The following is a 72,089-nucleotide window of genomic DNA, read 5'->3' as shown; positions in this document are numbered from 1 at the left end:
AATCTGCGTGCAGACGAAGCTCATTGTCTCAGGGCAGACTGCCAGACTCAGGCTCTCCTCTGCTCACCTCCGGGGCTCTGCTTCTCTCTTATAAGGGCCGCTAGACAAAATGCAAAGCATTCTCATGGTCCTGTGACCCTGTAGCTCACTGACTCTTTTTCCTCCCACTCTTCAATGAAATACCACCCTAAATTCTCACGTCAAGGCCTTTGAGAACAGCCTTTCAAAAGCTAATAGAAACAGGGACAGAAGGTAGTTCACACCCTAGTCATGTGATTTTCCCTAAGGACTATCAGGTTTCATTTATAATCATACGAAGATTGTCCTAATTCTCCCCATAAATTATTCTGTCTGTAGATGGAAGTTACTGGGGAAGAAAATTCTGCAAAGTTAGGGGCCTGACAAGGCATGGAAAGAGACTAGCTTAAGATTTGGAGAACGAAGGCAAAAGGGATTGGATATGGCAGCAGAATCAGACTGTGGAAAAGAGAAACTGGACAAAGTTTCAAGTTAAAAGGGAACAAATAGGACAAGAAGAACTGAATCTAAAAGATGGAGTTGTCCTCAAGGTGAGAGAGACAGAGAAACATGCTTGTATGCACTTGAGGAAAACACACCCCCAGTGACATATGGGAATCACAGGAGGAACATTTTGCAAATTGTATAGACCCTCCCCTTCCCAAGAACTTCATGTTACTTGAGGAACCCTGCCAGCTACTGGCAGCATTTAAAAATAGTTAGGAAGAAAATGAATTTAAAGAGACAATAAGGGAAACTAACAATTATTAATATATTAATCGTAATATAATTATGATATTCCAGTTACTAAGTATGTTTTTTTTAATAATTTCAATTGCTACATGAGATGTGGTTCTTATCCCTATTTTTTCACTGATGAGAAAATTATAGCTTATGGAGATTAAATAACTTGCCCATAGTCACAGAACTAGTAGGCCAGCACTGGGATTTAAAATCAAGCTGTGTAACAATTCTACTACTGAAGAAAATGAAAACACGAATTCAAAAAGATATATGCACTCCTATGTTCGTTGCAGCATTATTTTTAATAGTCAAGTTCTGGAAACAATGTAAGTGTCCATTAGTGGATGAATGGATAGAGAAGATTTATATATATATATATATATAAACCACAAATCGGTGGTTGCCAGAGGAGAAGGGAGAAGGGAGTTGGGTATATGTCAGGGGAAATAGGTGATGGGGATCAAGAATTACAAACTTTTAGTTATAAATAAGTCAGTCATGGGAGTATAATGTACAGCTGGGAAATAGTCAATAATACCAATAATTTTGTATGGTGACTGATGGCAACTAGACTTATTGTGGTGACCATTTCACAATGTATACAAATGTCAAATCATTATGTTGTACACCTGAAAATGATATAAAAATAAGATAAAGCTGCATGATTAAAAAGTCCTATGACAATTCATTCCTTTTTATGCAATAACTTCTCTCCCCATTGATATCCAAATACCTGATTCTCTAAATTCCTCTTCTTCAATATCATTTAACTCCACTCTCTTCTATCCAATCCTACTGCCCTCATCTTATGGCTTAACAAGTTTTCCCCAACTGATCTACCTTTCCTCCCTTCTTCCCTCCTTCCTTCCTTTTTCTTTCTTTCCTCCAACATAAATCTGAAAAACTCCAGCGTGCTTAAAAACCTTTAGTGACTTCCCAATGAGCTGAGATGAAGTGCTTGCCCCCAAATCTGGTACTGCTTACCCAATGACCTTCATTTTATACCCTCTCATCTTCGCTACGTTCCAGCAATACTGGACTTCTTAAATTTCCTCAAAACTATACGTAGTGTCCTAAATCAGGGCTTTCCATATGCTTTCATGTTTTTCTTCAACATGAAACACTCCGTCCTCCTCTCTACTTAGCTCGGCAATTCTCAAACTTTTTGGACTCAGGACTCCTCTACATTCTTAAAAGTTATTAAGGATTCCCAAGAGCTTTTTAAAAAAATGTGGAATCTATGTATGGATATTTACATGTTACAAATTAAAACCAGGAAACTTTTAACTATTGTATTCATCTAAAAATAACATAGTAAACTGATTATACTTTAACATAAATATTTTATGAAAAGTAACTTTATTTTCCCAAACCAAAAATATATTAGTGAAAAGAGTGGCATTGTTTCACATTTTTGCAAATCTCTTTAATGTCTGGTTTAATAGAATACAGATGGATTTGCATATCTACGTCTACATCTAATATGTTGCAGCATCATACATCATGTAGCCTCTGGAAAACTCCCCTGTACACTTGAAATAGAATGAGAATTAAAACAGCTAATTACTTCTTAGTATTATTATGAAAATAGATTTAATTCCTGAGCCCACTAAAAGTATCTTAGGGAGAGACCTCCAATGAACTTGTACTCATTCTTTTTCCCCCCAGCTTTATTGGGGTATAATTGACAAATAAATTATAATATATTTAATGTGTACAACATGATGATTTGGTATACATATACATTATGAAGGATTCCCATAATTAATTTAAACACACCTATCACCTCCCATATTTACCTTGTGTATGTGTTTGTGACAATATTTAAGTGCCACTTTCTTACCATATTTCAATTATACAATACAGTCTTATCAACTGTAGTCATCATGTTATACATTAGATCTTCAGACTTTATTCAACTTCTAACTGGAAGTTTGTATTCTTTTACCAGCCTCTCCCCATTTCTCCCAGTCTTGGCTTCTGGCAACCACCATTCTATTCTGGTTTCTGAGTTCAACTCTTTTTACATATTCCACAGGAATATAAGTGATATCATGAAGTATTCGTCTTTCTCTTTCTGGCTTATTCACTTAGCATAAAGCCTTCCAGATTCATCCATGTTGTTGTAAATGGCAGGATTTCCTTCTTTCTTAAGAGTGAATAGCATTCATATAAATATATACATGTATGTATATATATATATGTATATGTATACATACATGTACATATGTGTATACATAAATATATGTATCTCACATGTATATATCACATTTATCTATTCACCCATTAACAGACAATTAGACTGTTTCCAAAGCTAGGCTACTGTGAATAATGCTGCAATGAACATGAAAACACAGATGTCGCTTATAATGATTTTGTTCCCTTTGGATATATATCCAGAAGTGGGATTGCTGGATCATATGGCAGTTCTATTTCTAGTTTCTTGAGGAACCACCATACTATTTTCCACAGGGACTATGCCAGTTTACATCCCCACCAACAGGATACAAGGATTCTGTTTTTTTCACATCCTTGCCAGCATTACTTATGTCTTATCTTCAAGTTCAAATGTGCAAGGAGGTCTTCTGTGACCTCAAATAGGTTGGGTCCTCTTTTTGTATGTTCCTATAACACCCTCTACTTTTCTGTCAAAATATTAATCACATATATAATTTAACCAAGAAATTGCATGAGGACAGGGACCATGTTAGCTTTGTTCATAGTGAAACTCCAGTGCTCAGCCCACATAGCAGGGCCTCAGAGTGTCTTTGTGAGAGGGAGGATGAGATGGAAAGAGGGAGGGAACCAGACCCACGGAGACAACTTCCTGCTGACAACTGCTGCTTTCCCTCAGCAGGATGTATACATACAGAGATGAAACTTTGCCCAGCAGGCTGATGCAGCCTGGGTTCCACTTCCTCTGGAAAAGTGTGGGAGACACAGACAGGCAAAGGACTAGAGTGGAGAGACTGAGATAAGACAGTACCAAGTAATGGTTAGTAGCACACACGCGGGAATCTCTCATTAACACAATCATCTGACAATGTGCCTTGTGCATCTACAGTTTGCCTGGCACTCTTCTAGGCACTGGGGAATCCCTCATGAGCATAAAGAGAAAAAGTTCTGACCTCAAGGAGCTTCATTCAGAACTGAACTCAACTCCAGGTTCTAACACTTGATAAATGAGCTGCTGTAGACTAGCTACTTAATCTCTGGATGCTTCATTTTTCTCATCTGTAAAATGTGAACATGACCTAAGAGTTTCCTGGTGAGAAGTACATAAAAGAGTATCTGTAATGTCCCTCACCAAGAGTCTGGTACTTAATAGGTACTTGATAAATGAGTATCTTTTGGGTGGCAACTCATCTTCCAAAATTGATTTTTTCATATGTAGAAACTCTTCTACAATCTACCACCGTCTAATCACTTACAGGATATCACCTGGGTGGTAGGCTTAGGGACCTCAGAGGGCTCAGGAGGATTATAGTGTCACTCTTCCTATAAAGAAGTATACCTCTGGCTCCCTCTATACTTCAGAAGGCACCTGGATATTTTTATATCATTTTGTAATACTGGAGAATAAAACTATTAAATGAACTGTCATACTCTTAAGCAATGTGGTGCTTTGAGGCAGGCTTTCCTGGGGATTCACTCTTACAGTTATGCCAAGAGCATAAGACCATTTTGTTTTTAATTTTTTTAATGCTCATTTATTTTTGAGAGAGGAGAGAGACAGAATTCAAAGGAGGCTCCAGGCTCCTAGCTGTCAGCACAAAGCCCAATGTGGGGCTCGGACCCACAAACACTGAGATCATGACCTGAGCCACAGTTGGACGCTTAACTGACTAAGCCACCCAGGTGCCTGGAGCATAAGACCATTTTAAAGAAGATACTCAGGGGGTGCCTGGGTAGCTAAGTCGGTTGAGCGTCCAACTTCAGCTCAGGTCACGATCTCGCGGTCCGTGAGTTCGAGCCCCACGTCAGGCTCTGGGCTGATGGCTCGGAGCCTGGAGCCTGCTTCTGATTCTGTGTCTCCCTCTCTCTCTGACCCTCCCCCGTTCATGCTCTGTCTCTCTCTGTCTCAAAAATAAATAAACGTAAAGAAGATACTCAGTGCCCATGACTTTCAACTGGGCTATTTACATACGCTTATCACGTACCACAGTGCTACCAAGGTTTCCAACCCCACCTCTGACTGAGTTTGGCTTGACCTTTCTGAGAGTTAGTGGCTACCGTCAAAAAATAGGATTTCCAGGAGAGAGAGAAATGGGTTGGGACCTTTGACTTTGTTTTCTCTTGCCACCTCTTTTTGGTAACTTCTCTACACTTGGTATCACACTAGAGAAGTGAAAGAAAAAAAGAAAAGGATAAGTCATACCAAATGATTTTGCTATATGTTACCAGTCTGGAAAAAACATTTGAGGTTAAAGAGTATCCAAACACCGAATGAAATAAAGTTTGGTAATTACTTGTGTGGATGTCATTTCCTCAGGCTACTCCCATTGTTCCTTACCAGGAAATACTAATGAGTCAACTATTCAGAATCACAGTTCTTATACAAGAGATGTGGGTTTTAGAAGGAGGTCTGATGCCATGGCAAACCTCCCTGACTTACACAGACCGTTCTTCAAGTTGCAAAGCAGAATGATGTCTGAAGTGACTAAAGAAGTACATATGGCTTTAGAGTGTGTCCAGACCTGAAAGCTCCCACATGGACGTGAAATTCATTACTGGCAAGCATAGTGACAGCACACCCCAGAGGGCTGAGCTGCAAAGAATCTGCAAAGCCCTGTGGCTAACTCTGTGGCCTGGTTTGATCTTGAAGTCATTGTCTTGGATAATCATCTCAAATGTGTTCCTGCACTTAAGAGCCACTCAGCAAATGACTGAGACCCCCCACCCCCACCCCATCTTGGGTTATTTTACACTGACCTGTCAGAGTAGACTTTCAGCAAACATAGATATCACAAGAAATAATCCAACAGATGTCCCCCCTTTCAAATGATTTGGAGCAGAACCAACTACATGGAGAAGTCATAAACACGGAAACATGCAACCCAAGGATTTTCAATGGATTGGCATGGCTTCTTGTACAGAAAACTCAGTCTCTTGGGTAGAACATGAGTTATACACAAGTATATGAGCATCAGAAAATTGCCTCTCACGCCAGTCAAGGCCCACACTTCCTGACAGGAGACACAGGGGGACATTTTAGAATCTAAAATCTTCATCATCTCAGCAAAGTATTCTTCAATTTCATCGCTCCAAGAAGTAACAAACTTTAATAACTTGGATAAAAAGATTTAGGAGAGAGAAATCCAGCCTTCAGCCCCATTTATGTCAGGGAATCATTGCATTGGGAGGCAGTGGGCCAGAATTGTCTGATTTCTGTTTCTGATTTCCCTCTTCGTTGGCATCAGAGGATTTCACGTCAGGAAAACTAATGTCTGACTGGGCTCCAAGTGCTAAATACGAGTATTCCATGTTCATTCCAGGCCACCAAGAGGTTCAGGGTCACCAAATCACAGACTGTGAATTTGAGCATTTGATGGTTTTTGCAGATGACTGGGTGAACAAAGCAAAGCCCAGGAGATATATAAAGGTTGAAACTAGAAATTTCTCATTTGAATTATTTAACATGTCTCACTCTGGTTGTTCTGGATATCAAAGAACTGCAGACCCTTCCTTAGGGTGAAAGAAATGAAGTTACTGAGTTTAGTTTTTTGACCAACACTAGAATAGGAAACATGCTCATGAGTATTCACAAGGCACTTCAAAGACACCAATTTCTTCGCAGGATATTTTTGTTGTTGTTTTTATTGTCTATGTGTGTGGGCAATTAATCAATTAAATCAATTAAAATTTAATTTAATCAATTAAAAAATCAGATCATCAATTCAACACTGCCTACTCCTGATTTTTATTCTACTAACAGCCCAGAATTTATTAAAAATGTCCTCCTATATGCCAGAACATTGGGAATATAAAAAGCAATGAGGCACTTGGGTGATTCAGTTGGTTAAGTGTCCAGCTTTGGCTCAGGTCATGATCTCAGGGTTCTTAAGTTAGAGCCCCGCATCAGGCTCTGTGCGGACAGCTCAGAGTCTGGAGCCTGCTTTGAATTCTGTGTCTCCCTCTCTCTCTCTGCTTCTCCGCCACTTGCACTCGCTCTCTCTCTCAAAATTAAATAAACATTAAAAAAATTTAATAAGCTCTAAGGTACTGTGTCTTGCTTCAAGGGACCTTCAACATCATTGGACCAGTTTTGTTACTTTAGGTTGGAATTACTAGAGCACTCAGCTCAAACCAAGGGCTCATGTAAAACTCTGCAGAGGAGACCTGGGCTGAGCTCAACCTTAAAGGATGTGGGGATAAGTGTACACATTTTTTAATGACACAGAGTGTAGCATCCACTAAAATGCTTGAGACTGTTTTACAAGCATTGCTTCTCAGGACCCAAGTGCAGAACATGTGTCTACTGGATTCAGTCCACTGCTCAGCATCAACACAGTGCCATTTCTCTTAGCTGAATACCAAACACAGCAACTTATTTCTTGATCCAGGTCACTAATTGAAACACAGAACAGGACAACCTGAAGCCTGACCCTCAGGAAACTTCTAAGCAGGCTTCCATGAATCTGTTAAAGACTGCCTACTACTGCAAGCAAGGTTAATTCATTTATTGCTCAACTGTGACACTTAAACTTCACCTTCAGATCAAGGAGAATTTAAGGATTACTAAAGTTGGACTTCCCACTTTCTTATATTTGATGATATTGTTCATATGATGGCTCTGTATTTCTCAATTTCCTGGAACTGCAAATTGGAAATGAATCCACAAACTGGGATTCATAAGAAACTTAACTGTAGCTTAACTTGATAAAGGATATGAAAGGGAAGAAAGAGAAATATACGTAACATCTTACTATGTCCAAGTCCCTGTGCTAAGCATTTTTATTGAGTTGTTCAAACTCTAAAGATACATTAAGAAGTAGCTATCCCTATCTTGCCTCTTATAAATAATGCTGCAATAAACATGGGGGTGCATGTATCTTTTTGAAATTTCTTCAGATAAATACCCAGTGTTTTCATTTTCTTCAGATAAATGCCCAGCAGTAGAACTACTGGGTCATATAGTAGTTGTACTTTTAACTTTTTTAGGAACTCCACACATTTTCTTTATCTTTTGTTTTTAAGTTTTTATTTCCCCATATGTTTTCCATAGTGACTGCACCAGTTTACACTGCCACCAATAGTACACGAGAGTTCCCTTTCCTCCACATCCTTACCAACACTTAGTTCTAGTCTTTTTGATACTAGTCATTCCGACAAGTGTGAGATGATATCTTTGTGGTTTTCATTTGCATTTTCCTGATGATTTGTGATATTCAGCATCTTTTCATGCATCTGTTGGCCATCTATATGTCTTTTTAGTGTCCATCAGTGGATAAATGGACAAAGAAAATGTAGTGTGTTTACACACACACACACACACACACACACACACACACACACAAATGGAACGCTACTCAGTCATAAAAAAGAATGAAATCTTGCCACTTGTAACAACATGGATAGGCTCTGAAAGCATGCTAAGTGAAATAAGTCAAACAGAGAAAGACAAATACCATATGATTTCACTTATATGTGGAAATAAAATAAACAAAACTCAAGCTCACAGATACAGCAAACAAATCGTTGCTTGCCAGAGGGGAGGGGTTGTGGGTGGGCAAACTGAGTGAACAGGTCAAAGAGTACCAACTTCCAGTTATAAATAACTCAGGGGGATGCAATGGTGACTATAGTTAATACTACTATATTGTTTATTTGAAAGTTGCTAATAGGGTATATCTTAAACATTCTCATCATAAGAAATTTTTAACTATGAATGATGGATAGTAACTAGATTTATTGTAGTTATCATTTCACAGTGTCTACAAATATTGACTCATTTTAATTTGATACTTCCAATGTTATGTCAATACCTCAATAAAATTTATTTTTTTTTAATTTTTTTTAATGTTTATTTCTGAGACAGAGAGAGACAGAGCATGAGTGAGGGAGGGGCAGAGAGAGAGGGAGACACAGAATCAGAAGCAGGCTCCAGGCTCTGAGCTGTCAGCATGGAGCCCGACGCGGGGCTCGAACTCACAAACCGTGATCATGACCTGAGCCGAAGTCGGTCTCTCAACCAACTGAGCCACCCAGGCGCCCCCAAATTTTTTTTAATTAAAAAAAGAAAGTAGTCATCATTGTTTCCAACTTACTGATAAAACTTAGAGAGGTTAAATGATTTGCTTGAACTAAAAACTGAGGCAATATTTGAGCCAAATGTTGTGTGCTTCACCCTCTTCCCTGTTAAGAGAGTTTGTCTTCTCCCCTCTGATTCAACTCAAGCCCACATCACCTTTCACCAGTTTTTAAATCAAAGAAGAAGATAATTCCAGGAATGATGATACTTGACCTAGGACTTTTACTTAAGTAAAATGTGACTTGGACATGAAACTCCTAGGCAATTTTTTTTTCTTGAATAACAATTCACAATTGACCTTGTTGTCACAATTGACCTTGTTGTGACATAGCATCCTCACATATGGGTCCATGGATATGGATCCTCACATATCCATATGCTGTGGACTGAACTGTATCCTCCTCAACCCCCACCCACTGCCAAATTCCTATGTTACAGTCCCAATCCCCAATGTGACTATGTTTAAAGATAGGGCTTTTAAGAGACAATTGAGGTTAAAGATCAAAGGGTGTGGTCCAATTGGTGGCTTTATAAGAAGGGAAAAGAAAAAGATACCTGTCTCTACCATATGAGGACACAGCAAGAAGATGGCCATCTGCAAGCCAGGAAGAGAGCTCTCACCAGAAACTGACTAGGCCTGCATAGTGATCTCAGAGTTCCAGCCTCCAGGACTGTGGAAAAATAAATTTCTGTTGTTAAGCCACCCAATCCATGATTTTTTGTTAAGGCAGCCCAAGCAGACTAATAAAGTAATAAAGACCATTTTATAAAAACAGCATGAGATTCAAAAGGGTTAACAGAGGACACATGCTGAGTAAAAGAGATTACTCTAGATATTTACCTGCTAAATATATGTTTATAGTTTATAACTCCAACCACTGTAGCACATGGTATACTTTCCCACAGGTATGCCATAGCCTACTACTCCAACATGATCAGGGAATCAAGAGTGAGTGATTCAGGGGGTACAACAGTCTTATAGTGGACAAATGGGCATGAGCTCTGTGGTTATAGATGTAGAGCAACATCTGTCACTGACACATAGTGTTAGTCCTGCCTATTCTTTTCCTTGGAAATGGTCACAGATGTTTCCATAACAGGTGTATTTGCTCCCCATATGTGGTTTTCCCTGGCATGTCTACATGCCATTTTCTCACTGAGTCACCTTTACTACTTAGGCTTAAATAGCAGGGAAATGAGACAACTGCCCAGATAGTTTGATTAACTCAATAATTTGATATTAGTTGGTTGTCTCTGGGGTATTTGAATGTATGTTTGGGAAAGTATGAGGAATTACCAAATGCTTGAGGCTGCTTATTTTTCAAACCTTTTAGAACCGTTGAATTCTTACACTCTTTTTCATGTGGCTCTTAAGTAACAGAAACAGTACAGAATAATGTCCATTATATTCCCTGAACAAGAGATTCACAGGCTGAAGTTTGGAAGGTAAAGCAATATGGTAACAATGAACATACTGTTGGGGCTCAAACTGAACTACTGAATTCACAATGATTCGGATACCTTTGTCTTTTGATCCTTATATATTGGAATATAACCTTCTACAAACCCTGACATTAAAATGCTCACATATTTTATACTCCTTTTTAAAAATGAAGATGGACATTGAGGAGGCAACCTGTTGGGATGAGCACTGGGTGTTGTATGGTATGGAAACCGATTTGACAATAAATTTCATATTAAAAAAATAAATAAAAATGAAGATGTCTTCATGTTTATACACAGGTATGCATGTGTGTATGTTTGTGTGTGTACATATACACAATGAAATATTACACAACCATAAAAAAGGATGAGATCTTGTTATTTTTGATAACATAGACCTAAAGGGTATGATGCTCAGTGAAATAAGCGAGACGCAGAAAGACAAATTTAGGCATAATTTTACTCATATGTGGAATCTAAAGAATAAAACAAATGAATACACACATAAAGAGCAGAAGCAGATCTGTAAATAGAGAGAAAAAACTGATTATTCACAGAGAAAAGGGGGATAGGGGTGGGATAAATGGGTGCAGGGGAGCAGGAGATACAGGCTTCCAGTTATGGGATGAATAAGTCATGGGAATAAAAGGCATAGGATAAGGAATACAGTCAATAATATTGTACATAGTAACTGATGGCAATTACACTTGTGGTGAACAGGGCATAATATATAGAAAAGTTGAATAACTATGCTATACACCTGAAACTAATGTAACATTATCTGTCAACTACGCTCACATTTTTTTTAAAGAAAAGATTAAAATATATTGTGATAATATTTACTGGCATGGAACTGTATACTTAAAATGGTTAAAATGATCAAGTTTATGTCATGTATATTTTACCAAAATAAAACAAGTATAAAAAATAAAATAAAATCATCTTATTCATTTGCTTGTTCATATGTATATAGCCTGCATCTTCTATCACTAGACTATAAACAGCAAAGTAGGGACATACTCTGCCTTTTCATCCCTGTATTTATTATAGCTCCCAGAATAGTGCTTGGCAATAGGAAATATCTAAAAGTGTTTTAAATGATTGAGAAAATAAGTGAATGAATGTTTAAATGCCCCCTTCCCTTTTCATCCACATCAGCCTGTCTGGACAGGTGCTAATGGCCAACAAGTGACTAGAAAGTTATGGACTCAGATAGAAAACATGGGCGTTGGAGTAAATCATGAACTAGGATGACAGGAATGTATCTTGCAAGGAGAAGTGTTCTAAGGAAACAGATTATGTTCTTTAATATCTCCTGTCTATCAACTGTTTGAAATTAAGTAATTTCTTGATTTACAAAAGCAACTTTAGAGGCCACTCTGTGTACTCAAAATGGCTTATACTAAGCACACGTGTGCATGTGTGGTGTATCAAGATGTTGGAGACAGGCATTTAAAGAAATTCTTAGAAATCATTGTAGGTGCACCTGGGTGGCTCAGTCGGTTAAGTGTCCGACTTTGGCTCAGGTCATTATCACTCTGTGAATTTGAGCTCCACAGAGGTCTCTATGCTGATAGCTCAGAGCCTGGAGCCTGCTTCAAGTTCTGTGTCTCCCTCTCTCTGCCCCTCTCCTATTAACTCTCTCCTCCTCTCTCTCGCTCTCGCTCTCTCTCAAAAATAAACATTAAAAAATTTTTAAAATAGAAGTCATTATAATAAAGGGGTGTCTGGGTAGCTCAGTTGGTTGAATGTTTGACTCTTGATTTCAATCATGTCATGTTCCCAGGGTTGTGGGATTGAGCCCCACATTGGGCTCCACTGCTTAAGATTCTCTCCCCCCAACTGTCCCTCTCCTCCACTAATACTCTCTTAGAAAGAAAGAAAGAAAGAAAGAAAGAAAGAAAGAAAGAAAGAAAGAAAGAAAGAAATTATATATAATTATATATATATTTTTATAGTTATTTATAATTATTTATAATTATATAATACAAGAATGCCAGATAACTATAAAACTAAATTCTCCACCACAAATATAATTAGTTACAGTCAGTAAGAAATAAGTATCTATTGACTAGAAATTATATGCTAAATACTGCCTGTTAGATAATTTATAGTCTGCTGGGGCTGCTGTAACAAAATACTACAGACTGGGGGACTTAGTAGAAATTTAAGGCTCCCACAGTTCTGGATGCTAGAAGTCCAAGATCAAGGTGTCAAAAAACTGGAGGAGAAAGGCTTCTCCTCCAGGCTTGCAGGTGGCTGCCATCTATGGCATGTTCCCTATGTGGCGAGAAAGAGAGATTGAGATCTTGTGTCTCTTCCCCCTCTGAGAAGGACACCAGTCCTGACTAGAGATCCACTCTTAACACTTCACTTAAAGCTAATTGCCTCCTTAGAGGCCCTATCTAAAAATACAGTCACTTTGGGGTTTAGGCTTTCTATGTATTAATGTGGGACAGATGGACTCAATGCACAACAGGTAATAAATTAGAGAATATGGATCAGACACTGAGTTTCTCAAAAAGCATACAATCTACAAGTTGGTTGGGAGTGGAAATACAGACACACGCACTCATGTGTAACTGTTGCGCCTAACCTGATAAGAATTCCTAGAGAGCAGTAAAAAACAGTCGTCCTGAGACTGACAAAGGGAAAGTGAATGAATTTGCTCTGAAATGATCGTCAAAGGCTTCACTAAAGATACATTAGATAGTTCCACAAATACAAGTGTCCATAATAGTTTCCTTCCAAGGCAGATTTCAAAATCTAGCAATCTGAAAGGATCTAACCATAGGAGAAAGAAACAAAATCTCTGAAAGAAAACAAGATAAGATCTATGAAAAACAGAAGTTTGAAACAGCTGGAAAAAGTCCCTGTTGAGAGAACTGAGTAATTGGATATATGTAAAAGTGGCTGCATTTCTGCTTATTACAGAAGTCTGATGTACAGACCTCAGCATCAGGGTTTTGGACACAAAGAAATAAGTCTAAACTAAAATAAGCAAGAATATCTAAATATCTATACCTATATACAAGAATGTAACTATTTCCCCACACCCACATGTTTCAGAGGTCTTGATTCTAATTTACTAACCTGAACAAATGAACACATTTTTTAAGAGCTTCTATTGTTAAAAGCAAATTCACTATGGCTTAAAAAAAAAAAAAAAAAAAAGGCTTAATGTGAAGTAAAATTTTTTTAAATGTTTATTTATTTTTGAAATACAGCATGAGCAGGGGAGGGGCAGGGAAAGAGGGGGACAGAGGATCTGAAGCAGGCTCTATGCTGACAGCAGGGAGCCAGATAAAGGGCCTGAACTCGTGAAATTTGAGATTATGACCTGAGCCAAAGTCGGATGCTCAACTGACTGAACTGCCCAGGCGCCTCCTAAGTAAATTTTATAGAGAGAGAGAAGCTCTCTACAGCCAGTGTTGCTATAGAGAGGCTCCTTTCTAGGATTTCTAAGATGTGTGATTTCTCCAATAATGGGTGTTCCTATCTAGACTTAATGAGCTGAATTTAGGGTAAACAAATTGGAAATATTATGCTAACATACCTAATGGCAGTCCATGTGGCCACAAGTAATCTGCAGCTAAAAGGCAGAACTTCTGGACTTAATACTTCAACAAGAATAGACTGAATCTGACTCCAACTGGAAGTTTTTTAGTTTGCTTTGAAATCACTCTGACAGTACCCTTCATAGCCCATTTCATACCATATTGCCATTATCTGTCAACTTGTTATCTCCGTTGCTAGACTGTAAGCTAATGACAGACACAGCATTGTCCACTGCCATATCCCCAGCACCTCGCATAGACGTTATCTTGCTACACGTTTTGAACCTTGGCTCTGAGGGTTCCTGTTGCCACAGGTGTACATATTGTTTCCACAGTTGCACATACCTGTATTTGGAAAACTTTGTACCAATCTAGCATCTGGGCTAGAAATCTGCATGCAATGACTATGTGCTTGCTTAAAAATGTAAGTCAGTTATACAAGTTCACATTGGATAAATTTTTATAGGCCCTGAGTAGATCCTATCACTGAAGGAGGCAAATTACACTGTCTATGTGCTAAAAATTTGTAACATTTGTGTTACCTAATGGAATCCTGACATGCTTTTCTACCTGATATCCTAATGTTCTGAAGGTATCTTAGGTGAGAACAACTTGCTGGAATTATTACATTTCAGAGCCTTTCTTGCAACTTGGTATGGGTGGCTTCACAATTCAAACTGTTGTCAATGAAATGTATATAGAAACAATACATGCAAATTCCAAAAAGTGTCTTCAAAGGCTCTTCCACACTATCCCACTCCTCACCTTTTCTAGCTGACTGGAAGGTGGACATAATGGCTGGAGTCCCAGTAACCACACTAAATCATGAGGTACAATGAAAAAAAAAAAAAGCCATCGAGTCAAACAATAAGAGAAGAAGCCTGAGTTCCTGATGCAAAAGATCACTGACTATACAACTCAAGCCCACTCGAGACACCTTTAAAATGATTAAATAACTGCTATCTTGTATAAGTCACATTATTTGCCCTGTTTGTTTTGGTACTCAGGGCCAATTATAATCCCTAATCTCATCTTATGACTGAGGGGAGTCGGTTATCAGTCTGGTAACTCTCAGCAAATATTGGAGAACTTATGATAGTTTCATATGGGTTTTAAGGAGACATCTATTTTAGTTCTACACAAAATGTTATCCATGGACCAGTGACAATGCACAAGCCATTTGTCATGCGTCCATGTCAAGATAATAAAGAGAATGTGACAATAAGCATTAAAAAATTTTTTTTAAGTTGATACATTTATTTTTAGAAAGAGTAAGGGAGAGGGAGAGAGAGAATTCCAAGCAGGATCCACACTGTCAGCACAGAGCCCTACATGGGACTTGAACTCAAACTGTGAGATCATGACTTGAGCCAAAATCAGGAGTCGGATGCTTAACCAACTGAGCCGCCCAGGTGCCCGACAAACTTTTATAGCAATTTCACATTGCCGAACTCATCTCACTGAACCAACCTGGATGTTGGTAAACTTTCCTGGTAAATCACATGTAATATAAGCTGCCTACTAATCATATATAATAGAACTTCATGTGACTTTTGAGGTTACTTTGATAGGTTTCATGTTAACCAAACCTATTTTAAACCTTTTAACATCATTAGCTGTATTAGGAATCTGAAATTGGCATTACAGGTATCCCTTACTTTCTTTCCTAACGCTCACATTATGCCACTTCACTTTTACGCAAGATCTGCATTAGTACCTGTCTTAACTAACCGAAAGAAATCCAAAGAGGAATTTTGCCTTTATGAAAAAAGGGGAAAAGCAAAAATAGCATTCAGCATTTGTATTGTGGTAAGCCGTTACAGAGGCAGCACTCGCCCTGACCAGTGAGAAGGGCCCCACCAAGCTCTTTCCCTGAGAAACTCACTCAGCATCTCAGCACTAAGCCACCGTAACGCTGAGCTGTGTCCATGAGCATCTGTGCTTTATCTCAATTTATTTTACACATCCGTTAGCAAGAGATGTCCTAAGGTATCACAGAAATCTAAGAGAGGGTGTTTCTTCAGTCTGGGAAGGTTCAAAAAATGTTTCCACATAAAGTAATGGTAATTTCTTCTTTACCTTATGCCACTTCGGCTTATGAAAGGTTTCATAGGAACACTCTACTTTTCTACAAGGGAAATCTGTATTAATTTTAACCACAATTACAGAAAAAAAATAAACTTCACTGAACATTTTTGTCAAGAACAGATTCAATCTATCCTGATCACAACTATAATGGTAACCAAATGATGGCAATCAACAACAATCCAAAGAAATAAAGACCAAAAATTGTACCACTCACTTTTACTTGGATCCTCTGTATGATCCTCTGTATACTGATCTGGGTTTTGAAGCCATAAGTGGTACTTAAAAGCTAAAAGGACAGTTTATTAGTTGAAGAGATGTTTCAATCCATGAAACTATTAAGACCTAAGGGATATTTTTCTCCAAATAATAAAAAGTAAATTCAAAACCAAAGGAATAATTTTCAAAAAAGCATATCAAATTTAAAAGCCAGCAGAAACTAATGTGCTTTGGGGGCTTTTTCTAAAATAACACTTTGAGTTGCTTAGACTCAAGTCCTACTTATATTGCTGAAATAGTACTGAGAGACTGTATCAAAGATGTTTGGTTGGAAACGCTGAAAGAATGTCATCAAATAAGACAGCTCAATTACCATTTTCCAGGGACACCAAAGCTTAATATTATGCAGGATCAACTACAAAATAAAGCTAGTAAGACAATTTTCACTGTGACTAGACAGACTAAAATGGCAATTCCTTTAATATATGTGTAATTTGAACATGATGGTGATATAAAGGAAGAACTAATTTCAAAAACAACCTATTCTAAACTATATAGAACAACGTAGGATGAATCAACAAATGAGACACGGACTTTTGATTTTAGGACTATGTACTGATGGCACAAGTATAATAACAGGCAAGCATTCTGGAATAGCTGTACCACAGCATAAATCTAGGCAATGCTTCCTTCATCAACAGTCTTATTACAAAACAAAACAAATGTTGGCTGAACTACAAAGCACACATAGCGCACACTATAAATCACATCACCGTTAATGCGCCGAATTGGAAATCATTCTTTTTTATTTGTAATAATATGGAAGCTGATTACAAACAACCACTAAAATATGATTGTTACTGAGGTGAAAAGTTCCATCAGGATTTTCTGAACTACTGAACAAACCTATTGTGTTTCTTCAAGACAAGAACCAGTTTCAACATTTCAAAGATACAGATCAGAGGGTCTGTCATGCTAATTTGTTTGATACTTTTTATATTTTTAAAGATCTTAATACTTCCATTCAAATATAGGATGTGACATGTTTTCAATGGCATGTCAGATCAAAGGGCAAAAAGAAAAGTTTAGAAGCTTAGATAAACAGTTCCCACAGGGTGTCCATAGTCTAATAATAATTAATAATAAAGTAGGTGATGATTTTGAAATTATACATCTACAAAGTTATTGTCATACATCTTAAAATTCTGTAGAAGGCCTTGAATTTTACTTTCCATTTTAAGAATATTCACAAACAGGAAATTAATGAATCCAGAATCTATTTCTTTTATTGAAATTAAATTAATTTTAACTTTATTGATATATTGTCCAAGTCTGCTGCTGATTAAGGATTAAAGACAAATTTTAGAAATACTGCATTATTTGATTTACTTTGGAGAAAAGTCAAAAACGAATATCCTGAGTTTGCTGAAGTTACTTTAAAATTTGTTCACCCATTTGTGTCAAGATACCTTTGTGAGACTAGATTCTCTACTGTGCGTGTTACTGAAACAAAACTCAAGAACATCTTCCCCATGAGTAACGTCACTGCAAACGCAACTATACTAGTGAAATTAACAAGCAAGAAACATGCTTACTCACTGCATTAAAAACTTTAAATATCAATATTCACGGTACTTGTTAAAAGCATGCATACAGGCACTAAATACGGGAAACTGCTATTTGATTCATAACTTTTCATTAGTGTCTAACTGCAGAGGGACAGAATGCTATCAATATAACAGTGATTCTCTATCATTATGGTCTATGTTCATACCTTAAATGGACAATATAAGCTTTGTAATTATTTTTCCCGTTACGTTTATTGTGACCATCGTCATTAAAATAATTTTAATGTTCAGAGAATCTAATAATAAACTTTTGCTTGTATTTTATGTCTTTCATTCCCTTTATTTTTCTAGGAATTCATATATGTTGTATTTTACAAAACTACAGGTTTGTGATGTATTACAAAGGAAAAATCCAACAAATCGGTCCTTTTCCATAGATGGTCTAATGTACACTCTTAAATTATTTCTCTGCTTCCAGTTTGGACCGTTTCTAAGCTGTCCCCAAATCAGCACTCTACTTTTCTTTAACCACTCACTCCTACCCAAACCGACACTGACTTCTTTGCTGCCTTTGACACACCAACCGTGATATCAAGATGAAATAAATGCAGGCTATATTTGTGACTCATCAGGGTCAAAAACTCAAATGTTCACAGAGGCTGGGCTAGTAAAGAAATGGACACAGTGGGCCAAGAGTGGAAGAGACAAAATGAAGAGCATGGGGTTCCTCCACAGCCTATGTTTAATGTTCCCAAGCAGGAGCAAGGGCTCAGGATTGCCAACTCCTCACAGTTTTTTCAAAAGAAGCCAGAAATTCCTATTTTTATGTAAAAATACACTTATTTAAAAACGTTAAAAACTAATCCAGATTTTTGCAAACCACAAGACCAGCTCAAAAAAAAAAAAAAAAAAGTGCATCTGAGAGCCAGATTTGGCCTATGGGCTTCCAGTTGGAAACGGTTGGGCCTCCAAATGTTCCTGATAGAGAAGGTAAGACCAGCAAAGGAAAAGTTTCTTTCAAGTTCAGCCTGAAGATAAATTTTGGCAGTTTCCTATCAGCCTTTTCCCAAAGATGGAAAACAGCTGCTGGTATGATCCAAGGTTTACAGGAGCACTCTTCCTGCCTCAGTCTAGCCTGAGGCACCACCATAACAGATCTCAGATACCCAAGTGAGCATGAAAGAGACCCCATATGGAAAAATCTATGTAGGAAACATTCAACAAGAGGTCCTATGACTCTTGGTCTACTTGGCCAGAAAAGGATATAAACACTAGGCACAGTGCAGAGAGGAGAGAGAATCTGAGGATGACATCTCTGAAGGGAACTCGAAGTGAATCTCCTAACCCCTAAGAGGGGCAGGAAGCAGGGGAGGTGCTATCTTCTCCCCCAGTTCTGGCTAGGAGAGGGATGTTCTGCGGGACAACTCAGAGAACCTGGTATTTGCTCCTCACACTGGGAGGAGGTTCATGCATGATGTGGCTAAGCCACCTGGTATGGCTGCCTGGTATAGTTGGGATTGGCCTGTTCTCCCAGTCTGGCAGGCCAAAGGATACATGAATGAGTGCTTTTTGTCAAACACATAGGCTCTGTGCCCATAATTCACTCTTCGAAATAGGTGAAGACCAATGTGCCTTTGCTATCTAGAGGTGTCATGTGACTTTACCAGCTGATCTTTATAAAAGTTTACAGTGCCATATAAGCACTGAATGGCACTGTTCTTTCACATAGCTTTCATGGACAAGATAAAAGATAGGCATCCCTCTCTGCCTTTGAGGGCCTTTCCCAGCCCCTTCTCCTTTTGTCCTCCCCATCTATAAACTATAAGGTATCTGCTCTGAGATCCTGAGATGGCCTTTCCCATTAAGCCCCATTATTATTCATGCTCTATGGAAAGAACTCACTTTAGGTCTGAATCCCCTACAAGCTGTGGGAGTGTCCAATCAAACTGAGCACAATGTAGCCATGATCTCATTATCTAGAGGTGGTTTCATTTAAAGAAATGCTTCATTCACCAGAGGGATGGGAAGCCCTGGCGTGTAGGAGGTGTGGTTTGCATTCATTGTGGGGCCCTTACTACCTGAAACAAATGAAGTGTTTCTGTGCTGGACTCTGCCTTTCCCTTTCCCACCCAGTAGTCACAAATTCTGTATGCACAACATCTCTAAAACCCCAAAGCAAGTCAAACAATAGAGATCTCAATTTAAAAACTATAACCCTCGATTAAGAGAGCTAAGCCAACATCTAAACCTCCCTGACTTTCCACAGCACTAAATGTTCATGCCATAGGTTTGGTGCTTGGTTATATTCAATTTCTCATGTTTTTCTTTCATTGCTTCTAAGTGTTCTGTTTTCTTCTTCCCAATAATACAGTAAGTCCCCAGAAGCAGGGACTACTTTTCACCCTTCATGCGAGTTCCACATGCTCAGCACAGGTTTAGGCTCAGAGCATAAATGCAATAAACACCCACTGAGTTGAACAGAGTGGAAGGAACCACCAGATTCACCTTCAATTTACAATGCTATTGATGAAGAGAAAAGGCAGTATCAAACGAGCATTCAGCTTACCCCTGCCTTTTTCACTACTGGAAAGTCATAAGCTTCTTCATTGGGCTTCTGATGGAAAAGGCATGGTAATGCTGAGGCTTCAGCATAGGCATGCTCGGGGGGGAATGCCTTCTAATGAGAAGTGAGGGTCTGGGTGGTTAGTGACCATGACTCACTGGCAAGTCTATGTGGGAACCTGGGTGGCTAGGATCTCACATGAAAAGCATTTCCACTCCATCTTGCTCCTTCCTACACTCAACATTTCTGGGCCACTGTGTTGCCATAGCATCTGTACTATGGTCTGGTCTGAGGCTCGCTACTAAGTGTGGTCCTCCACCATCAGCATTGGCATCACATCAGGACTTATTAAAAATGCAAAATATTGGGGGTGGCCTGGCTGGCTCAGTCAGTCAAGCAGCCGACTTCAGCTCAGGTCATGATCTCACCTCTCATGAGTTCGAGTCCCCTGTTGGGCTCTGTGCTGACAGCTCAGAGTCTGGAGCCTGCTTCCGATTCTTTGTCTCCCTCTTTCTCTGCCCCTCTCCCATTCATGCTTTGTCTCCTTCTCTCAAAAATAAACATTAAAAAAATGTTTTTTAATTAAAAAATGCAAAATATTGGACTGCATCTCAGACTTGATAAATCAGGACCTTTTAAACAAGATTCCCAGGCAAGTCATATGCCAGACCTGCTCTATAAGGGCCTGGTAGGGCATCATCCCTGAGGAGACAGTGTGGCTCTCTGAGCTAAAGATGCAGAATAATCCAGAGAGCTATCCTGAGCTCCAAATTAGGCCTTCTTCTTTAGGAGGAGAAGGAGGAGATTATCTCTAGAGATAGGCACAGAACTCAAAAGAAATAAGGTCAAGCCAAATGGGGAGCAAGATGCTATTAGCAAGTCTTGTAACAAAACAGTAAAAACATCTCCCCAGTGTCCTGCTTTATCATTCTGTCTCTTGCCATTTATGCTCCAGAGCATCCAGCCCTCAGCACAGTGCTGGCCCAACATACTGGGATGGGGTGACCATGAGTCTGAGGACACATTCTAGTCAAAGTCCAAAACCTTGCCAGACCTCAAGGCACACTAACAGCTAATTCCTGGAACAAGTGTTTAGAAGTCAAATGAATACAATGGTTCCAGTTTCTTGGTGAGAAACTCTCAACCTCAGGTTTGGTCCAAGCTATTGTAGTCCACCACTACGCAGAGTAGGTTTTCTCCCTCCCCTCCATCTAGACATGTTCTGTAGTTTTAAGGCCCAACTCAAGTCCTATTCCGTCCCAGAACCTCCTTGATGACTCCAGAGCACAATGGGGGAATCTTCCAACATGCTGGTGTTTTGTGTTTTTTTTCCAAAATTTTTTTAATGCTTGTTTATTTTTGAGAGACACAGAGAGACAGAGTGCAAATGAGGGAGGAGCAGAGAGAGAGGAAGACACAGAATCCAAAGCAGGCTCCAGGCTCCAAGCTGTCAGCAAAGAGCCCAACGCAGGGCTCAAACTCACCAACCGTGAGATCATGACCTGAGCTGAAGTTGGATACTTAGCCGACTGAGCCACCCAGGTGCCCCAACATGCTGGTGTTTTTAACACTTTCATGGGTATGTTTTTCCTCAACAAGACTATAAGTTCCTCAAATGGGGGAAACTTGTGTCTTACATTCTATTCTGTACCTAGCCTATGCCCTGAATACCACAGACATTTATAAATCATGAAATATATGATTAACGGTCCTCACTCAGTTTGAACTGGGATAACAATCTAGCAAACCCTCCTCCAGAAGTGAACCAGGAATAGCTCATTAGCATGAGAATCTTCCTCTTACTTCCTAAGAGCCCAGAACCCTCCATATCTACACCATCCCACCTTGGCTGTGCACTGGGAAGATGCTTCTCGGAGCATCCAAGGGGTACTCAGATTCCAGAACCATGTGAAGTCCAGGTGATTGGGCTAAGGGACACCCTCATTCTGACAATGGCATATGATGTTCAACTCAGAAGTCCAAGCCAAGCAATTCCTCCACTCTCCTGTGACACCTGGGTAGTAATGAGCTAATATTTCACAATAGAAATGCCCAGATGAAGTAGGAGAAAATAACAATAAAAATTCTAGGCTGAGGTTGCTATATGAGACAATCTGTATTTCCAGACAAGCTGTACATCATAATCCCCTGGCTATGATGCCACTAACTGGAAGAGGATAATTTGAAACAATGACGAAAGGGACCCACTGACCTTTCCTTCTAGGATTATTAGTGCATGATGCCTATGTTATTACAGCATCCTTTTCCTCTGCTATCTCCCCTAATATGGATGAAATTAGCAATACACAGACCAGATTGTAAAATGAAGTCACTGATTACATTAAATATGCAGTCAACTAAAAACGGCAGGCAGAGACTGTGACTCCACCTGCTATGACTGGCACAAAGGCCAATCTCTTTCCCAGGACCACCGCATTCACAGTTCCAGGGAATAGTGCTCACACTGTAGTCTCAGGAATGGGGCCCCCTGGCACCTTCAGTGCACAACTGTCATTGTCATATACGGTGGCTCTTCTGAACCTTCTACTTCAAATTATCATTTCTTCTTTCTCATGAGTATAGAAACATACCTGACAAACGTAAAATATGGGAAAACTTGGAGGAGAGGTATTAAGTCTTGAAACGTGTTTTTGCTTTAAATATCCCTGAATATATTATCTTCTAGAATTAACAGGCCTAATAGGAACCCTCAGGATTTATTAAATACTAGTGTCAAGAATAAAAGTTTCACTCATCTGGAAATCACACTGAGTCTTCCTTAAAAAAAATTTTTTTTAATTAAAAAAAATAAAAAACAAGCAAGGGCGTCTGGGTGGCTATCAGTTAAGCGTTTAACTTCGGCTCAGGTCATGATCTCGCGGTTCATGGGTTTGAGGCCCGCATCAGGCTCTATGCTGACAGCTCAGAGCCTGGAGCCTGCTTGAGATTCTGTGTCTCCCTCTCTGTCCGCCCCCACAACCTGTGCTCTGTCTCTTTCAGAAACAAATAAACATTTTAAAATATATAAAAAAAAACCAAAAAAGCAATCTCCCTTCCTCTCAAAAAAAAAAAAAAAAAACAAATCTAAAAACGAATCGCTAAAATTCTGCTGAATGATGCAATCCTGCCTCCCACCTCTCTCCTACCAGGAAACTTCCCGATTGCTAGCCCTTCAATACCACCACTAGTAAAAAACAGAAGAGAGTGTGAAAAGAACCATGGTAGGCCCATAACTCACAGGTGGATGGACAGAAAAGAGAAGAGGGCTTATCAAGCACAAAAGTTTCAGGCTTCCCACAGTCATCCATGGTCTCATACCATTTGCCAGCACCTTGCTAGGTAAGTACCAGAGGACTCAGTGCCGAAAACATTCCTCCAGGTCCTTGAAACTTATCCTCACTCCTCCACTCACCTTCTCATTAAAAAGAAACAACTCAAAAATTGGTCTGTGCAGGTCAGGGACCCCAAAATATGTGGCAAATATTTGCGGGGTGTTTTTTCAACCAACTTTCCGTCCATAGCCAAAAGGAAGTTTCACTTGTCCTTGAGGTTGGAGAACTGAACCATGAAGCTTGAAACAGAGACAAACATGTCATCACAAAAAGCACAAATAGGAAATCTAAGTTCTTAAAAAGTTCTTATGAAAAAGGTAATGAAAGATTTACCACTTTGCTTTTTCCCTTTGAAAAGAAGTCAATGGCCATTTGGTGTTTAAACGAGAACAAAGCCTCCAGGGGAGAAAGGTGAAGATAAATATTTGTACAAATGTATCACTGCATTTGACACAATGGGCCAGCAGTCTTTGAAATCTGACGTGTTTCATATCTACACGTTTATTTTTTTTTCTTCTTATTTGCTCTCATGAGGTAAGTCTCTTAGGCTGTCAGCCTCCAAAGTGGCTGCTGAATAGAGGACACTGAGGGGCATTTAGCCAACATGACCTCAGAAGTATTGACACTGCAATGAGATCGTGAAATAATTAATTTCTGCACTGCTATACTTTCTGCCAACTAATATTCCAATATGTCCCTCAAGGATGTGGTAAATGTTGGTTTAAGATAAAAAAGTAAAGACAAATATTAGCACGCTACATAAAAAGGTACAGTAGACCTCCCTTATCCATGCGGGATACATTCCAAGACCCCCCAGTGGATGCCTGAAACCGCAGATGGTACTGAACCCTATATATACTATGTTTTGTCTATGCAGACATACCCATGATAACTTGAAATCTGTAAGCCAGGCATACTAAGAGATTAGCAACAATAAGTAATAATGTAGTAAATAATTTTAACACTATACTGTAATAAAAGTTACATGAATGTGGTGTCTCAAAATATTTTACTTTACTCACCTTTTTTCTTCTTGTGACTATGTGAGATGACAAAATGGCTACGTGATGAGAGGAGGTGAGGTGAATGACGTAGGCCTTGTGAGGAAGCCTTAGGCTACTGTTGACCTGAAGGAGGATCATCAGCTTGGGGACTGCGTTGGCCCCAGGTTACTGGAAACTGCTAGAGTGAAACCACAGAAGGCAAAAGCCAGGATAAGGAGAGACTCCCGGATGCCTCTTCAGGGAGCTTTGTTTCTTAGCACAAGCCACCTGGATCCCATCACCGGTGTCTGATTTCATTAGTTTCAAGTGCAGCCGGGGCACCAGGAGTTTTAAAAACTCCTCCGGTGATTCTAATGAGCAGCTACGAATGAGAAACTACATTCGAGAATTTCCAGAGTATTTTGTATTCTATTTGGAGGCACCATTAAAATTGGTCTGGTGAGTTCATGCCAGATGTTAAAAGCTGGGACTGCAGAGATATAGGGCAGGAGGTATAGACAGATAAATAGAAGAAAAAACGTCGCTGCTCCCCAGCCTGAAATCTGGTGAAGGAGACAAAACACACAAATGACAAAAGGTGAAGCTTTAGGAGTACAGTTCTTGAGCCACGAAAAAAAGGTTACAGGAGACCTAGCAGGAGTTTAGTGAAAAGCAACTTAACTGCTGGTCCAGGCACAGGAGGAAATAGGTGAGCGTGGCCGGCACACTGCCCCCTCCCACAGCCCCTCAGGGCCCAGGTGCTCTCCTCAGAATCCCTAAGGCGGGGATTACCACACTAGCCTAAAGGGCCAAGGTAGCAGCTCTGTTTGCCAGAACCTGGAGGAAGGTGAGTAGGGTGAAGCCCAGAAGTTTGCCTTCTCCTTTCTAACTCCTTGTCCAAGGCCCACAAACTTGTTTCTATCTCCTCAGGGCCAGAAACCCCTTTCTTCCTACAAGCAGGGAAGGCTGGGCTCCACCCACCTGGCAATGGATTGAAAAGAGATCACCCCTTAGTGTTACCTACCTTTCTTCACTTATTGAAGGTAAGGGCTCTGCTCCTAATTAAAAGGATCAGAGCTCCTAAGAAAGCCAGAGACGAAGCGAATAACTTCTCTATGTCCCTAATCTCATACAGAAATGAGGAAGCAGGAAGAGAACACTTTTTTTTTTTAAGTTTATTGTTTATTTTGAAATAAAGGGAGAGCGTGCACAGGGGAGGGGTAGAGAGAGCAGGAGAGAGAGAGAATCCCAAACAGGTTCCACACTATCAGCACAAAGCTGGACATGGGGCTCAAACTCATGAGCCTCGAGATCATGACCTGAGCCAAGTCACTTAACTGACTGAGCCACCCCAGTGCCCCAGGACAAAACACTGTTTAACATGAATGAGTTAGGAGGATGTCACTTATCACTACAGGAAGTATCAAGGAAAAATGTTGATATTGATAAACTTCTAGGATCTATAATAAATCTCACAAGAAAATCTAAAGAGTTTCTAGGTTAGGTAAGGTGTTAATAATTATATTTTTTTCTATGAATAATTATGTATTTTGCTGTGAACTGTATCACTTGTATTTATTTCCTGTGACACAATAATTATGTATATTATTAAACACATTTCACTTTTGAGTCATTTGGTGAAAAAAAAAACTCTATTCAGGGACATTTCATTGTTATAGCTCCTTGAACAAACAGCCTGGTGATTTCACTACAGGTTTAAAAATTGCAGGGAATACTGTTCCCACCAGCTTCTTCTTCCTAGGGCCTTTGTCTTCTGCCTCTCCTTTCCTTTTTTAAAATATAACAGCAGGCACCTGGGTGGTCGGTTAAGCATCCAACTCTTGATTTTGGCTCAGGTCATGATCTCACAGTTTGGGAGTTCGAGCCCCATTTCAGGCTTCATGCTGATAGCACAGAGCTTGCTTGAGATTCTCTCTCTCCCTCTCTGTTTCTCCCGCCTTTTCAAAATAAATTTAAAAACTTAAAAATTTTTTTAAAATATATGTATCTGTCAGGGGAAGACTTCTGACTATGATAAAATAAGGAAATCATTACATCTTCTCCCCAAAAGACAACTATAACATAAGATGAAATTGTCAAAAACAACCATTTCAGAACTTTGGAAACTAAGCAAAGATAAACAAAAACTGAGAAGTATTTACTTGCAAAAAATTGATAAGTTTTGGATAAAAAGAGTGGAACGCTGTGGCCTTCTTGCCTGGGGCTTCTGCTACCATCCCTCCAGCTCTGACAGCTGGGTTGGTCTAGCAGAACCCGGCAGGGCTAGCTGGATAATGAGCTGCTTTCTCCTGCTAGACAGGCTCACTTGTGCCCGGTGGGACTGTCAGTGAAAGTAGCAAGACTGGCAGGAAGTAAGTGGGGAACCCTCAGGTCTTGTAGCCTGCGGATACAGCTGAAGTTGGGGTGAGTAGCAGACTACCCAGACATTTAAAGGGGACATCCTAGAAATGAGAGCATGCTAGAGGGCCTGGATAAGACCTCCAGCTGGGTGGAATGCTTCATACACACATAGGGGAGATCCAAGAGGTCCCAGACAAAGTAAAATACAGGATGAACTTAAAAACCCTTGACTTGGGGGTGACTGTGTGGCTCAGTTGGTTAAGCATCTGACTTCAGCTCAGGTCATGATCTCACCATTCCTGAGTTCAAGCCCTGCATTAGAGTCTGTGCTGATAGCTGGGAGGCTGAAGCCTGTTTCGGATTCTGTATCTTCCTCCCTCTCTCTCTCTCTCTCTCTCTGCCCCTCCCACACTTGCACTCCGTCTGTCTCAAAAATGAATAAACATAAAAAAAAAAAAAACTTAAAAAAGAACTGCCTGACTTGGACATGCTCCTGATGCACTCACAGATCCATTGGCAGAGAATGAAGACTCTGCTGGCTCGAGGGGTTTAAGCACAACCTCTGCCCAGTGATTGGTTGAGAAACCACTGAGAAACACTAGGAAGACAGGCTAATGGAACAAAACTAAGAATGAAAAAGAAAACAATGGAAAAAAATGCCTGACATTATGGAGGAGACAGATTCTGCAGATTAGCTCCAAGCAAGTTGCTAAAACAACAAAGCAACAACAACAACAAAATTAAAAAAACTTTCAGGGGGAAAACCATCAGAACCTAGAGTTTTACTATATTTTCTAAAATTACTCGTTTTCAACAAAATAGTATGTGGTAGGCAAAGAAATAAGGTGGTATGACCTGTATTCAGGAAACAGTCAATAGAAACTGGGTGGCCCCTGATATTGTATTTAGCACACAAAGAAATTATCCAAAATAAAACGAAAGAAAAAATGACCAAAGAAGAGACTCAACAGAGCACTTTTGACTCAGGGGACAGCATCAAACAGTCAAACATACACATAAGGAATACCAATAATGAAGCAGCAGATAGAGAAATGAAGGAATTGATCCCATTTACAATTGGACCAAAAACTCTAAGATACCTAGGAATAAACCTAACTAAAGAGGTTAAAGATGCATATGCTGAAAACTGTAGAAAGCTTATGAAAGAAATTAAGACACAAAGAAATGGAAAAACATTCCATGCTAATGGATTAGAAAAACAAATATTGTTAAAATGTCGATACTACCCAAAACAACCTACACATTCAGTGTAATCCCTATCAAAATAACATCAGCATTTTTCAGAGAGCTAGAACAAACAATTCTAAAGTTTTTGTGAAACCAGAAAAGACCCTGAATATCCAAAGCAATCTTGAAAAAGAAAAGGAATGTTGAAGGCATCATAACTCTGGACTTCAGGTAATATTATAAAGCCATAGTGATCAAGACAGTATGGTACTGGTACAAAAACAGACACATAGACCAATGGAACAGAATAGAGAACCCAGAAATGGACCCACAAACACATGGCCAGCTAATCTTTGACCAAGCAGGAAAGAATATCCAATGGAAAAAAAGACAGTCTCTTCAGCAAATGGTGCTGGGAAAACTGGACAATGACATGCAGAAGAATGAAACTGGACCACTTTTTTGCACAAAATAAATTCAAAATGTATAAAGACCTACATGTACGACAGGAAACCATTAAAATCCTAGAGGAGAAAACAGGCAGCAAACTCTTTGACCTTGGCTGCAGCAACTTCTTACTAGGCATGTCTCAAAGGTGAGGGAAACACAAGCAAAAACAAACTATTGGGACCTTATCAAGATAAAAACCTTTTGCACAGTGAAACAAACAACCAACAAACCTAAAAAGCAAGTGATGGAATTGAAGAAGGTATTTGCAAATGGCATATCAGATAAAGGGTTAGTATTGAAAATCTATAAAGAACTTATCAAACTCAACACCCAAAAAACAAATAATCCAGTGAAGAAATGGGCAGAAGACATGAATAGGCACTTTTCCAAAGAAGACATCCAAATGGCTAACAGACACATGAAAAAATGCTCAACATCACTCATCATTAGGGAAATACAAATCAAAACCACAATGAGACACCACCTCACACCTGTCAGAATGGCTAAAGTAAACAACTCAGGAAACAACAGATGTTGGTAAGGATGCAGAGAAAGAGAAACCCTTTTGCACTGTTGGTAGGAATGCAAACTGGTGCAGCCACTCTGAAAAACAGTATGGAGGTTCCTCAAAAAATTAAAAATAGAACTACCCTACCACCCAGAAATTGTACTACTAGGTATTTATCCAAAGATACAAAAATGCTGATTCTAAGAGGTGCATGCACCCCAATGTTTTAGCAGTACTATTAACAATAGCTAAAGTATGGAAAGAGCCCAAATGCCCATCAACTGATGAATGGATAAAAAAAGAGGTGGTATACATATACAATGGAGTGATTCAAACAAAATGAAATCTTGCCATTTGCAACAATGTGGATGGGGCTATAATGTATTATGCTAAATGAAGTAAGTCAGTCAGAGAAAGACAAATACCATATGATTTCACTCATATGTGGAATTTAAGAAACAAAACACATGAAGATAGGGGAAGGGAAGGAAAAATAAAATAACAAAAACAGAGAGGGAGGCAAACCATAAGAGACTCTTAAATACAGAGTACAGACTGAAGGTTGCTAAAGGGGAGGTGGGTGGGGGGATGGGCTAAATGGTGATGAGCATTAAGGAGAACACTTGTGATGAGCCCTGGGTGTTATATGTAAGTGATGAATCATTAAATTCTACTCCTGAAACCAATACTACACTATATGTTAACTAACTTGAATTTAAATTAAAAAAAAAAAAAAAAAAGGGCAGGGTGTGTGGGTGGCTCAGTTGATTAAGCATCAGACTCTTGATTTCAGCTCAGGTCATGATCTCAGGGATTGTGGGATGGAGCTCCACATTGGGATCCATACTGACAGTGCAGAGTCTGCTTGGGATTCTCTCTCTCCCTCTCTCTCTGCCCCTTCCCCATTCTTGAGCATATGTCTTCTTTCTCTCTCTCTCAAAATAAATTAATAAACTTTAACAAATAAATAAATAACATACACATAAGGAGAGTTTTCAAACAGTAAGAATGGACCAGAAAAAAAAATACCTGAAGGAATAATGGTCCTACATTATAAGCATATAGTAACAAATTCTGAAAAACAAAGTGAAAGAGAATATCCTTAAAACAATATATTGAGCTAAAATAAGAAAATTAATGGCTGACTTTTGAAGCAAAACAATGCAATTCTGCTTCAAAAAAAAAAAAAGTCCATCAACCTAGAATTACATACATGCAGTAATAATATCCTTCAAGAAAAAGATGAAATACATTTTCATATAAGTTAAAGCTGAGAGAACCCACTACCAGTAAACCTATACTTGTGAGAAATGCTAAATCACGTTCTTCAGGCTCAAGTGGAATGATACCGTTCGAAAATGGCTAATCGGGTCCTACAGAAAGTTCTGAAAAGTGCCTGAAATGGTAAACGAGTAGGTAAATATATAATACTATTTTTTCCTAATTTCTTTGGAATACGTTTGTTTAAAGTAAAATTAAAAGTATTGACTTAGGGATCTGTAACACATGTAGCAAATAATATTACAGCAATTAAAAAAAGAACAGGGAAAGAAAAGAGAATTATACTGGTATAATCATCTTACATTATATATATAGAAAGATTTTATTAATTCAAGATACACTATAGTAACTTAGGTACATACATTGTAGTCCTTGAGCAACTAGTGAAGAATAGAGCAACGATAAAAAACGATAAAAAGAGCAAACGATAAAAAAGGTTATCCTAAATACACATAAAACATTATCCTAAATATACATATATTTGACAAAGTATAGGTGGTACTCAGGATATATAAAAAATTACTAAATTTTAAATTAGGTAATTTAAAAAAATGAATAACCCAATAAACATGGGCAAAGCCTTGAACAGACACTTTACAAAAAAAGGTATAAAGATGCTCAACATTGTCAGTCATCAGGGAAATGCAAAGGAAAGCCACAATGAGAAATGCCACACATCCACTAGAATGTTTAAAATTAAAAAACCTAAAATGCCAAATATTATTTACAATCCTGCAATTCCTCTCCTTGGTGTTCACCCAAAAGAAATGAAAACATAATGTTCACAAAGTACATTGTACAAGAATGTTCATTGCACCTTCACTCTTAAGAGCCAAAAACTAAAAGCATGATCTCCATCAACGGGAAAGTAGATAAACAAATCATAGTATATTTATGCAACAGAATGACTGAACAACAACAACAATAACAACAAAAGAATAAACTACTGACACAAACATGGATGAATCTTAAAGATAATGTGTTGAGGGAGTGGGGGCCGGGGGGGAAGCCAGAGACAAGAGAATCCATACTGCATAATTCCATTTATGTGAATTTCAAGAACAAGCAAACAAATCTAATTGTGGGGGGAGGGGGGATAAATCAATGGAGGATGACTTTCTGGGGCTGGGGGACCGACTGAGAAGGGGCATAAAAGAATGCTCTAGAGTGACAGAAATGTTCCATGTCTTAATTCAGATGTATAAATTTGTCAAAATTTAAGATTTTCACATTTTACTATAATTACATTTATATGATGTGATCACATATACCTCAATAAAAATACCAAAATAATTTTTAAAGGACGTTATTCCTTTCTTGCTGTATTTCACTGACAGTGATTTCCCCTCAAAGCTACTAAAGGAGGAAGGTACAGAGATGATACCCCAGTTCTTTTCAGCTCCCAGCCTTGGATAGGCTTTTGAACTCTAAGCTATGGTCATCCCCAAATTCTGAAATAAAGGGACTGTCCAACCAGAAAAGAATGACCACATTTATGATCAATCCACCAAAAGCTAACATGTTGGCAGGTGTCTGCTTGAACATAAAGAACAAAGTAAGACTGCTAATCCACCTGCTTAGTCAATAACCTGACTTTAGGGCATAGGACTTGGAAGTCATAAATCTGAAACCCCCAAATTTGAAACCGACATAGTGACTATTCTTACTGAAGAATAAGAATCATGTTTCTGACTAGCACCCATGGAGCTTAGAAGAGAAGGTTTTGCCCATCATTTGTCTCCCAAACCCAGTCAAGAAAAAAAAAAAAAAAGAAGTTTGCAAACTTATCTAGTCAGGTATGGAAATGGGAGCACAGGGTTTCATAGTGACTTAAAAGAATTTTAAAACTACAAGTATTCAGATAATTAAGAAATAAATTAATTATCCAGAATTAACATGAAGCACTGTTAAAAAACTAAGCCAATTCTACATTGCTGATTCACTAAAAACTCAAGAACCAGGACAGAAGTGACAGCAAGAAGGTAGTCACATTTAGGGAGGCTGGATGGCTTAGGTAGTTGAGCGTCTGACTTCGGCTCAGGTCATGATCTCACAGTTTGTGACTTTGAGCCCTGCGATGGGCTCTGTGCTGACAGTTCTGAGCCTGAAGCCTGCTTCCGATTCTATGTCTCCCTCTTTCTCTGCCCTTCCCCCACTTGTGCTCTGGCTCTTTCTCTCTCTCTCTCTCAAAAATAAATAAACATTTAAAACAAAAAGATGTGGGAGTCATCTTAAAAAACAAAAGAAGATAGTCATATTTACAGTGAAATAGTCATAATTCCTATAGCTTTCAAAACAAATTCAAGGCTCTGGGTAAGATACTGACAAAAACAAGTGCAGGAAATCAGAGTGTATGAAGACACCATCTACCTACTTACATCCTTTTATTGCTAAAACTAGTCTCTAACCCATGCATATTTCTCATAGTTCATGAGTTCAAGCCCCACATCGGGATTGCTGCTCTCAGCACATAGAACACTTCAGATCCTCTGTCCTGCTCTCTCTCTCTGTCCCAACCCTCGCTTGTGCTCTCTCTCAAAAATAAACAAAACATTTAAAAATTAAAAAAAAAAGTAATGCTAGACAGTGTACTGGACAAAAAAACATTTCACCTTTAAAACAAAAGAATTTTCAGTGACTCGAGTGGGGGAAATTAAACATAGTGGTTAAAAATATGGCCTAAGTTTGATATATCTAAGTTCAAATTCTAGCTCTGTCCTCTATCAAGTTACTCAGCCTCGCTGTGTTTTGATTCCCTGATGTGGAGAATGGGAATGGCAGTAATTTCACAAAGACACTGCAAATATTAAATGTGATGATATATACATTGCTGAAATAACTTTCTAGGTCCAAGGCAGAGCTGTTGCTACCCACAGTGCCACATTACCAAACCAAAACTTAGATAACTTTTGTGTCCCCATACATACTCTGCTTGACTAGAAATGCAGAATGTCCAGCTACCTAGTCCCCAAACATTAAGCCATTTCTGGAGCTTTCTCAACAAATCATATATTTTCTATTTGTCTCTTCTTTGTTCTTTATTATTTATCCTATAAAAGCTTCCTGTCTTTCACCTCATTAAGTAGATTTCTGAAAGGAGACCACCTGCTTTATGATGTATTAAAGTTTATTGCATCACCTACACTGTCTTCTTTAACCCTTCTTTAACCCTTTTTGGTGACAAGGAATGAGATCCAAAGATGACTAATGGCCAACAGTAGGAGAGGCATAGGTGAGGCGCCCACTGAACCCTTCAACTTCACTGTTCCTCTTGTTCTTACCAAGGCCCATGAATAAGGCACTCTCAGATGTGAGCTATGCTCCCTTGCATATAGCTCCCTGATCCAAATAAATCTTATTTAAAGTAATAATAATATATACATATACATATATACAAACATAGAGAGAGAGAGTGTGTGTTCCCATATGGTCCTGGAGTCCCAGAAAGGTGCCAGGGTTTGTTAAATTTCCTGGAAAAGTTCTGGGATCACATGAAGTTACTGGGATAATCATACTGAGATCCCACAATGGGTGGCAGCCATTAGGGCCTCACAATACCTTCTGGTAAGTCCATAGCATAAACCATTGGAGGACTTGGGGGAATAAATTAAGACAAGAAATTCAGACTGTTCAACCCAACAAAATAAAAATTCAAGTCTGTACAAATCAGACTGTTAAAAGCCAACAAGGCATCTGCCACTGTAAAGAAATCTTCTTATGAAGGAAATAATACAAATCTATTGCATATGGGAATCTCAGAAACCAAAGCCATAAAATTGATGGGCAGAGTATGTACACTTAAAAGCTGTGACAGCACTCTTGCCACCTAATTCTAAGATTCCCATGTTAGGATAAATTGTGCCTAGAATGGGTTAGATTAACACTAGGTCACCTGCCAACCTTCAGAAAATTTCCATGCAACGAGGTATACTGTAAAACACCACAAAATCCCCAATTCGGCCCCACATCCCTCTTATGCATTAATGTGATTTTGAGAGAGTCCAGTCTTAGCTAAAGATATGGGATCTTCAAGTTTCAAGACTTGAGCACCTCACCTTCTAGCCCACATGCTTATTTTATGTCCAAGAACTATGGCCCCAGAAGCTTTAGCTAGCTACAAAAATGGCAAAATCTTACTAAGACAACTAGAATTTACAATGGCCATTATCAGGAGCATTCCAATTAGACAAATCATTCATCTAATAAGTGCACTTGAAAACAAGGGTTCTCAAATCAAACAAATAGAATGGGATACCTATTTTAACTGGAAAGCAGAAGACTCCAAAAGGCTTCAAGATTCCTAAATAGCTACACTGGAAGATTCATGGCAAAAGGCTAATGAAAAACCGAAGACACAAGAGGTACCCAAAATAAATAACTGTGTAAGACTGACGTGACTACTACTACTGCCCCCTATGCTCCTTTTATTGAGTACTCATTCTACGAATCCTCTATCTGAATTGCCTTTCCACTCTAAAGAGACCACAAGGCTGTAAACAGAAGTCCACCAAATTAGTGGCATTACAACTACAACAGTTCCAAGTCCAGAAACCTAAAACACCTGGGCCTCCCTCATTGTATGTTCTGAGGGGTCAATCATCCAAACACTTGCTTAGGATAATGTGCTCAAGAAGACCCACATATTTTTTTAATCTTTTAAATGTTTATTTATTTTTGAGAGAGAGAGACAGAGCGTGAGTGGGCAAGGGGGAGAGAGAGAGGGAGACACAGAATCGGAAGCAGGCTCCAAGCTCTCAGCTGTCAGCACAGAGGCCAACATGGGGCTCAAACTCACAAACCATGAGATCATGGCCTGAGCCAAAGTTGGACGCTTAACTGTCTGAGCCACCCCGGCGCCCCAAGAAGATTCATATTTTTAATCAAACCTCTTTGTCAAGAAAAATGGTCAAGAAGATGCTCAAAAGTGGAGACTGTTGAAATAACTTCCTAGGCCCAAGATGAAGCTGCTTCTGCCTGGGGTGCCACGTTAGCAAATCAAAACTTACGTAATTTTCACGTGCCTGTAAATGTCCTGCTTGACCAGAAATGCAGTGTATCCAGAGTGTCAATCCCCAAACACCAAACCAACTCTGAGCCTTCTCATCTCAAACAAAGTTGACTATGTGGCCCCAACCAATTAGATATTTTCTGTTTATCTCTTCTTTGTTCTTTATTCTATATCCCATAAAAGTTTTCTGCTTTTCCAGCCCATTTTTGCTGTTCTCCAAAAGGAGACTGTCCACTTCACGAAGTGTCAAAGTTTGTATGTATCACTTGAATTGTCTTCTGTAATCATTTTTTAGCAATATACAAAGTGCTTAGCATAGCTACTGAAGGGTAGTAATTTTTCAGTAAATGCTAGGTATTATTATACTGTCCTCTTACAACTCAAAGAGACAACAACAACAAAAGCAATTTAGGGATAACATTTTATCAATGTTCAGTTTTTATCCCAAAGAATTTTCATAAATGATTGTGCTTTTTATATCACATACATACAGTTGTCATATGTTTAAGAAAGTGATTCTTAGGCTATATGAAAACAGTAAAAATCCTTTTATATTTTATGATTACCATTTTATAGCCATCAATGAAGGAACATTTTCTGACTTCTTAAAAAATCTGTTGATCAAACTATCCCCCATAAAGGAACTGGTAACGACTAGAGGCCAATGACACATGCAGCTGCCATACCTGATGGATCAGTTCACATCTTACCTACATAGGTCAATGGGACATGAAATAATTTCTTTTTTAGCAAGAGGCATTCTAAGAATTCCTAATGAAAAGCTTTTGTTTTATTCCCTGGAATATGAGAGAATCACTGTGGCGGATGTCCAGGGGCTTTTTACTCCACCAAGTCCTGACATATTTCAAGTGTTTCAAAGGAATCTGTAGTAGATCAGGTTCCCCAGGGAACAGACTCAGAGCCTCCAAAATTGCATGCAAGAGCTTTCTTCGGGGGCTGCTTTTAGGGTTGGACCAAGACAGAGGCTGGCTGAGATTCTACAGGGAGCTCTGGGCAAGAATGGCTCTGCAGAGTCTTCCTAACTTGAAGCACATGGACCAGCCACTGGATATGGGCTGATCCCTGGGGAGGGTGCATGGCCTGGGGCAAGGCAGCACTGATGGCCACGGGCAACTCCTGGAGGAGAATCAATACTTCCAGCCTCCGAGTAAGGAGTACCCCAGTACTGAAGTAGGATCCAAGTGGAGTACCACTTCCTCCACTCCACAGCCTCAGACATTGTGAATCTACCTGTCCCTGAGACTAACCAATGACCGGCGACTATAAGGCCACAGCTGGCAACTTATATAAATGCCAAATTAAGCATCTTTTGTGGCTGGTCTTGGTGCTGCTTTTAGCTTATCTTTGACTCTCTGGAAGATTGGAACTTCTACTCCCTAAACTAAGTCTATCTTGTTACATGGATCCATGGTGCTGTTTAGAATGGACCAGAGGGCAATGCCACATCTGAGGAAGAATGCACTTCCATATCCATACAAGTCCCCACACTGCTGCTTTTGGCTTGATATGGCCTGGTTTAGGAGAAGACTTCCTGAAGTGGAGAAACTATGATCTCAGAGTTCATATTTTAAATTAAAGCTCTGTTGATACAGCTGAGAGTGATTTTGTGTGTGTGTGTGTGTGTGTGTGTGTGTGTGTGGTGGGGCGGGCAGTGGGGGGGGGGGTCATGGGCAACATACACTGGTTTCTGCTCCTGCACTGAAATTCAACAAATCCATCTTTACATATTACTGAAGCCACAGGCTGATGTGTGGCCTGTGGAACGAAGCCTGTGAAGGTGGTTAACTAGATTCTGAGGCAGAGAGAGATCAGAACAGCCTGTCCATCTCTGGTATGTAAGGGTGGTGCCCAAGCAGGGAGGCAGATGGTTGTTCTGCCCCAGAAAACAGCTGCTTTGGAATTTCTGTGGTTAGGTATTTAGAGGAGAGCTGATAAAGTGGGGAAAACATAAAGGATGACGTGAAGGGGGAAAAGAGCAAAGAGGAGGATTATTGTGAGAGAGAGATAGACAAAGAATAAATGAAATATTTTCCCCTTTCTTTGGTGGATAATAACCAGATAAATTTTAACTTAAAGAAAGAAAAAGAGGGGTAGCATAGATGACTACTCCCTTGCCACCACACCCTGTGCCCCATTTGCAAGCTGAGTTTGATGATGAGATGTGATGATGATGATGCTGATGCTGATGTTGGTGATGGAAGTGGAAGAAGATTCAGAGAAGGAGGAACAGGAGCTTAAAAAAAAAAAGGAGAAGATGGAGAAGATTCAAAACCAAAACCACAGCTGAAACAGGAAATGGAGGATGTTTGCCTCATGAGAACACGAGCTCACCTCAAGACCCTGTCTATTGGAAAAGTTCTTTTGAAAATTTGCAAATCTCTGCTCAAAGCTTTGAACAAATGAAGACTCAAAGTTAAAGCATCTGGTTTGGTAGAAAAAGGATGGCGCCTGCAGTAAGTATCTGTTTCAAGTCCCATCTTGGCCATTTATTAGCTGCTTAGTTTGGAATCCATAATTAATCTCCCCAAACCTTATCCGTGAAATGGAACACAGAGACTTGACATAAAAATCAATCAATAAATATAAATGACAATGTTTTGCACTCTGTAGGGTGCTTATACAAATCCCAGATTCTTTAGAGACGATGCATTTTCGTGGTTAATTCTCTGAATCAATAAGAACACAGATGCTTCTTTCTTCTTATTTAGTTTGGTTGCATAGTACTTGAAGCATTTTAAATTTCTTTCCTCTCTTGGTCAGTGGGATAATACTTCCTCTCTTAAGTACTAAGCAGTGATGGCACATTCATTCCAGCAAATTGAGAGATGGCTGGTAAACTTGAAATTTTACATAAAGCAGGCATTTCTTGAATTCAACTTGTCCTTACATTTTATGTCAATGAAACTAAGTCTTCTTTGGAGATGTCTGTCAAAAAGTATGTTAACCATCTTAATGTTCCTAATGATGATTCTGTGGCAATGTAAGATACTATTGCCATCAGCCTAAACTGCTTTTGAATCAACAAAGATTCATTAGAGATACCTTTGTCATTGTGGCAACTCTTATTATTCCAACTCTTTCGGAACTGGTCATCTTAGATATAGGAGCTTCAGTTAATGCAAAGATCCCAATCCTTACCATATGGGACAGCTAGGATTTTCTTATAGCCCCTGTTTTCTAGAGAAAAACAGAACCCAAAGACATAGACACGTGCACATTTTCATTTGCCTTTCCTTCTCAGTTTTTGGGCATCACCGGGGGCAGGTAAGTAGTCACTTCTTTGCATTCACGTGTATGCACAGACATTTTCTATAATCGTCCATCTTGGTTCCTTGCTTCAGCATTCGATATTTCTCAAAGACCTGGAATTCAAAACTCATATGTTGACATAGTTAAGTGGTTAATCAAAAAAAATAAAAATAAAAAAAACTCTCAAACTTCTGAATCCTCCTTCTCTTTCTTTGATTCATTTGCTCATTCACTGCCTCGTCTTGAAATAGCAATAGCTATTTCTTATATTTTAAGAAAGATATTGTGCTCCACAAAGATTATAGCCAGATAATGAATATGGCCAAGAAAAAAAAAAAAAGGAGAAAATGTGTTCACATGGATCCATGTAAAACAAGAATGACATCTGGATGCCATAAAGTAGATTTCTCATCTGCTGGTAAAACGTCTCCTGGTTTTTCTATTATGGAGCCATAAAGTAAGAGATGTTGTTAAAACCCACCCATACTCCAGAGGAACTCTGTCTAGGTCTATGCTTAACCTGCTTGAAGTGAAATATTAACAAGAACAGAAGGTTTGGTATTCCCAGTGCTGAAAATTCTGAGTAGTGATAAGTCATGGTCACTATTAATCACGAAAGGGTGTTTCTTTCCATATGGAATAAATTCTAAGGAATTTTTTTTTTTTTTATTTTCGAGACTGGTGAATTATACGAGAATAAAAGAAAAAAAATCTTCTAAGATTCCAAGTAATCTGAAAAATCCATTTATGTGACAGCATAACAACTGATCAAAGCTTTCTTCCCCTCCGAGGCTCTGTTCATTTTTGGTCAATGCCTACATCTTGAGATGTCTGAGGACTCCAAGGTGTCATCCTGAGACAGTGATCTGCACCTGATTTTGCACTTAAGAAGCTGACTTGATGTACACAAGCATATTCTACATATTCTGCTGTGAGCACACATGGAGTCATTCTACTTGTAGTTAATGCCTATGGGAAATGATCATTCTAAGGCAGGAAGTCTGTCCATGCTTCTGTGCTGGTGTTTACATTATTGCCTCAGCTTGAAATGTTCTCCATCCTCCAATTCTCAATGTATTGAAATGTTTTAAGTTTAACTCAAATACCACCTCCTCTCTGGAGTTCTCCTTTACTGCCCACACTTAGAATGAATTGTTCCTCATTCTCTACACTCCCCACAACACATTATCTGTCCTTCTAGTTTGCTCCTATCTACCCTTCCTTTTCTTATAGTTAATTCCATACCTATGTTTCCTTTTCTCTGGCAGAAATTCATAAATGTTTCTGAGAGTCCCAGATAAAACAGGACAGATAAAAAAAGTAGGACTTGGTTTGAACCAAATTATTTTGGCTCTGATATCTAAGTTATGTTTTGTTTAAGAAGATTAAAAAATACCAAAACTCTAGTCTAAGAACTCTCTTTTGATTTCACATCCAGAATTTTCCAGGGAAACATTTTTCATGTCTCCGGACCTTACTTTGTTTTCAGGCTGTAATGGGGACGCTGTGAAGATCAAAAATACAAAACCTTGACTTTAAGAGTTGCCCATAGCTCAGAAATAAAACAGGGATTCTGTATATGCACCAAAGAAAACCAAAGACAAGACTCTAACCCAAAGGCCAGCAATTTAGAGATGCTTGTTTTATTCTAGTCCTCTGGCTACGACAGAGAAAAGCTTCCTATCCCCGGCATTCCCCATAATGAATTCCTCCTACAAGTGTGGAACAGGCTGTTGGCTCAAAATCAACTCTTCACAAAACGAGACTCCGATCCAACTACAAGAAACAGCACCCAGAAGATAAACATACCACAAACAATACTTAAGTGCTCTTTCATATTACAAACATCAAAAAGGTAGGACTATCCAAAACCTAGAGTGGAAAAAGAAGCAAAGACCAACTTGCCATCACCTTTTCCTCACGTCCCCAGGATTTTCACTTTTCCCAGAATTTTTTTCAAATAATTTGTTTGTATTCTTAAAACGGAAAGTTAAAGCGAAATTTTACATGGAGTTGGTTCATGAGACATATTATCCTTATCTGTGTGGTTGCTGGTCTTATAATACTAGATAATACTAGAATACTATACTAGAATACAAGAATATAGTATCAGGCCACAAAATATGAGATGCACAAGTACATACATCTTCCCTATGGACAAAACCTGTTATTTTTCTTAATAACTGCTTTAGAAATAAAAACAATCTTTACATAGTTTTAATTCAACTCTTAACCTTCAATGGTCCTGTATTCAAGGTAAAAGTGACCAGATGGCTAATGTGGGAGTTGTGAGGCAATTTTAGGACTATCTGCAGGTAAAAAAACCAGGACTCTACTTCCCAATCCTGCCCACCCCCTCCAATTTTCTAGGATAATGGAAGAGAGAAAAGCAAGGAATAAGTCAAGTCTTGAGACCATTCAGGAAAAACTCTGACATCAGGCACTGCTTAGAATTACTCAAATACCTTTAACAGGTGGCCCCGGACCCTAGACTTGTGAAAAAGTCACAAGAGGCATGGGATCCTTTGTTACCTGCCAGCACAGGCTGTTTCCTGAGGAGAACAAGGCAGGCAGCCAGGTCGCGCTGAGTCAGCTGTGTCCAGGTGCAACAGTCCCTAGAAGAGGGTTAAGCATCCTGGGATTCAGTAGACAGTCGTACCACAACAGAAGGTTATTGGGGTGCAAGGGATCCAAACTCTAAGGCTCATAATCAGAGTGATTTGATTCGCTTTACTTCCTAATGTCTCCCTCCCATTTCCTTCTCCTTCTTAAGCATCTGTTAGGACACTGCTAGAACTGAAAATGCAGTACTGTTTCCTATAGCTTCTTCTGCAGGGAGAAATCTGTTATCCTACACACTATGTTGACTTTCTTATCTTTCTTTGAAGTCCCAGAGAATACGTAAAGAACATGTTTCACTTTGTTATCCTTCTGGGAGTTTTTTGTTGTTAAAGTATTTGCAGTTATCAGGACAAAGGTCCCTTCCCCTTCAAAAAACCAGGTGATTAACTGTTGCACCTTTCATTGGGGCATATCAATCAGTAGTAAAGGACTTGGGGCACCTGGGTGGCTCAGGCGGTTAAGCATCCAACTCTTGATTTCAGCTCAGGTCATGAACTCATGGTTTGTGAGTTGGAGCCCTACCCTGGGCTGGCAGCACAGAGCATGCTGGGGATTTTCTCTCCCTCTCTCTGCCCTTCCCCCAACTCATGCTCATGAGTGCACCTGCACACATGAGAGCCCGTGCAGGTGTGTGTGTGTGTGTTTCTCTCTCTGTCTCTCAAAATAAATAAATCAAACTTTTTTTAAACAAGGAGTGCAGGACTTACGGAAGGTAGAAAATGCATAAACTGGGGTTCTGAAAATCCCTGTTAGAGGGCAATTCAGTGTCAGGGAAGAAGGATATGAGGGGCCACAAAAACCTGAGGCTTCAGATGGCAGGAAGGACAGGTTGGGGAGAGAAATCTTAGAATTACTTAAGAATGTGTTTACAGCTTCCACTAAATAGCAGGAGAAATTAATATTTATTTTCTAAATAGCAGTTTAAGATAAAAAATCATTGTCCCAAAAGGTAGTTCATAAAATAGCAGGGGAACTGACAGTTCTGTATGTATGTAAAAGAAAACACTAGCACAGATCAGTGAAATAATTTCAATGTCTAAGTGTTTTATGCAGCACCCATTCCCAGTGCCTTTAAACATTTATCTTACTGGGTGAATCCATAATTAATGAGGAGTAAGTTTATCAAGTAGATTTTTAGGGGTGCCTGGGCAGCCCAGTCGGTTAAGCATTGGACTTCGGCTCAGGTCATGATTTCACCGTTCGTGAGTTCAAGCCCTGCATCGGGCTCTGTGCTGACAGCTCGAGCCTAGAGCCTGCTTTGGATTCTGTGTCTCCCTCTCTCACTACCCCTTGCCCACTCACACTCTGTCTCTCTCTCTGTCTCTGTCTCTCTCAAAAATAAATAAACATTTTTAAAAATTAAAAAAACCCAAGATTTTTAATAGTCAAAATCATTGATTACAGTGCAGCCACATTCACTGCCCACCTAACTACACACAGAAGCACAGAGGTGAGAAAAGGGAGAAGAGAGAGAGCAAAGGCACCAAGGAAGGGGATCTGAGAGGACCTGAGTCCTCAGGCTCAGCTTATTTCCCACTCCCACCTTTGAGAGCAGAATGCTGGTTATCCTGAGACACGAGCTCAGTCTGCCACAGCCTTTGTCATCTCCAATGGTCTCTGATCCAAATAACATTATTCACGGTTCTGGGAAAGTTACCTTCTACTCGGGGGTAATTTATCTCTCCACCAACGAAAGTAGGGATTTTAAAAAAATCACCTACTCGCTCCAGTTCTTGACCAAATTTCTCCTCCGCCTCCTACTTGTTTAACCAACTTCAAGTCCCCTGCTTGAAAGACAAGCGGCGCAAGCGTGGGGACTGGCAGGTGGGTGCGTGCGTGCGTGCGTGCCTGCGTGCGTATGACGTATGTCCAGGTTAGATACTTAGTCTTTGCAAACTGGCCACACCGCTGCCAAATGTCAGTGTTTAGACAGCCTCTAAAGCAAACTGTGGGGCGAATATAGAGCATGTCATCTACACCCTGTGGTGAATTAATTAGAAATATCTGACACAATCTCCATAATTGTAGAGGATAAGGTCACTTAACAAATAAAGAGCCTGAGTAAGACTACTGAAAAGATGTCAGATCTCTCAAGATTAACACATTAAACTCAACTGCAATTTTAATTGAAATTGAAATACCAATAGGACATTTTTTTTTAATATTTGATGTGACAAAATTATTCTAAAATATACCCGGGAGAGGGGAACTATCAAAGTATCCAAGAAATAAGCTTTAAATAATAAAATGAAGATAAAAGTAGCAACGAGCAGAGAGAAATCGTTGGAGTTATTAAACCATATTATAAAACAAATAACTGAAACTGTAGTAGAAGCCTAAGAATAAAAAGATGAATAGAACAAAATATGAAGTTTAGAAACAAATTCAAATACATATAAAACATGGTTTATGAAAGAAAGGGTCTCATGTCAAATAATAGTGAAATATTTAGGGGCTACGCTAAATATAAAAGGAGGGTATTAACGTCTTTCCTCATGACAGAGACCAAATTAAATTCCAGATGTACTCAAGAACTAAATATGAGTAGTAACACCATTTTAAAAATCTGGTGGAAAAAATTATCAACATTTTTCTGATCTTGGGGCATAATAGTTATGAATAAGTAAATATTTTATGAGTAGAACCAATAAAATGCAATACTGATAGATTTGACTACCTAAAAAGCAAACTTCTTAATGCCAAAAATGCCTTCAACAAAATTTAAAACTTAATTAAAATTAAAACATAATTTAAAAATTAAAAGTGGAAAACTCACACACACAAATAGTAATGTAATAGAAATTCATGGCAAGAAAAAAAATTTTCTTTAATTATACAGCACTTAGAAATCAGCAATAAAAACAACAAAAATAAAGACCTAAAAATATGTTCAATAAAATGTTATAAATAATATAATAAAACAGACAATTCAGAGAAGAAAAACATGACTGAATAGCAACTGCATTCTTACACTTCTTAATAAAATATTTAGATATAGGTAAGAAAATACTGCATTTTGCCTACCACACTGGCAATTATTGAAACTAAGCGTGATAGTTATTGTGCAAGGAAATGAGAGGCTTAATCTATTACTGGTAAAAGGTATAAATATTTCTTACTTTCTAGGAGGACAAAATGACAAAATGTATCCAAAGTCTTAAATATGTGCATACTCTTTTAATCACAAACTCCTCTGAGAAAATTAAAGACATTTTCTAAGATTTATGGAGTGGATATTAATCGCATGTTATTTATAGTTCAAAAATGGAAAACAATAAAAAGATTAAAGTAAATATTATAAAGCTACTTAAAATGATGCCACAGAATAATAGTGGTATGAAAAAAAGTTCATAATATATGGCTAAGTGTAAAAAGTATATTTTAAAATAATACGGTTTTCATTTTGTAAAATCACACACACATGCACACATGTGTGCACACAAACACACAACTAACTAGGAGATTATACCTCAAAATGCTACCAGTTATTACCATCGAATGGTGGGATTACAAGTAATTTTCATTTTCTTTCCCAAGCTTTTATGTGTTTATAAAACATGAAGAATTTTATGTAGATTTAAGGTGATGATTTTTTTTTTCATTGAGGAAAATGTTATTAAAATAGTAAAGATAAAGAGTAAGGTAATTAAAGTGGAATGAAGTATTTTAGCTATGTCTCTAAAGAGGGGTTTCTTTTCAAGACCAAAAGATAGTCTTACAGTTTTTGAACTATATCCTTCTTAAATTCAAGCACCAAGACACAGTTGGGTAGAAAAAGTTGCTGCCAATCTTTGATTTTAATTTAGTTGCTGGAAATCTGCACTTGAACACCCGGGAAAACAGACAACTGTGTATTAGTGGATTTACTTTGTCTTGTGTACTATGCCTAAGTTGCTTCTGTTTAGCTATTGGAAAGTTACTGGTAGGAGCAGAGGGAGGTTTAGAATTTAACAATGTCAACAGTATTTTTAAAAATTCTCTGCTTTATCTTCCCCCAAGGAGATGAGGAGAAAAAAAAAACCCAAAAACGAAACCTTGGCGGCTCCAGGGCATTTTCTATAACTAGACATATATAACTCCCCTGGAATGGAATGGATATTTAATCCATTTTCCTTTCCTGTGCTTTTAGTCTACTGTAGCATCCAACTCTTAAAGCATTTCTACAGCTAGTTGTCAGCAATGGCACCAGACTTACACTGGCCTAGAATGGCCTGTGGGGTGGTGAAGCAATGGCCCTCAGCTCCCAATCACTCCTCCACTTAGAAACAGATCAAGAAATATCCCCAGAGGTCCTAGGATTCTTTGCGAGCCATGTGATCTGGGGCAGGCCACTTAACCTCCGCAAGCCTCAATTCCTCATCTGAAAAAGAGGGATAGTAATGCCAAACTTACCAAGTTCCAATAAGGAATAAATTTTACAAAAAGGGTAAAAATGGATTGGGGGAAAAAGCCATACAAATGTTCTGCCATTTCGGTGCCACACTGAAAAAGCCATTGGTTCCAGCAGAATGAGATTTGAGTCTTCATTGGGGTGAGATGTTGCCAGCACTCTCAGGGGTTAGACAGTTGTGGGGTGACCTTTCTGCTTGATGATTGCAGCCACTGAATGGTGTTGACAAAGGGCATAGGAAAAGAATGCTTCTTACCAAAACCAAACTCCAAGTAAATTGAGAAGGAGAGCAATCCATGCCTCTGGTCTAATCCTTTAAAATCTTCTCTTTCAGAGAAATCATTTATGGCAGAAAAGTTTAAGTCAATTCTTTTATTCTCAACTGTACCACAAGAAAAATGTTGTGTTTTTCCATCAGCCATTTTCCTGGTAATTCTGTCTCCTCTCGCATTTGACCTCTTGTTGTGGGTGTTACCTGAAATTCTGCCCTCCCTCCTCCCCATGTTCACTTCACTATTAACTTACTCCACCCCTTTATACTTGTGCAGAGCAAACAGCAGTCCTAGTTAACGTGAGATGCTCGTAATCATCTCCACCAAAGAAAAATAAGAAAAGTAAGTGTGGGGTGGGGGGAGTGCTTTAAGGAGATGTTCTAGGGAGTTGCCCATTTGGGAGACTGCCTCTATCACTTCAGGAGGTTTTTTAACAAATGTCTGATCAATGGATCCAAAATACTAAATCTCTCAGATTATTAAAATTATCTGCTATTAATGAAAACAAAAGGCAAATCCTACAGGAACATGTTCACAGTGTTCCAAATGGCTACTACCAAAAAATACACCCTTTCTTACTCCAAATGCTTTCTTTCACTAACATTTTTCCAAAGAAAGGAGAAGAATCAAAATTCAGCCATCTGTTTTGTTCAAATACATTTAAACCCAGCAACATTTATTAAACATTTATTAGACACACAGCATGAGCCTAGTCAATACAGTGGATGTGTAAGGACTAGGGCTCAAAACATAGGCTTTGGTGTTTGGTTTTCAATCTGGTTTCCATCACTGACTAGAGTTGCTGTAACAAATGACCACAAACTGGGTGGCTTCAAACAACATAAATTATTCTCTCACACTTCTGGAGGCCAGAAATCTGAAATCAAGGTATCGGCAGGGTTGGTTGCTTCTGGAGGCTGAGGAGAAATCCATTCCATGCCTTTCTCCTAGCTTCTGGTGGTAGCCAGCAATCTTTGATGTTGCTGGTTTTGTAGACATGTCACTCCAGTCTCCACCTCCATCTTCATATGGCCATCTCTGTGTGTGTCACAAATCTTCCTCTGCTTTCTTCCATAAGGAGACCTATCATTGGATTTAGGGCCCACCCTAAATCCAGGATGACCTCATCTCAAGATCCTTACCTTAATGATATCTGCAAAGACCCTATTTCTAAGTAAGGTCACATTCACAAGGACTGGGGGTTAGGGCGTGAACATGTCCTTTGGGGACCACTATTCAACCCACTATATCGGCTGTCACCTTGGGCAAGTTATATAAACTTTAAGCCTACATTCTCTTGACAATAAGTAAGAATACTCACTATAACACTGTAGAATAATAATCAAGATTAAATACGGTAATGTTTATGAACTGCTTAGTGTATTGCTTAGTTTAGAGTAAACACTCAGTAATTATTGGCTGCTGAAGTTACAAGTAGTGCCATCATTTCACTACTAAGCACCCTGCGGGATTCAGAAATGACAAAGCACAAATCTTTCTCCCTAGAGTCTTATAAACTGAGAAGCGTGGATGCACATTGATTCCAGACCTTGCTTTGACTGGCTTTTTGTAAGTCACAAAGTCCTCGATATTATTAAACACACAGTTGCCTCAGCCCCCTGAGATTACAGCGGGCAGACTATAGGTTGATTCCTCAGGTGTCGATATGAAGACTGGCCTCTTTTTCTTTCCAAATCACCATGGTCTCCCATTCTATCTTCTAGAACCTCCCGAGGGAATAGCAAGTAAAAAAGATGTTGTTCTTCTGGGATTTGAGAGGATGCTCGTTCTGAAGTTTTCCACACTGACAAATGAAGCATCACTTAAAACCCCTGGTCAGAAAGGCCACCTATGTGACACTCTGCAGAGACAGCCACAGGCAAAAACTCTCCAATAATCCAATAATCTCCTCGCTGTGGTTTCCTATTGCTCTTTTATAATTTGGCATATTGGAATGAATGCAGGTGCAATCTAAAGACTATATGCACAACTTATTCTTCTCACAATGTCAGCCACCACCAATAGAACTCAGCATTGTCACAAAATGAGAAGAAATTTCAAAGGAATCAGTTGGCAACACACGGAATATTAATGAATAGAGTATCCATCAGAGTTAGGCATTCAGAAACACACACACACACACACACACACACACACACACACACACACACAGATGAGAAGAACTGAGTGCAACAAAAACTTCTCACAGTACTATGGCTCTCAGTTACTGAAAAAAACCCCTGTGATTATTTTCAGTTGAATTTCCACCTTAGTTTTATAGTTTGTTTGTTTACCTATGGAACACAAATGCCTAGCAGAAAAGTACAAGTTTCACCCAAATCATTTAATGAGATATACATCCCCAAATAACTGGTTGGTAAGAGAGTCCCAAACCTTCATTCCATTTACTTAGTAGTTTCACATATTTAGTCAAAATAGTCAAACAGATTTGTGTATAGACATGACCATTAACATATATGTTAGTTAATTTTAATCCAAACCTTTGAGGATTAATTTAGATGAACCCTAATGAAAAGGGTAATAATACCAGTTTAACAAAACAAGGAGTATGAACTGGGTAGGGAGGAAGTTTTCTGTTTGTTTAATTCTTAAGCAACAAGAACAGAAGTGAACAAACATCTAAGAAGACCATGCTGATGCACTGTGAGCTTTTTAAAATTTTATAGTAAAAGATCTTAGGAAGAAAAGAAAAATATTGTAATGCCTAAGATCCAAGGACATGAAGAGAAGATCATAAACCATTGCTTTGTTCAGGTTTAGATACATCACTTTTTGTGTGTGAAGTCTGCCCTATTTGGAGCTGACAGGGTGAATTAGGGGGCCTACTGGTCTGGTGATTACATGACCCTATGCAAAATGCAGATGGCAAAAGAAATCATTCCCCATATGCCCTGACTTGGATCATCCTCTGTGCTCTCTGCAGAAAGGGATTACTCTATCCAACTCTGTGGTCAGTGGTAAAATTGTTTGTTGAGCTATCCCAAATTACAGAGCCTGGCCTATTGATGAATTGATGACTCAAGGGGTTAAACACACTATTTGGTGTTTTCTTGCCAGGGAAAAGAAAATTAATGCTGAATTCAGATGGGCACATTATGGAAACTGAAATCTAAGATGGTAATAGAATGAGTGACTCCAACCCTGGAGTGACAGAATCATGAAATACAAGAAGAAATGACATTCTGGGAATCCAACTACACAGCCAGAAATGGACTTGTCACAACTTATATGTGTGAGGCCAACATTCGCCCTGGTGCTTAAGGAGAAAGAAAACCTTGGCTATATGTTCCCTTTTGGAAAGTCACCCCAGCTTCACAGACATAGTTGTCCACTACTAAATCTTTTTGTAGAAAATAAAGCAGAAAAGGATCACTGCATTGACTTCTAATTAAATGCTAAATGCATACCCAGAACCAAACAAAGTTGCATGCAGCATTTAAAACATTCAAAAAATAAACACTAAGCCATTTAACATACTTTTTCAAGGTGTTGGCCTTTTGGAAATCTTAGGGAATGTTATTATGAAAATCCAAATCAGAAGCATATGTAGCATCCACCTTTTTTTTTTTTTTTTTTTTTTTTTTTTTTTTTTTTACCAGACTCAGAAGATGCCCAGAATCTTTGAAGAGCACAATAGCAGAGAGGACTGGGCAGTGGAATGCAAAATGAAGTGGTTCTGCTCGTTCATGGGTCTGGGGTCTATGAAAAGGGCAGAAGATGATAGATGATGAAGGCACCAACTTTCTTCTCTGTCTTATCACATCCAAACTACCTGCTAGGTTTTAAGTTTGGTGTACAAACATCAATTTCGTTCTCCAGGAAATTCTGCCATCAGGAGCACTCCACACCTCCACTTGGAACTTCAGAAGATCACAGGTTTGCCACAGATACTTTAAATATCCCAAAAGGTGTAATGTCTTAGAAGTGCAAAGTCTAGGCTACCATGTATCAGTCTATTTCTCACGTCCAGTTTCACCAGAGAGTCCTATTGACCTTTCCCCCATCATTTCCAAGATGAGTAAAGTTGGAGAAAATTATTCCTTTGGGGGCCCTGGCAAATTAAGGGAAAAAAAATAATTAGGAGTTAAGTGAAATATCTGTAGAAAGGATAAAGGACATGAAGTACTTCACTACCAGAGATTTAAACTTTTCCAGAGATCAGTAGATCCCCAAATGAAATCCAAATCCAAGGCTACTTGACAATTCCATTTTAAAAATGTGATGACGGTTTACATCTTTGTCCACACTGAACATATGCCTTTTTGTTTCAAGGACTTTTTAGAAGAGAAGAGTGACACAAAATGCAACACCGACAAGGAATGAAAATTGCTTTGGACACTGCACTTTGGACATCCAAACCCAAGAGATGCCAGGCTCTGACACTCCATATTTCTTTCTTTGATCTGACTCTTCAAACGCAATCCATGTACTGGCAAATTTCCCTAGTGTCCCTGGTAAGCTTCAAAGTAAACCACTCGTTGGCCCCAGTATCTCTGCATTGGCTTTCCCCCATTGTTTTTATGTATGAAAAAGAAAGGAAAAAAAGAAAAGAAAAGAAAACGCAGTGGGCATTTTACATGTGGTTTTCATATTGTCCCTTAATCATTCAGTTTGAAAGTAAATGGAAGAAGAATGAGAAGTTAAAGTACTTGGGTTGGGGTGAGAGCTTCAGACTCCTAGAAGCCAACATTAACGTGTAGAGCATTTAATATAGTTCTGGAACATCTGCAAGGCAGCTGTCTTATGTAGACCTGGTTCACAATAACCTTTCATTACATGTCACCACAGAATGAGAAACAGACATGTGGGTGTTGGTGGTGTGTGTGTGTGTGCGCGCGTGCACGTGCACGTGCATGCATACGCACATGTGTAATTTGTAGGAAATCTAACTGATGTGGTTTTAAATGAAAACAATGACAAGTAATTTGAACCTGTTTTAAAAATATGGTTATGAATACTCACCAGGGATATGCTGAGTAATTATTGAACTAATGACTCAAGAATGTTGTTTTTTTTCTATATACGTTGAAAAACAGAAACTCAGTCAATTGTCTTTAAGGCAACATAAAAGAACGACATGATTCAAGTATTCAACCAAGTTGGAAAAGCTCAGCTTACCAGAAGGAGGAGCCTTTCTGCATGCCTGCTTAGGGTCACATGGAACATCTCAACAACTTTTCTCTCCCTCAGTCTTGTTCTCACTGTGAGCAGAGGCTCTCCACTCAAGAGCATATCTTGTGCTTTCATCCCTAAGTTCAAGCTGGTAGCCATTGAACTTGGCCACTTTTCCTGGTTCTTTCTTGCTGATCACATGGCAAAGACAGTGCCCCATATACCCTCCCTCTGCTTCTAGAATGATCAGAACCTTTCTTTAACTGTGTTCTGTGGACATTTTCTGTGAGAGTTCATTCTTATTCTGTGAGAAGAGAATATCATAGTCTGAGAAGTGTGGGAAATACCATATGAAACAAGATTCCTTACTACGGGACTTCTCAAAGCCTTTAATTTCCCAATGCATGTTATGCATCCAGGAGGGATAAAGCAGGTTTGGTCCAGTTGGATCTCTCCCTGGGGGTCAGACAACACTTTTAAAACTCATAAAATCATCTTGTGCTTATTTTTTCCTACCACTCAAAATATTTGAAAGTTTGAGTCAGCCCTTCATAATGATAGGGCAGTGAATTTTATTCACCTCTGTAAAGCATCCTTCATCCTCTACTTAAAGGACATTATGGAAAAAATGAGAAGAAAGCAGTTCACCTACTTTTGAGGAATCTGAAATACGAATCCTTGATCCATTTCTGAAAATGTGCAATTCATTGCTATTTTGTTCATGATGATTCTTTTGGAGATTATTGTTATTTTTCTTTTATTCTTTTTTTTTATTCAACTGCTATTACTTGCTGTTATTAAAAAAGTAAGAAAAATGTCTTTTGAAGGCTTCCCATTATCAGCTATGTCAAGAATGGCAGGGCATACCTAAGCAATGTCACCAAAATAAAAAGGAGAGATACAAATTTACTAAATACTTAGACTATGAGTCAATCAGGATTTGAGTGCCTTGAGTTCAACTAAGCAGGAATGGAAATGACTAAAATTGAGGACATCAGGCTACTGATAGTAAATTACAGCTGGAAGTGAAATTAAACTCTTAAATTTAAGGTTTTTAACATTTGTTTTTGAGTGTGTGTGTGTGTGTGTGTGTGTGTGTGCTATTGTGTAAAGGGCATAGGTTCGGAGGTAAGGCTTTCAGTGGATAAAGAACCAAACAAGCTGGAAAATTTTAGTAAAAGAAATGGAGAGTGGAAAGTGCATCCAGATGGAAAAATAGAAAATTAAAATTAAATTTAAAAACAACCTAAGGGATCCAAAGGTCTGCAAAAGGAATATTCTATGACTGGAGAACATGTTTAAGACATACGTAACTTCATCACTATGCAGATTGTACAATATTTCTTATGCAGCCCAATAAATGTGCCCAAAGATAGCATTTTAAGCTACACAGAAAATACCAAAGCCCAGACATATTTCAATGCCAGTCCCTGAGCAGGCTGGCCTTATGGCAAGATATTCTGGAATACCTGGTTGGCTGGCAGACTTTCCTTGACTGCAGGATTTTGGATCTCTTCAAACATTTATTTCAGCTTCTCTGATCCTTTCATATGGTAAAGAAGCAATCACAGAATACTGGCTTTATTTTTTGAAGCACTGGTTTTGATCCACCTCAGAGGAAATGGGGTGGGGGGGAGTAATGGGAGGAGGGAAGGAGAATAATGTGTTTCACAGCTTCAAATCAAACTCTTGGAAAAATGTCCAGAAAGCAATTCAAAATGAAAATATTTATTTTCTGGCTAAATAGCCAGTAGCTTTTTATTGCAAAATGGAAACAAACAGTGATGCTCATTTTACTAAAAAAGGGCAATCTACAAATAACCCAAATCCCAAAATAAAGGTATTGCCCAACAGCCTATGACATGATTCACTAAGGTCTTGACTTCAGTTTCCTCAATGGTTACGGCACATAGATTGAAGTGGGCTGGGGTTGTGGTTGATAAAGAGTCTCAGATATTCTGAGTCTACACCATAGAAGGCCATGGCCAGTAGATCTGTGCCTTTCACTTTGTTTATTGGACAGATTCCCTCTCTCCCTTATAGTACCCTAGGATGCTAAAACCCATGTGCAAACCATGTACAGTGACAATAACAGCAGAAAGTCACTGGGTCAGTTTCTATGAAACTGTTCTGTTTAACGGCCAATAGCTTACAAAAAAAAGACAGAGTGACAAATAAATACAAAGTCAATAAGATTTACAATAAGGAGATAGGAGTTGGCCAAGAGAAAGATAGGAATGATAATAGTATTCACTCATTCATTCATTTGATGATGTATTGAATACCTACTGCACTGAGTACTGCAAATACAAAAAGAAGTAAAAAGTGATCACTTGGTGAGGAAGAAAGGAGTCAACAGATAGATTATTCAAAATGCTCATGTGTAAACACTGATACCTTACATCCAAATAGCAATTTAAAGGTTTCAGAGCCTTTCAGCCATATTGTCTCACTTGGTCCTTCAGATATAAATCAGGCAGGCAATATATGAGAATACAAAGTCAGTAAGGTTAAATTTCTTTCCAAACCTTTGCTGGTAAGGATGAGAATTGAAATTTGAGCACTGGTCTTTTTTAACACCCTCTATCTGTGTAGAAAACTAAAAGTAGGTTAGTAAGAAGTCTTTTCAGGTTTAACCACTCCAGAAATAGCTGTCTCTCTAGATCCCATTATCTATAAGTTCTCTCTTGTTCATAAAGCTAAGCTGTAATGAATGGAATGATCCCAGACTATCTTAACTATACACTGGATGAAAGACTTTCTCAGAGCAAGCATATTGCCATGAGGAATTGGTCACAGTGAGTAGTATTAAAAATCCCATAAAGAATTCAGAAATCTAAATCATGAATGCTGTCCACTAATCCATCCACTGAAGTCATATTTACTTTATGTTCCAAGTGCTCTTCCAGGCACAAGGGCTACAAAGTGATGAAGAAGATAGTCAAACTGTCTACTTCCATGAGGAGGAAACGATAATCAAGGCAACAAATGAGTAAGGTAGTTGCCATTACTGTAAGTGTTTTGAAAGACAATATACTGAGGTGATATGATGAAAAGTGGGGATGGGGAGGGCAGGATGTTAGATCAGACGGTGAGGGAAGGCCTTGCTGAGAAACTGACATTTGAGCTGAGATATGAAGCTTCCAGCCTATAATCTGGGGCAGAGCACTTTAGCCAGAAGGGGCAGCAAGGGCAAAGTCTTAGACTGGGAATGAGCTGAACATACTGCATGGCAAGTAAGGGGTACCCGGTCCAAGACAAGGTTAGAGGCCAGCTCTGCTAGGGCCCTGATGACTGTGGTAAACAGATGGGATTTTTCCTAAGTGCAATGGGAATCCATTAGAGAATTTTAATTAGAAGAATAAAGTTATCTAATTTCAGCAAGTTGATTGTGCTATGAATCCCAGAACCTCCAAATATAGGAAAAGATGCTCTTTAGGAAGCAGCTGGCTTATTATCTGCCTGATAAATGGAAATGTGTCTGAATAACTTGCACAAGCAAGGGGGGTTGTTCACAGGTGCCACTCTGATGATAGAGCCTTGCTATTTATTTGTGGATCCCGGAGGTTTACAGTGTGGTCCTTATATAAAAGATTTCAGGCAACTGTGAAGATTAAGTCTAAGGGTAGCCATCCTGGGCTCAGTCTGGCATTTATCACAGTCACAGTTACAGAGGCAAATTTATGAAGCTAAGTTAACACACAGCAGGAGCATCCAGGCATTGTTGCTGGAATTGCCTCTTCCATGTTGTCTCCCAGGAAACAGCTTCGGTGACCCAATCCTTTTCTCCATTTCTAATTTCCGCCATCAATGGCTAGTGATTATCTAAATGGGATTTCTCAAGTATGTCTTCAGTGTACTGAGGATGAAATAGCAGGCATAAAGCATTTTTTAAGCATGAACTACCTTCTGTATAATAATCAACTATCTCACTCATTCAGCCTGTCATCTGTTACCCATAAGCAGTTCCATATGCATTCATTTGTATTTGAGATACAAGACTGTTCAGCCGTAGCATCCATTTGGTAACAGCAGGCACATGTTTCAAACATGCTTAATGTTATTGCCCTATAATGTCTGGCCACAGAGCATTCCTTTCTAGGGTACAATGCTCTTTGTGAATACCACCTCATTAATCCTGGGAGAGGCAGTGACAATCACTCTCCCCACATTTTACCAGTAAGAAAACAGAACCACTGAGAGATTCAGAGTGAGCCAAGATGATGTGCAACTACTTAATGGCAGGCTGGTGGATGAATTCCTGGTTCTACTTGAGGTGATGCCTTTACATCCTGCCCCACCCACCTTAGATCAACATGTCAAGCACTAACAGATTAACTACCTAATATCCATCCTTAATCTTTAGATCCTGGAGCTGTTCAACCCTCCAGAGTCTGTTCAAGGCACTACCATTTCAGAAACTCCTTTCTTTATCAGGCAGGTTTCACTGCGTTGAGGCTTGAGCTCTAGTTTCCAACCACATTCACAAATAATAGGCACAGTCATGGAGGCTCTGAATTCAAGGCTATGGACTCTCTTCAGCATTTTTGTGGCTGTCTTGGACACTCCCAGGACTCTGGATGGACCAGGCATGTTGACTTAGCATAAGTCTCAGCTTTTTAAAACTATTCAAAACAGCCCTGTAAAACTTAGAATTGGCCCATGACTTGGGTTATTTTAATTAATGTTGGGTTTTTAGTGAGTTCTGTTTGTTAGCGTTTTGCAATTCTAGAATTCCGTTACTTTATGTCTCAAAATGAAGTTAAATTTTAAGAGATTCTTTCCAGTCTTGAATGTCCTAAATATTACGTTGATGTCTGTGGTGCCAAATTTTTAGCGTGACTTTTTTCAGGTTTTGATGAAGCTCATGATGACAGCTATCTTTTGTAGCTTGTGGAAAAGCAAAAGAAATACACACAGAAGACATCTGATCTGAAATTATTTGGTGGGTGACTATGAATCTGATATCTGTGAGAAGAAAGCCACTTTCATGTATATTCCAATTATCTTCAGGTTGTTTTTTCCATCATTTTGTAGCATTACCATATCTCTAACACCACCGGTGATTTTTTTTTTTTCAGTAAGAGAAACAGTTAGAAATCTCTATGTTGAACAAAAGTGATGAAAACCAACGAATCAGTCAAATCAATCTCCCTCTTGTTCTTCTCTAGTCCTTAAGAAATAAATATCTACGGCATTTCTCAATCTACCCAACCATTTGGGCTTATGAACAGACAAAAAAAAACATTTGTCCCTTATCACAGAAGTCCTGTTCGCATTGTTCCAAAGCCACAGGCATATCCTTATTTGAGTGTTCCATTTTTATAGCATTAATCATTGAGCTACAAAAGAACCACTTGATGGGGGCGCCTGGGTGGCTCTGTCGGTTGAGCGTCCGACTTCGGCTCAGGTCATGATCCCACGGCTCGTGGGTTCGAGCTCCGCGTTGGGCTCTGTGCTGACAGCTCAGAGCCTGGAGCCTGCTTCTGCTTCTGTGTCTCCCTCTCTCTCTGCCCCTAACCCACTCACATTCTGTCTCTCTCTCAAAAATAAATAAACACTACAAAAAATTAAAAAAAAAAAAAAGGACCAGTTGATGCTACTGCCTGAATTCTAGTACTTCAATGCTGTGCACAAATACTTACAAATGTTCGACCCTTTGCATGTACATTACTCTTTGAAAATACTTAGGATAGTCTTAAGCTAAGGAAGGAGTAGACAGAGGTGAGATGACCTTGATGTAGTCTCATACATGTGCTTGTTCATAGCAAAATAGAAACAATAAAATTGGACTCTATACCCAGGTCTTGTTTCTTCCAGAACCTTTGAACTTGTTAGCTCCAGACTTACTAGCTGCCTGTCATGTTGCCTAGAGCACAGAATGACCATGACGAATACATGTTGACCTTCTTAGAAGTCTCTTCAGGGGAGGCCGGCTAACTGTGTTCAGGAAAAGGATTCATTTGAGGATGCAGGAATCCTCTCTCTCTCTTTACATTTTCCTGTTCCCATTCTACTTTCCACAAAACATTCAGGGTGTTCAGAGGGCTGAGTGTTAAAGGTGGTCATGCTCAGGCCTAGCTTTATTCCCAGATAATAAAGGGGGTTCCTAAAAGCATTTATTCTACCAGATTCTTAACACTTAAGATTCATAAAAATGGAACAAAATCTTATATCCACACTGCGTAATGAGTCTTAAAATGTGACTTCCTTGGAAAAAGGAAATCTGTGATTTAAAGTCAAACAAAAATGTAAGTAGCTAATATCAGAGATAATGGGAATTGGGGTCAGAAAATCTGAGTTCAAGCCTCACTCTACCATTTTCCAGGTGTGTGAATCTGGACAGGTTATGTGTCCTGTATCTTTAGGTTCTTTGCAAAAAATACAAAAGAGTAATCTCAGAGATTTTACCAGAATTAAAAAGAAGATGAAATTCATGCATTACTAACCTAATCAGTGTTGCCAAATTCAATAATCAATTTTTAGTTTTCATTTACTACATCTACTAATAGCATTTGATATCGTTGGCCCCCTCCTCAATCTTGAAATAGTTTATTTGACCTCCTGGAAACCACAGTCTCCTGGGTTATTGTTGTTTTACTTCAACTGGTTGATTCTCCTCAATCCCCTCTGCTGCTTCCTCCTTGTCTTTCTGGCATCTTAACGTTTGAGTGCTCCAGGGCTCTGGAAAAGGGATGCCCAGCACAGGCAGGTTTCCAGAAGCTAAAGTCAAGCTTCTAAAGCCTCAGAACCAGCAATGGGTCAAAATCAGCTCAGGAGCATGTAGAAGAGTTGGCTGTCCTGTGGAGAGGAAGACACTCTGCCCATACGTAGATGCATGCTGAGCTCCAAAGGTGAAAGGAGTGAAGTGTGCCCATATGGCCTAAATTATCTGGAATATTTCTCAGCCTAGACAGTCTGACCCACATGGACAAGTATCTTAGATTTGACCTTCATTAAATTAGGAGGACTTACATGCATGTTACTTCTTCAGCTTGGAACCAACAACAACAACAAAAACAATAACAATAACAACAACACATCTCAAAGATTCTTTTACCAAAAGGATTTATGTCAAATTTGCGGACTAAAAATTTGGGAAATGAGTTTGGAATTGGAGTGGTAGCCTGGGCAAGAGGGTGAAGGCAGTTCAATCTGAAGGCTCCTAAATGCATATGTTTCTTGAGGTAGGGCAATAAAGTTTGGACACAAAGAAAATGTGTGTTGGGCAGCAGAAATAGAGGCGGGGCAGTAGCTGGTTTAGGTACTAGGTTTCTAATCAAAACATATCAATTCTTCTCGTACATTGTCCTTTTACTCCGTCTTCCAGGAAGAGCTCAACTGTACAAGTTTAAAACATTCCCAGGAAGCATTACCTCCATTTTAAATTCCAGATAAATAAAGTACAAGAAAGTAACAGGTCCAACAACAATAAGGAAACTAACACTCCACTTACTTCGTGCCTAACACTTGCATGTGATTTACGCATGCTGTCTCCATTGATTCCCATCATAACAGGTACACATTAATATGACTCCCATTTTATAATTAAGAAATCAAGGTTCAGAGAATAGTTAAGTCACTTGCCCAAGGTTGCTCGGCAAGCAGTAGAACCAAGATGCCAACAGGCAACCTGATTCCATGGCCCACAGTCTTGCTTCTACAATGCTGCTCTGTGTCCTCACTGGCTGAAGCAGAGTTGCAACATGATCCCTGCCAGCTAGTCTTGCCATTGCCATGATGACAAGTATCCTTCATTTAAACATATATGAACACTGCAAAGGGACAGATAATATCATTCTGTTAAAGGTGTGTCAATTATGATGAAGCAATTGTCCCTTTTAGCATTTTCATTGCCACAAATCACACATCATGTAACTATTACTAAGCTAATCCCATCAAAGCCTATTAAAGACCTGGCATTTCATCACTAAACTGTCTCCAAGTATGTCTCCAATAATTTACACCTTGTTCTAGGGCTGCATTTAACATATGCAACTATAAGGAATGGATACGATGCAAACTGTCCTTAAATCTCTATAACACAACCAAACAAAACATCAACTTGACTGAGGGCTCCGGGACATTGGTTAAGAGCTATTGCCATTTGTTTTTGTGCTACAAAGATTAATAGCTAAAGTGCTCACCACCACAAGAGAACAAAAATATGCACCAGCTGCTCAGCTTTGCCTAAGCCCATGGGCTCAAGATGAAAAGAATTAGACCAAGTATTACAGTAATCAGGCCTCCAGCAAGCAAAAGGCTGGCTCAACATTAAAAAGGTCCCACTTTTTAATGAGCCACTGAGGGTGGCTCAGTCGGTTGGACGTCTGACTTCAGCTCAGGTCATGATCTCACAGTTTGTGAATTCGAGCCCCAAGTCGGGCTCTGTGCTGGCAACTCAGAGCCTGGAGCCTGCCTTGATTTCTGTGTCTCCCTCTCTCTCTGCTATTCCCTACTCATGCTCTGTCTCTCTCACCTTCAAAAAGAATCAAAATATTAAGAAATACATTTTTAAAAAAATAATAATAAAAAAAAAAAGAAGATACCGCTAAGGGGCCATAAACCTTCATGCTCTTGGTGATTGGACTTTGGGTATGGAAACGTTTTGTAAGACAGTAGTCATATGTAACCAGCTGGGAAATGCTGTTAACTTCTCCTTTTACTGTGTTTGAACTTCACTGTTGATTCTTACCTCTGAATTTGCTCTCCTTTCCTCTAAGCATTTCTTGTTCCCTCCTCTCCATACTCAAAAATACGGACCTAATTTATCCCCCTCTAAGCCATCTGCAAATTATTCACCACCCCCTAATGTAACAGAATACACTCATGCACACACACACACACACACACATGCAAGAGGCACTCACAAACCCATGCTTGCACTCAGGTTTCATCTTCACTTGGCATTCCTCCTACAGACAGAATGCTATATTCTCATGGTGAGAGGACACTGTGAGAAGGTTATTAAGACCAATTATGAGTGGAAGACACTAATTTGCCCATGTTTGCTTCCTTAAGTGTTCTCAGTGTGCTGCAGGTGGGTTCTGCCTCCTGCTTTGGCATAAGCTCTTAAAGGATGAAGAATAGTGCTTTCATTTCTCTTACAAAGTAAAGTCATCTTTACTTTGTATGACCTAGCGAGCATCCAGCACAAAATAAATATTTTTATCTGTCTGTTGAGAAATGAGGAAAGGGATGACCAGGCCAAGGTTCAGCTTCTCCCTTGTGCCTACCAAATCCTCTCCTGGTTCTTCTACTCAGCCATGCTTCTGCTTCCCAGAACCACAGCTCCAAGTCCATCTACAAGGAAGGTGGCATTAAAACATATAGGTGACAGTAGGTCACACTGTTCCATGTTGCCCCAGACCCATGGTGAGGCAGTAGAGGGCACTATGGATTCATGCCTACGACATTCTCAAGTAAACACATAGGAAAGAGGAAGTGGTCAAGTCTTTCAGGTTTCTACTTTGTAGTTAGTGTCTTGTCCATTCCTATTGCTGCCATGTTGTCTTCTTTTAATAGCCTTTCCATGGGTTTTGTTTTCCTTGACTACATCAAAGCTTTTCAAAAGCTAATAATAATTATTGCAATTGTTGCAAAAGATTCAATAAGTCAGATTATTTTGAAAACAATGGTCACCAAAGCCAGAAGTTGGGGAGCAGTCCTTGACTTCTAGATTTAATTGGCTACCAGGTCCTGAATATTACATTTCCACATTCTCTCTCAGATTCACTGCTTTTTAGTCAGGACAGAAGCACACCCCTGAGCAAGAGTGCCCGGCTGAGGAAACTGATGAGGCTGAAATCCAGTCGATCACTGCTGTAGGTCACGTGCCTCTTCATCTGCCCAGAGGAAGGGCTGTCTTTTGCTGCTATGTAAAATGCTCCTGCATGGACCAGCAGAGACCTGCTCTAACCATGCTGACTGTAACTACCCTGTGCCCAACTCTTATCATTTTCACACTGACCATTGTGATAGTCTCCGAACACCTCTGGGATCGATCTAAATTGAGTACATGCACACACACACACACAAACATACACATTCATATATTCCTAACAGGAAAAATTATACACAAATTTACAAATACATCATCACCAAAATTCGAAGAAACAACATAAATTGGATGTAACCAGAATGCTCTTTTGCTGAAATTGATCCTTTTCTTTAGGGTACAGAATTAACATCTATGTTGCAGGATCTTTCTAGTTTGGTGTTAAACAGGCCATGTGTTATATGATGATTCAATATCCAACCATTTTTCCTCTATTAAAAGACCTGAAAACTGTGAAATCACTTGGCCTTTATTAAATTTACCTCTGTTCCTACCTTATTATGTGGCAACTAAGGTAATACTACTGAGAAGCAAAAGGATCTTATGTTCAAATGTCTACTTGGACTTAAATAAATATCATGTTAGCACTCAAGTAATAAAATAATCATCCAAGTAATCCAAAAATCACATTAGCTAGTTTTTAAAATAGAGCCCAAAAGGGACAGACCATTGTTACATCTGAATTTTTATGTCAAATGACACCAAGTTAAAATTCAACTCTGCCTCTACAGATTTTAATATTAGGTGGCTATAAAAGGACTCAAGTTAAAAAAAAAAATTTAATGTTTACTGTTTTTGAAGGAGAGAGAGAGAGAGAGAGAGAGAGAGAGAGAAAGCAGGGGAGGGCAGAGGAGGGGCAGAGAGAGAGGGAGACACGGAATCCGAAGCAGCCTCCAGGCTCCGAGCTGTCAGCACAGAGCCCGACAGTTGGGCTCGACTCACGGTGAGATCATTACCTGAGCTGAAGTTGGATGCTTAACCGACTGAGCCACCCAGGTGCCCCCAAAAGGACTCAAGTTTAGAAAACAGTATTTCTCATCCCACAGCTTTAGGCTCTCCTATCAGTACATAAGGGAGGGGACATATTCTCAATGGGAAATAAGTAACTATTATTTTTTCCCACTGAACTATAATTGTTAATAGAAAATATTAAATGTCATGTAAAAACAAAATAATCTTACTGCTGTTGTTGGGATATTCAAGTGGAACTTCAGCAAACTACAGCCTGGGGGCTAAATCCTTTCTGTGCCTTTTTGTTTGTTTGTTTTTTGTTTTTTTGCTTCTTTTGTACTGCCAGAGAGCTAAGAATAGTTTTCACATTATTTACGGCTTGTAAAAAGGAAAAAATGAAGAATAAACAACAGAGGTGGTATTGTAGTTCACAAAGGCTAAAATATTTGCTATTCAGTGCTGCAGAGAAAAAACTTTCCACCTCCTGAACTAGACAACACACTAATAAAGAAGATTGCTAATGAGATTGCATAGAAGTAACTAGTGTTTCTGTAAATTCATTGTTAAGAAGTAGTCATCAGAAATAAGATGAAAGGAGAAATTTTACCATCCACAATGGTTTCTTATTCTGGATCTCTACATAGTAAGTGTTCATCAGTGAATGTCTATATAGAACATCTTATGTCCAGTCAAGTCTAGTGTGTGTAACTGGCCTGGATCTGATCAGACCAATGACTTCATTTTGCTCACAGCCTCCCTCCTGAACTGCTTGCTTCTATCCAACTCCAATTCCATTACCCAAATGGTTACCGAGGGCTAGTCCTATGAGGCCTTGATTTCCCCTCCAATGACTGTGTTGCCTTACTCCAGATCTGCTGCTCAACACCACTTCTCTGGCTCTGATCTCACTCCCACTTGCAATCACTCTTGATTATGCTGCTTCCGAACAAACCACTCATGGTCTCACTGAGACTAGCCCATTCTTATGTGATTGTTCTTGCACTGTACAATGCAGCTGACAAGCACCCATACTTGTATAAAGCCAGGCCTCGTGTCACCCAGTGACTTGGAAATCGAACACTCAACAGGTGATGCCCGGCTAGGAAGCCAGGCAAACTGGCTCGATCAGTACAAAACCTTATTTACTTTGTGTTTGGTTTTTTTGCTCCCATTTGGCTAATTCATTTGATGGGAGGCTTGGGGTTCTTTTTAGGTTGAAATTGGAAAAGATGATATTAATTTGGGGGATTAATTCCTGAATACTCAGGAACACAGGAATTCTCAGGCAATCTGAGGCAGTGTCTCTTAACTGAGAGCCAAGGACCCCCCTCATAATGTTTCACAGTATTTAGTCCAGCTCAGTTGAATCAGAATTCTCTTGGGTGCTTATAAAAATTCAGAATCTAGGACCAACTCCTTAGTATCTAATTAATTAGAATTTCTGAGAATGGAGTCCAAGTATTGTTCTTACGTGTAGTGAATTTTCAAAACCAATCCATGGCATTCAGAGGATTTTTTTTTTTTTACCCACTGAAATCATTTGCAAAAATTCTCTGTGATGGCTCATATTGTATTTTTGTAAAATGATCATATGACCCATCGTAAAACTCTCAAAGCAGTTCATGGATCAAAATGATAAAAACCATTGGTTTTAAAAAGAAATACGGTTGATTTAGAATACCAAGCTTAAATTTCTCACAGAGCTATTTCTTGGACAACTGACAAATCCTAGAAAGCCAATTTTTGTCCTTGCTCATGGTCCGGGCAGCTCTTCACAGATGCAAGCAGCTTAGACCCCCAACATTTCCATTTTACCCAGAGAAGCAGCTTCGGTATCTTTCCTTTGAGATCAGATTTCCTCTAGGATGCACCTGGAGTCTGACCTTACTACTTTCTATTCTAAAATCATTTGCATTTAGTGAAACATTGTCCACAGGGGGGGCCACAGAGTTCCTCATAGAATACAACAGGCCCCATCAACTTCTAACACATATAAGAAAACACAGCTGGGTGGGGAAAGTGATTGCTCAGATCTCACTCTCCTTCATCAGGATGCTCACTTTACCTCTTTGTTTCAGTTCCTCTTCAGTGAAGAGGATTTTTTTTTTTTTTTTTAACCATCTTGGGATTCTGTGCCCAATTCCAGTGTGTGGGCTTTTTTTCTATACCATCAAGCAATTCTTGGACACCAGCTGGGTGTCCCACAATTCAACTCAACTCTGACACTACCTGGAAATAGTGTCAGAACCTACAGGACTGCCCAGTCCCCCACAGTAGATGCCAGTCACAAGTCCAATTTGTTAGCTGTGCTCTGACCAAAAGGCTTCTGATCAGAAGCCTCATTGGGCTTGATTAATTTGCTAACAACACTCATTGAGTTTGATTAATTTGCTAGAGTAACTCACCAAACTCAAAGAAAGATTACTTACTAGATTACAGGTTTATTATAAAAGGATACAACTCCGGAGTCACCTGGGTGGCTCAGTCGGTTAAGTGTCCAACTTCGGCTCAGGTCATGATTTCACCGTTCATGAGTTCGAGCCTCGCATCAGGCTCTGTGCTGACCGCTCAGAGCCTGGAGCCTGCTTCAGATTCTGTGTCTGCCTCTCTCTCTCTCTCACTCACACCCTCCCCCACTCACACTCTGTCTCTCTCTCTCTCTCAAAAAACGAATAAACTTAAAAAAAATTTTTTTTAATTAAAAAAAAAAAAAGGATATAACTCTGGAGCAGCCAGATGGAGGAGATTCGCAGGGCAAGGTATGTGGGAAGGCAGGGCTTCCATGACCTCTCCAGGCACCCTGCTCTCCCTGCCTCTCCACAGATGTACCAACCCAGAAACTCTGTGAACCCTGCCCCTTTGGATTTTTATGAAGGCTTCATTACACAGGCACGATTGGTTAAATCCTTCGCCATCGGTGATTAAACTCAATCCCTAGCCCCTTGCCCCTCATTGGAGGGGCAAATAATACACAGTTGGTTTCCCTGGCAACTGGCACCCTCCTCTGGAAGTCGTTTCATTAACATAACAAAAGACACCTTTATGCCTCTCCTCCCCAGGGCAGCTCCTAGAGTTTTAGGAGCTCTGTGCCAGGAATCTGGCGGAAGACTGAAACTATATTTCTTATTTTAAATCACAGTATCACCCATCCTTAGTCTACTTACCTCCCAAAGTCTAACAACAATAACAATATGAAAGTGAGAAAGGTGGAGACTGTTAGTGGCCAACTAACTCCTTCATTTTATCAAGGAAGATATCAAAACTCAGAGAGCTCAAAGGACCTATGAAAAGTTCTTACCTTGGTAAAACTGCATGGAGTATCCCTCATGCTACCTAACTGACCCCTCAAGATTCTCCAGGGAGAGACGTGCCAGCTGCTTTTAGTAGATCCTTTGGCTCTTAGTCCAATGCTCTTTTCATTTCACCAACCTGGCTCAAAAAAAGGAATGATAAAAATGAAATCTCTTTGAAAAAAAACAAAGGGAATTATCATTATAACGCACTATTATGACTATCTCACTCACGATTCTGAATATGATTTTTTTGTTGGCAAACGGAAACAAAGACTCATTAGCCACATGGTGTAATAAACAGAACACCAGGCTAGTGATCAGAACTTCCCTGGAGGTGCCCATTTCCTGACAGCAAAGGAGCCTTTGGTAAGCCTGTCCTAAATGGAAATCCTTTCAGTCATTCATGAATGCAATTATCTAATCTTTTCAAACTTGATTTTTTAGGGGTGCCTGGGTGGTTCAGTCAGTTGAGCGTCTGACTTTTGCTCAGGTCATAATCTCAAGGTTTGTGAGTTCCAGCCCTGCATCAGGCTCTTTGCTGTCAGCACAGAGCCTGCTTCAGATTCTTCTCGCTCTCTCTCTCTCTCTCTCAATCTCTCTCTCTCTCTGCCCCTCCTCCAATCTCTCTCTCTTCCTTTCTCAAAAATAAGTAAGCATTAAAACAAATGCTGGGCACCTGTGTGGCTCAGTTGGTTAAGGGTCGGACTTCGGCTCAGGTCATAATCTCATGGTCTGTGGGTTCGAGCCCCATGTTGGGCTCTATGCTGACATCTCAGAGGCTGGAGCCTGCTTTGGATTTTCTGTCTTCCTCTCTCTCTGCCACTCCCCTGCTCCTGCTCGCTCTCGCTCTCTCTCTGTCAAAAATAAACATTAAAAAAAAAAGTTAAAAAATTAACAAAATAAAAGTAAAACTTGATTTTTCATAACCAATCTTCTTATCCATAAAGTTGCCTCAAAGAGCCTTTTATGATATATGCCTGAAGTAATACTAAACTTTTTTCCAGAGTACTCCCACTGGGCAATGTCTATTGGTTGAAGAACCGAGGCTGAGGCGGTATATAAAATAGTCCAAAAACAATGAAATGCAGACAAACAAAATCTAACCTTACACATTCAAGAAAAAACTTCTCATTCATTGAAAAGCCGAGAAGCTTATCTCCTTGATTTAACATGTGTATCAAAGGAGCCATCCCTTTAAAGTCAAACAAGTCTGTTTTGAAGCCAAACAAAGACCCAGAAGGGAAGAAAAGCCCTTGGCAAAATTCAAAATTCCAGCTACTCAAAATGGGTTGTTAACTTATTAGTCATATGAGAAGCATTGAATATATTTACTGCTATCATTTTCCCATAAGGCTTTTCCACAAGTTGAGACTGGGAAATGTACACAAAAGAAGAATAAGATAAAATAAGCATAGAGACTATTAGTCTCTAGTCATAGTAGAATAAACTCCATGAAGTTCTCAGAGGATGTAGGAACATGCGTTCCAAGCCAGTGTGTGTCACTAGAGACAGTTAATATGAAAATCAAGCTGAATATTTGAGTCGTTGAAAAGGGCCCGCTGTATATATTCTTTACTAATATCCTTAAAAATCTATAATGTTATTTTGAGAACAATTACCAGAAATCACTCCCTTTCCCCACCCTTCCTCCTCTTCACCTTTACCCAACTATAGATTTTTTTTAATGTAATTCATAAGACAAGCAAAATAAGGAAGACGTGTAAATTTGCATCCTTGTCCTCTTGCCTTCTGACATAACTGAGTTGAGTACATCATTATGAAAAGTCAAAACTGGTAACAGATTTGCGTGACTCACAAATTTAATCCAAACCTAATCCATCCCTGAAAGCCTGCCAGTGAATTTATACAGTAGGACCCTAGGTTTCATTATTTTAAATAGGAATAAAGCAGCTCATGGTGTTCCCAACTCTTCCAAAATTTCCAGCCAACTTTCCCAAATATCACTAAAAACACTATGCAACATCTACCTACAATTCACCAACTACCTAATTATTTGATACTTACTTCACTCCATGGTGGGTATTTTTATATGCCAGACCCAACAGTACTGCATAATTTTAGATACTACCACATTTTACTTCTAGAATGCAATAAGCATGTACTCTGATGTAAAGACATTATCAGACAACATACTGAAGATAGACAATGAATACAAATAACAGCAAGAGGAATTTTAAAAGTAAGTCAGTTTTTTTTAAGTTTTTTTTTTAATGTTTATTTTTGAGAGAGGGAGAGAGACAATGTGAGTGGCGGGGGGTGGGGGGGCAGAAAGACAGGGAGACACAGAATCCGAAGCAGGCTCCAGGTTCTGAGCTGTCAGCGCAGAGCCCGATGCAGGGCTTGAACTCACAGACTGTAAGATCATGACCTGACCCGAAGTCGGACACTTAACTAACTGAGCCACCCAGGTGCCCCAAGTTTGTTTTTTTTTTTTAAAGAAGCTGTTCTTTTTTTTTTTTTTTTAAACCTTATTTATTTTCAGAGAGAGTGCACACCCACAAGTGGGGAAGGGGCAGAGAGAGAGAGAGAGAGAGATAGAGAGAATCCCAAGCAGGCTCCTCAATGTTGGCACAAAGCCCCATCTGGGACTCGAACTCATAAATGGTGAGATCATGACCTGAGCCAAAGTTGGATCTTAACCAACTGAGCCACCCAGGCACCCCTGAGCCCCTCCCTCTTTTTTTTTTTTTTTTTTTTTTTTTTTAATATTTCAGTTCTGTGTCTGCCTGTGGAAGCTTTACCTCTGGCATCAAGTGGCCTCTCAAGTTCATAATATTCAGTAGTAAAAATCTGAAGGAACAAAAAAAGGGGATAAAGTTTCCCTGTTGCCTATAGCACTCAAGTGTTGCCACTATCAATTTGAATTAGTGCCTCAATAGTACCAAAGGAAAAAGTGTTTTAGGAAACCATATTAGAAATGCTATTTTTAAATTTTATTGTGCTGAGTCTCCACAGTTTTTATATCCCTTTCAGATTTGGGACAGTGTGAAAGGTGGGGCCAGACGCACCTTCTAGTCTTTTCTACCTTGAAAATCAATGATGGAAAGTCAGCAATAGAAATTGCAATCATGGGGCACCTGGGTGGCTCAGTTGGCTAAGCGTCTCTTGATTTTGGCTCAGGCTATGATTTCACAGTTCATGAGTTGGAGCCTTACATGGGGCTCCACGGTGATAGTGTGGTGATTACTTGGGATTTTCTCTCTCTCTCCCCTCAATCTCCCTCTCCCCAACTCATGCTGTCTTTCTCAATCTCTCTCAAAATAAATAAATAAGCTAAAAAAAAAAAAAAGAAATTGCACTCATGGTCACATAATTTTCCTACTGAAAAGCCCACAATGACTACTCATTGCCTGAGAAAGAAGGTGAATTTCACAGTTCTGAGTACTGGCACTGAGGGCTGCACAATCTTGCTCTCACTGACTTTCTCATTTCTACCTTTTCCCCGGACACTTCATGCTGTTCATGCATTTGAGTGCTCTCATTTCTCTGAAGATTCCAGTCATGTTATCATTCATGTTTTCTCTCTGCCAGAAATGTGCCTTCATTATATTACATGTCTGTCAAGGCCCTATTTATCTTCTAAAATCCCACCTCTGGGTTACCTCTTGGTCTTTCCCAAGCCTCCCCTCATCCAGCAAAATCAACCCCCCTCTCAGCTAACCATACTTCTATTTTCAAGCTTATTCCTTTGATCTGAGTTTAATTTTTTATTTATATGGCTCAACCCACAATGCATACAGACTATGACCTTATGACACAGATTACTTATTTTCATATCCTCAATCCAGCACAGAGCTGATGCCATTTTTTCCCCTAAATGCAGTGAGTCTAATATCTCTTTTATTTGGTTTTCAATTCTGTAAGTGTTTGGAGAAGGATGCCAATGGGATCCACAATAGTGGACCTTCACATATTGGTTCAACAAAAGGAGTCACTAACTGTATGTCCATTAAGTCAGAACAATGGAAAACCAAAGTCAGTCGGATGCCTCCAACTCATGCCTCATGGGATGTCACTGCTCAGAGTGAAGCACCAGTTAATTTTGGTCAACTGGAACATAGGGAAAAGAAGAATCTCCTCCAGACACTCAATGTGGAGAATAACGGCTGAGACTAAACTCTAGTCCAAGGAGACCATCTGAATGTGTATTATGTCAGATCACTAAGAAAGGATAGATGTGAGATCCAAAATACAATTTTGTCTTCTGCTTTGACAGACTACAAAATGTAAACAAATCCAGAACCCCTGATTGCTAAGACAACCATTAATTTATCTCTCTAAAGATCATGCCAGAGATACCCAAACCCTGAAGCAAGGAATTCAGCTAGGGGGCAAAGCTAAACCAGAAATGTGGTGCCATTTGAATTTAAGAGTGAAAAACTCAATGCTTTCTCCAAAACATTTTTCACATAGTTTGTAACATGGTTCCTTAGCTTATTTTTGGCTTGTGTGACAGAAACTTGGGGAAGGGCCCACCAGGAGCTCAATCATAGATGGACACTTAGGAACATGCCTGCATAATGATTAATTCCCTGCCAAGTTGGGATTCCCACCACCAATAACAGGGCTCCAAGTGACTCATTCATCTAAAATAGAGCTCTTGGGATTTCCCACTGCATCACAGAGCCCCCAGTACTGCAGAGTTTGAGGATCTACCCTGATAGCTACACAGCACTGACCCAAATCCTTTCCATGTGAGAAGCGCTAATCCAACTGTTTCTGTGTCTCTCTCACTGGGATCTAGTTCTATCTGTCCTCTTGTCTAGTCTTCGAGAAGATACCAGAAAAGCAGCTGCCTTTGCCTTGGGAGGAAGACATTTGCATAAATGTCAACTGAACATTTGATAGAATGTCCTACTTAAGGAGTCTTAGGTTATATGCAAAAAAGGCAGCTGGAAGGAGAAAGATGCAGTCCTCTAAGAGATTTGTCAAGACAAACCACTTAAATTTCAGAAAGTTACTGCAGCCTGACATGGTCTGTGGGGAGGGACATAGCCCTGTGTAAATGCAGAACAGGTAGAGAGAAATACCTTCTAAACCCCTTTCCCCAACCACAGATGAACCTTAAGCTTGTCTGTATCTTACGTAACTCAACTCTTCTGAATACACAAGGCAGCTACTCCATACTGCCGTATCTATAGCAGGGAATGAATCCTTGAGGAGCCTCATTGTGATCACGGCGGTGTGTATATAATCTGAGTATACTCAAGAATTGTCCCAGAGAGAAAAGGAGAGGTTTTTTATGTCTCTGATGATGTGCCTTGCTTTTTATCAGCTGCTTTATAGCTATAAGGAGACTAGGAACTGTTCACTGCTACCTGTTCCAATTCAGCAGGTCACCTCTCTTTGTTCTGAGCAGGGGGTAGGGGGCGCGGTTTGTGCATTTCACTGCTACTACGTACAAACACTACCGCTCAACCCAAATTCTGGTGGTGTCATTTAACACAGAGCATCAGACCCATGTCCAGTACTAGAGGAACATATCACTTGTGCCACTTACTCATGATATGAACATGACTATCAATCCCAAGAGAGACCATGTGTGCGCACATGTGTGTGTGTGTGTGTGTGTGTGTGTGTGTGTGTGTGGTGCAACCATTTTGAACAAGGAGCGGGTTTTGTTTTTGTTGCAATGAGTGTCTTAGACCTGGAAAAGGCTTTGGAAGCAAACTAACCGTGTGCTCGTAGGCAAATTTCCTAACTTCTACCGCTTTTGCTTCCTTATACATGCAATGACAATAATACCAACTACCTTACAGGAATTGTGTAGGATTTAGAGACACTACATATATAAAGTATGGGGGATTTAAGAGAACTCAATTAGATTAATTTTATTTTTATTGTGATTATTAAGTCAGAAAACAACTGTTTCGCACACTGGTTTTTTAAGCAGTGTATCTTTGCAGAATCATCACAAGGAAACCATGTCCAACCTCAGGGTCTCTCTCATTCCCCGAGGAATTCTCTGATCAAAAGTTCAAGGGAATCTCATTGTGAAAAAGAGAGGTGGGCTTTCAAAACCAGGGTGTCCTCGGACCATTTATTGGTCAATGAGGATTATAATAACAAAACTTTTCTCTGGAAATAACAACCAAAGGCTGGGTCTAGTAACACCTCTCCTTAAAAGGCAAAAGTAAACTCACTGACTTTCACTTTAAATAAAACTCTGAAATAATGGCCACTTGTGGGAGACAGTGCTGCTCACAGACGGTGTTCAAATCTCATTCCAAACAAACTCATTATTAAACAAGAAAGGTTCTAGAATTATTTTCTCAATCATGATAAAAAACTAGAAGCACAAAACCGAGAATCCATATAGCACGTGATGTCTGTACAGATTTCTTTAGGCTGGGGTCTGCTCCCCCAGTGAGTTCCCTCCTTCATATTACCATGGCCACAATACAAAAAGAGCCATCTTTACTTCAAACCTTGTCAGTTGTCATAATTGTTACTACAATCCCCTTGAATTTATCCCAGTTGTACTCTCACGAGTCTGCTTGCCAACAGCTGGGTCCGAATTCAGATTTTATTTTCCTTGGCACCTAGAGCTGACCATCTAATGATGCCTTATCAGAACCCACAGAGGCTTCCATGAAAACAAATCCAAATACCTTCATAACACACCTATGGACTGATGCTGATCCCAAAACCAAGTGCAGAAACTATTTCTGAAAAACTCAACTGAGGATTTTCAAGAGTTGCATATATGAATGGGCACATAATGACCTAAAAAAAAAAAA

At 39.3% G+C, this 72,089-nt stretch overlaps 1 long non-coding RNA gene across 1 annotated transcript; it reads right to left on the bottom strand.

The window, feature by feature from the left end:
* Nucleotides 1–38,213: 38,213 nt before the first annotated feature.
* On the bottom strand, nt 38,214–66,047 carry LOC122239486. The gene is made up of 4 exons (XR_006218679.1): nt 66,005–66,047; nt 65,334–65,464; nt 41,362–41,444; nt 38,214–38,942 (listed from the first exon to the last, which is right to left on the bottom strand). It is a non-coding gene; the product is annotated as an uncharacterized LOC122239486 (long non-coding RNA).
* Between the last annotated feature and the right edge of the window lie 6,042 nt (nt 66,048–72,089).

This window comes from Panthera tigris, chromosome B3 (assembly GCF_018350195.1).
Source record: "Panthera tigris isolate Pti1 chromosome B3, P.tigris_Pti1_mat1.1, whole genome shotgun sequence".
NCBI lineage: Eukaryota > Metazoa > Chordata > Mammalia > Carnivora > Felidae > Panthera > Panthera tigris.
Note: the sequence above shows the minus strand (reverse complement) of the source record. Positions and strands in the feature narration are given on the sequence as shown.